This window comes from Ornithodoros turicata, chromosome 3 (genome assembly GCF_037126465.1).
Source record: "Ornithodoros turicata isolate Travis chromosome 3, ASM3712646v1, whole genome shotgun sequence".
Classification (NCBI taxonomy): domain Eukaryota; kingdom Metazoa; phylum Arthropoda; class Arachnida; order Ixodida; family Argasidae; genus Ornithodoros; species Ornithodoros turicata.
The window spans coordinates 61,868,344-61,940,432 of NC_088203.1; the positions used below are offsets into that span (position 1 = coordinate 61,868,344).

Below are 72,089 nucleotides of genomic sequence, written 5' to 3' on the forward strand. Positions count from 1 at the left end.
ACAGGATTTTTGCCACCACAATCTGGTGCTCTACATTTGAGAGGATGCGTCGCGACTATCTTTTTCGAAAACTTCGTGATGGAGGCCTCGGCCTACAGCACCTTTTTGTCAAACAACTGGTCATGAGACTCTGGTTCATTCGTGAGGAGCTGCATCCAGTTCTCGAGGGAGTAAAACGCATCCTTACATATAATTACATCCCGGAGTTACACGTCACGTTCACAGAGGGAACGATGCGGTTAACAGGCTTTTTCAAGGAGGTCGTTGAGTGCATGCTGTTTTTGAAAGCCAGGTTTACCCTTGAATACCTCTTGTCTGTCAACAAGAAAACGCTGGCGGCCCACTTGATCGATACATTGTTCCCTGTGCCTGTCTATCGAGATATTCCACCCACTTGGCCAGGCAGGGATGTTTCGGTTCGAGTCCAAAGGATGCCAATCAAACCAAACATGAAGACATTCTTTTACAAACTTCATACGTCAACACTACCTGTCAAGGCATGGCTCGCGCAGAAGGGCATATACGTGCCCTGGTCGGTAGACTGCAGGTTCTGCAAAGTTCCTGAAACGCATGATCACCTTTTCTTAGACTGCACAGAAGCCCAGTTCTTCTGGGACGATCTCCAGTATAAAGTTTTCAAAACTCGACTTCGGCTTAACCCACACACCATACGGTTTCTCCCATTACACCCGAGGGAAACAGTCAGGTACGATATTGTCATGGTTATAGCCTTGTACTGTCTATGGAAACTTCGTATGGCTGACAGGAACGAAGAACCGTTAATGCCTCCTATGAAATACTTTAAGATAGATATCTCAACTTAAGCTGTGCCTTATGCTATGTTTAGAGCTGCCAGATTGGTTAGAAACATTGTCTGATGCCCTTACGTACTTGTAAAATCGTATGTACAAATTCAAAAGGTCTTCAGTTTCCTCTTTAGACGTTTTGTAATGGCCCACGGTGTTGCGACCGTGTGACGTACCTGTAGTTGTGTGCACTTGTGTGTTTTGTTAATAAAAGGTGGAAAAGAAAAAAAAAGTTAGCTTAGCTCAACTGGTAGAGCCCTGGACCGGCAATCCAGAAGATGTGGGTTCGATCCCTACAGCTGGCTAACCTTTTCAGTAGCTGCGTTTACATGGACTGATAAATCGATTGAAAGCCCCAGTCGACTAAGGCGGCAACCGCATGGAGCAACTTTTGCCAACTGAATCGGGCCAACGGAGCGCCAACTCAGCGTGAACGGAACGGTATGGAAGCTTGCAACCGCATGGAGCAGAATGTCCACGTTGAGGTTGTCATGGTGATGCGTCGGCCTAGCGTTTACCACCGCTTGTTGCACGCGATGTAGCAATGCTTATTGTAGTAAACTGCTGTACGCATTGTTTAGTAACATAAATGATATTTTAGTGGTTCTTGAAAAAGTACGGTGCTAATAACATTTAGAAATCAGGTGTTTACAAGAAATTTTGACTGCATTTTTATTACCGTTATCTCCTCACATATTTCCGATTTGGCATGTGCCACAAATAACATTTTGATGTTTCATTTATAGTCACCTTCGCCTTGCACACACCTTGCCACCTCCTGCCGTTTAACGTTCCAAAGGGGTGGCCTCTTTGAAACCTGCGATATCCACGTCGAAGTCCGCGCGTGTCCTTCTAGGAGGCAGAGCGAAGACGGCAAAGCCCGAAAAAAAAAAACGGTCACAGGCATGATTACAGGTGACTTTGTCACGTGCTTGTGGCATTTCCTGTGAAGCGTGTTTCCATTGGCGCACACGGTTCCGTGGGGTGGTGTCACTTCCTCTCCTCAGACTAATATCTACCCTTGGCAGAAACCGGCTCATCGGTCCGTCGTCTATTGTTCGCTTAGTAGGTCACCGTTCCTTTCAAGTTCTGCTGCCATTCAGTTGGCAAAAGTGCTCCGTGCGGTTGCCGCCTAATCGTCAAGGTCGGATGGCGAGGGTGTACATGACAATCGGCTGGGACTCCCAAGGTCGCACAGAGCTCGACTGAAGCTTAGGGGAACCTGCTGGATAAGTTGCATGACCGGTTTCAGTCGACAGCTGTCGTCTGAACCACCCCATCGTAGCGACTTCCTTCCTCTGTGTCGACTTCCCTTTTAAGTCGATGTACGCCGGTTTATATGCAGAGGGCAATCGACTTGTCTCGTCCAGTCGACTTTTATCGTCTTCATGTGCCTTCATCGTTGATTACTTAGCCAATTCGAGGCTTTGTTTGTATCTGTCCCTTCTCTGTTGTTCCAGCCTCAGAACATCAGTTTCTCTCTTGTACAATGGGGATTATTTCGGTAGTAGGAGGCGAACGGCGTGATAAGGACGGCGAGTGTGGCTCCATCTAGAATCTGGAAAATCGTGAATCGGAGTTGCTCCCCAACTGGTATGGCCTCTTAAAAAAAACGGTTAAAGTATACTTACTATACGTCCTCGTTTGACTTAGGCAAAAATCTGCCAAATCCATGATATGGATGTGTGATGATGGTACCAATGTGTCCTCGTTCGGGGATTGTGAGGATCTCTTATGCTGACTTCTTTTATGTCCGAACCGTTTTGTTGCGAACTTGTTACCGTTATTATTTTTTACGGTTCTGCTCCGGTTCGGGTTCAACAGTGTCATGAAAATTTCGGTTCGGGTTCGGCAACAATAACGGTTCGGGTTCGGTTCGACACCCTGGTTAACACATGCAAAAAAGAAAAGTCAGCATACAGGATTTCAGCCATATCTAACGCAAACGCAACACACCACTTTTCGCGAGAGGCTCTGTGGCATAGCTACTGGCGCTGGCGCTTCTAGCGAAGCGCATGTCGCCTAGATGTGTGCTTCCTGAAATCATTTTGTAAATTTAGGTTAGGTGGCACAAACCACCCGTTTCAAAGCGAAAAGCCACAGTATTCATAGCAGGGATTTTCCCAGCATATACTCAGCCCCCCTAGCTAGCACCACCCCAGAGTTATTCTAACATCCCTCCCCCCACCAAGATACCTTCCAAGGAGGATAGAAAAGCCCGGAAAGTCCAGAGACACGGGTGCCACGCACCCCTACAAAAACTTCCAACACCGCCAGGCCACTGGGATGAAAATCCTGCGCAAATCCTTGATTCCCCCTATTCATCGCGACCCCTTTTGTCTGTAATATAACCAGGGATTTCCCTACACCCCCCTGCATTTTTGCACCCCCCCTGAAATTTCTCAGGTGGCCCCACCCAGCTTGGCCACCAACACGTTCTGATAGAGAGTCCGGCGCAGCGAATTACGAGGGGCGTTCAAGTCAAACCGGGACTTTCTGTCTCCTGAGTGTACAAATGGCTCCCGCGCATCATATGCCATTTTCTTTGTGATGCAACGGCACATCAGAAGGAGCACATTGCTTTTGCTCTGAAATCTGATGTGTCGTACCTCGTTATCTGCTTGGTACATAGCTCCTTTTTAAAAGCAATTATAGCTGATTATAGCAACAATGTCCCAAACGGACATGCACCACTAAGAGAGACAGTGCACAAAGCTCATTTTCCCAATCATCTTCTAAATGCTGGTTTGGCAGCACGCTTCCACTGGAAATTCAACACTCCTGCACATAAATGAAGTCCTCTGTAGCTCGCGTTTAGTATAGGGAGTGTGCGACAAACTGGTGGCGCCGCGATGCGGCCTCCGGGGAAAGTACCTTGCGTGATAGCCGCCGGGTAGCCAGCTTTGTTTACATGTGAATGTGAACTGCGGGTGTCTTTTTTTGCCACACTCGAACTGTTACATCGCTAACTGTGCCAGCACCTAAAAGAAGTCTTCATATTAGGGACCTGATGTTTCATTTCTCATGATTTCTATGCTTCCAATACCACCGAGGGCACTAGACTGGCAGCGAATAGCGTTTGTGACGCGCGTTCGGCCATTGCATGAGGTGTGCACAACATATTCTATTTCTTTTGTTCTAGTTTCAATGAAACTGAATGAGGACCTGCGAAATGATCAGTTATTTACAGTTGCCACTTTCGTGACGGTGAAACGCCACTGGATCGTGATACTGATTGAGGTGTTTCGTCGCCAGTGTCCAGAGCCGATATTGCTCCCGGTAATCTGGTTGACGAGTCTCACAGTGAGAACGGAAGTTCTACGTTGTCCAAAAGGTTTAGTTTTAGTATTTACGCACCAACCATTTCACAGCTGTCGTGCCGCAAGCCTACGGCGGTAGCCGAGGTAAAAACTCATATAATTTATTCTTTGAGGATCTCTTTCGCGTTAGTGTATCTGAAGATACTGGAAAAACTGCAGTACAAGCTTAGACAATAAGTTGTGACCTCACGTGTTTATTTGTATGGATAAAACGGACTCACGATGTAGATTTCAATGACGAAGCTATGTATGTGCAAAGAGGAGGAGAGGAATACAAGACAGATTACAGGTGGCTGGAATCAGAGAAATACACGTATATAGCCTTCACTAGCAAGCCAAGATTTTGTGAGTCGACAAATAACCATCCTCTCGACGTATCACTTACAGGTGTTTTGACCAGACAGACGCGAGTGGCTGTTCTCCTACCGCACTGTTAGATACGTTATGAATACGGTGGTTGCTTCTGTGCAGTGTGTCTCCATTCTCTTCGTTCGCGCCCCAGAAAGGTTCCACATTATTTGCACTTCGAAAATTAGCCCTTCTAATTACGGCGGTCGCCACGCAAGCTACGGTTCCACTTGAGAATGCATAGAACGGGCGGCGTGGTATCACGTCGGATACTTCCAAGACCGCCACTGGCGGCGCTGTCGCGATGGAGCAGCGCGCCCCCTTTAGGTGTCGCACGGTCCCTATAGACCTACTTCTGAAAGAAGCTGCCGTCCCATGACACGCCAAACAACCTCAATCTATGCATGTTCTGACCGTGAACGTGTCACGTGCCTTTTTAATTATTTTAGAGGCAATAATAGCGAACTGAGGATTTACCTTATCGGTATTCGAGCCAATATTGCCCTTTTGGGTGTACAGTGGCACGAGCAGTAATGGGGAGTTGCCGGTCAACCTCCCGGGATGCCGCATTGCTGGCGATAGGCGATGTGGCGAAAACCGAAACCAACGGCAGCTATACTCGAACATGGCACGGGCGGCACAAAAATCGGCGATAGACTACATGTTGGTGAACGATATGTCAGCAGCGGGAAAATGCGAAATTGGACAGCTGCATATCGACGAATCCAAACAATACAGCTGCACTAGTGACCACAACAGACTCAAACTAACAATAAAATACAGTGAAAAAGACATCCCCAGGCCTAGGATCCAAAAAGTAAAGACTTCTACCAAAGAGTGGAATTTCGAGGCAGACGACGATGTGAAAACCTTCACTACAGTATTGGGAAAAATACTGGACAACGAAGATGACATCACGTACGAGCAGCTCACAAGCAACATCAAAGAAACTGCCGAAACAATCATTGGACATGTATGGCGCGACAACCGAGAAACAAGACACCCATGGTTCGACGAGGAGGTGGAGCAAGCAATACGAGAACGCAAAGACCTAAATCGACAACACAGAAAGGCAGTTCAGGGTAATGCTGCGAATGAAACCCTTCAAGAAACATGGAAAAAGTACACTGACCAGAAAGAAGCGGTGAAAACCATTGTGGCAAGGAAGATTAAAGCGCACAACAAGAGCATCGAGGAGAACATAAAAAGGTCAGGTCGACAAGGTGGACGATACTTCTGGCGGTACATCAACTCCTTGCAAAATGGTATTACCGTCGAACCTCCTGAACCCGTAAATTTTGCCGGAGGAATAGCAAATGGCCAAGTGAAAGAATATCTCACTCACCACTTCCAAACGCAACAGCGGGTGCTCAACAGCAGAAAAAAGAAAATGACCACGGATAAGCCTCAAACGGATCAAGCGGCCCGCCCACAGCGCGACAGCGACTGTGCCCTGAAACTAAATGACCCAATCACGAGTGGAGAACTTAAACGGCACCTTGGCAAAGTGAAGACCATGAAGGCGTCCGGACTGGATTCCATCCCAAACGAACTACTAAAGGCACTAGACGAGACAGCTTTAGAAGCCCTAAGAGGCTGCTACAACGACATCATTTCCGTAAACAGAGTCCCGAAAGACTGGACAGTATCAAGAACCAGGTTAATATGCAAGCCTGGCAAATCGAAATCCGATATCGACTCGTACCGTCCTATCACAGTACAAAGCAATCTATACAAACTTTTTGCTTCCATCCTAAACACACGGCTCCAGAGGCACTGTGAACACCACCAGATCCTCAGTGAAAACCAAAACGGCTTCAGAAGAAATAGACGAGGGAGTGACAACGTCTTTATCCTCACGCAACTTATCGAACTCTCAAGGAAAAGAAATGAAGATATGCTTGTCGCTTTCCTCGACCTTGAAAAAGTTTATGACGCTGTGGACCATGAAATTATGTTTGGAAAACTAAGAAAAATTGGGTTACTCGACGACGAAATAACCATGATCCAGAAATTATATGAAGATTGCGCAACTACATATCAGCTGGGAAAACACAAGTCGAGTCCGGTGCAAATCAAGGTCGGTCTAAGACAAGGCTGTCCTCTCTCCCCAACCCTTTTCAACGTATACATCAACGACATGCTGAAACGCTTGCAAGACGAGGCAAAGGGAATCACCCTAAATACCCTGTCGACCACAGGACAACCGGCTGAGACAAAGATCACGGCTATAGCTTTCGACGACGATATTGCTCTTATAGCACCGTCAAAAGAGACCCTACAGCATATGCTGAATATATGCTCAGAAGAATCGGAAAAAGATGGCTTCAAGTTCAGCTCCTCAAAAACATTATGGATGGCTTTCGGGAGCACACAGCCTGACAACACACCTCTCACGCTCCAGGGTCAACAAATAGCCCACACTCAAGAGTACAAATACTTGGGAGTCGCCCTCACTGACAGAGAACAATATCTAGAGCAACATGAAAGAAACATCCTAAAGCAATCAAATAGACTAAAAGGACATGTCTGGAACTTAGCAAGGCATGCATACAACCGATACAGCGTGGGTAGGCAGCTCTGGAAAACGACAGCAGTGCCGGCTCTCACCTATGCGAATGACGCCATCGTACTCTCTCCGGTCACAATCAAGTCTCTAGATCGTCACCAACGAGAGCTGGGAAACTGGGTGCTAGGAGGAAATTTCGCAACCGCAAATGCAGCAATCCAAGGGGAAATGGCGTGGTCTACGTTCGCAGCGCGCGATGCAAGATCCAAAACTCATTACCTAGGGCGCCTTATCCACCTACCAGAATCAGCATTGGTAAAGAAGGTTTTCCAACACATTCGCTATTGCGGTCTAAAGTCTAGATGGATAGCTAAAATCAACCAATACGACAAAAAGTACAGTGGCGGAACGAAACGGCAAACAGCACGCAACGAAAGAGAGTGGACGAAGATTACAACCACAGAAATAAACAAAATCGAAATAGACGACTGGACAAAGAAAGCACGGAAGAAGCAGAGTCTACAACATTACATGAAAAACAAGCTGCAACCTGAGCCCTGTGAAGACTACAAAGGAGATAGGCGAAGTGCCCTCCTCTTTCAGGCCCGCACCGGGTGTTTGCTTACAAATGCCAGAAAAAATGAAATATTTGGGAATATAGACCCCACATGTCAGCTCTGCGGCAAAGCAACAGAGACCCTCCAACATATCCTTCTCGAGTGCCACAGGCTAAAAGAAATCCCACTAGAAATGGAGCCGACAGATACCGAGGACATCGAGGACAAGCTGTACCACCAACAAACCGAAACCAGTGCGCCGCAGCCACACGACCACACGACACGGTCAAGAGGATACAGTGCCGTCTAGTGAAGTGGGAGCGACTTAAACAGGCAGCAGCGAACACAAGTGGAAGTGACGTATCGGCAAATGACGAGTGACTATTTTGTTATTATTTTTCCTTTCCCTTTCTATCTTCTACTTTCCTGTGCACTCCGTTTCTTTCCTTTTCTTTCGGAAGCCTGCCCTGTATCAAAAGGGATTAGGTGCCACTACTACTACTACGTAAACGTAGTCCCCGTCTCCCCACATAGATGGCGCGCACTTATGCATAACGCGTATTGTGATTGTCATGAAGTTTCTCGTGAATGAAGGCGTAAAGTCATCTGAAATTCACAGAAGACTTCAGGCTCAGTATGGCCACGATACACTTAGTCGCAGCAAAGCATTTGAGTGGTGCAAACGGTTCCGAGACGGCCGTACATCAGTGCAGGATGATCCCGGCCGGGGCGGCTCAGAGCCCAGTGTCAGAGTTCCCGAGAACATCCAACTTGTGGAGCGCCTGATCCTCAAGGACCGGCGGATAACATATTTCGAACTGGCTCGAAAGACTGACCTTTCTGTGGGAACGTTGAACACTATCATTCATGAGCACATCCAGTTTTGGAAAGCTGGGCCTCATCACCAAAGGAGTCCTCCTCCTACAGGACAATGCACGCCCGCATACTGCGCATCTCACGACACGCACTTTACAGGAACTTGGCTGGGAGTTGCTGCCACATCCCCCTTACAGTCCAGACCTCGCCCACAGCGATTTTCATCTCTTCGGGCCACTGAAGGCGTTCCTTGGGGGCCGCCACTTCAGCTGCGACGACGAGGTCAAGAATGCGGTCCGATCATGCCTGCTACCAGGGATTTCCCTACACTCCCCCCAGGGGGGGTGTACACCCTCCCTGCATTTTTGCAACACCCCCCTTAAATTTCTCAGGTGACCCCAGCCAGCTGGCCACCAACACGTTCTGGTAGTGAGTCCGGCGCAGCGAATTACATCCTGTACTGTCAAACTAGGGCAGTAAGACCACAGACATGCAGATGATCGTACCATGCATTTGTTCAAAATCATTTGAAAGGGACTGTTCAATGCATATATTGCGCGCATACACGAGCAAAAATGCGTGCGGGCACGCAAACTCAATGTGGATCATCAAGAACCATTTGTGCCCAACTCAATCAAGCGAGGTATTCTGCTTTTCTTGTCTAAGGTTTTCACCGTTGGTTGCTAGGTATTCATGAGACAAGGCGCTAGCCTTTTTCTTTGTCGGTCGTGTGATTATGCATCTTAATGTTGAAATGCCGTTCATAATGAATCTGTATTCTAATGTACTGTGTCCTAACGTAATAACATGTACAAATAAAACGGGAAAGCTGTCCAGATATGTCAGCATTGTGCCACGATTATTTCTGTGTCTAAGAAAAATTCCTTAAGTGGAACATTCACCAAGCATCCCCCGCCCCTTGAAAGCTCGGCACCCCCTCCCAAGCAGTGAATTTCTGGGGAAATCACTGAATATAACCACACTGTAACATGACCAGTTGATCAAGCTACCCATGTCAACACAAAGCAGTCATGTATTTTCCAAGTATACTATGTGTGGAAACCAGGTTGGGCAATGGTTCAAGCAAATGGACGACAGACTCACACGCATACCATTATGCACATGCAGAAGCTAAAACTTCTCTACAAGTCTCCAGCACAAATATTAATTTGTCGGTACGTTTGATGGCTCTAACTTTGGAGCCTTTGCAGCACGTGCATCTGAAGATCCATCAGATCCAGAGTGTTGTGTTTGTGCAGACACTGGTTTCTGAAGTGCAGTTGAAATGCTCCCTGTGCACTTTGTCAGTGTATGGCTGGGTACCTCTTGGACAATTTGACCACTTTTCTTGGCAGTGGACAACACAGAACGTTTCAGCCAGGTGTCCATCATGGTTGGTTTTCTTGCCGTCAGCTTCCTGCTTGTTACAAAGAACAAGGAAATAATATGGAAGGTTGCAATGAAACTGTTTGTATTACCAAATGACCCCCTGCAAACATTTTGAACAGCACACAATGTTATACTGCTAGAAATGAGTGCTGTGCACTGGAACCTCTGAAGGAACTGAGTGATACAACAGCTTCAGGTGCACATGCCCTATCGCTAGATTTCTATGGAAGAAATCTATTACAACAATCATCACGCACCGTACTTGCTGGATCTGGTTCCAGGAGGCATTTTTGCTATTTCAGAAGCTGATAATCGCCCTCAAAAGTCCAGGTTTTGAAAATGTTCCGGCAGCGTGAATGGTTCAACACATAATTGTGAAGGAGACTTTTCCAGTGTTGTGAAAGTTATCGGACGCACAGTGTCCACGCTAACTGTGGCCAGGATTCTTTAAAAATAGGGAAATGCATTTTCCTCTTACAATAATTGGCAAGATATTCTTGGTTAAGTGGGCTACCTTATGGCCGCGAAGGGCCCTCGCACTTAAAGGGGTTGCGGCAGGTTATCCTAAAAAAATGTAAACGACGGTTCTTTGCACAGATGTGAACCTGCACTGAAAGTTTCACAGCGAAGAGGGTAATAGCTACATAGAAGCAGAGAATATGGGCACCGTGAACACCAAAATTCATGTGGCTCTGACATGAATAAGGAGACAGTCACGGACGAGACTGCATTTTTACTGTGCTACAACTGACGGTACATATACATAAGAGGAAGGGTTGAAGGGTTTTATTGGGTATAAGGTCATATCGGTATTATGCTTCGTCTAGCAAGGCCTAGAGTCACTAAATGGGGGCAAGTATCTGGTCACTCTGGAAGGCCGGTTCTGCTGGAAGGGGAGACAGCAAAGAATGGCTTATACATCTTTTTCCCACGAGCCTTCTTTTGTCGGATGAGTGACAGGGTCTTGACGTTATGTAGCTGGACATTGCAACCGCAAGTCTTGGCATGCTGCTTCTGATGTACAGGTTCATTCTCAGAGATAGACCGAGAATGTTCTCTGGGGCGATTGTTAATACAATGACCCACCCATCTAATGTACAAAGACAAGCAGGAGGTTGGGACTTCCTAGATAGTCTATGGTAGACCACTTGCTTTGAGCAGGTGCAGGAGCGGTGTTGATGTTTCTACTCTAATCATTGGCTTTCTGGATGATAACCTAAAGTCTGTTAGGGCTACGGAAAACGATCTGAACTCCCTTCTGTGCCGCTATCTTGCTGTCATCATGTGGAACAGCGTGGACATACGGAATGGTGTTGTGCAGATTCCCTTGGTGGCTTGATCGGTTCACCATGTGCCCCGTTTAGTACCCTGTTAGCTATGCGGTTTACCTAGGACCCTGCGTTTTAGGGTAAAACCCGGAAGAACCCGTTTATACCCCACGATTTGCATCATCATCACTTAGGGTAACAGCCGAAAAAATCCAAAAATGAACTTGTGAAGTGCCAATTCAGCCACCAATATGGGCATTGGAGAATGCTAAGCATTGGGCACTCTGCACAGGTGCTCCGCATCTCATGTTCACCTAAAATGCGAGGAGCACTTTCTTTAAATTTTCCACCTCAAAATCTGCTTTTCCACCCAATATCGCCCAATTTTACCGTTTTACGGCTCCTGAAATAAAACCCGATTTTTACCCCGGATTTGCAAACACATAAAACCCGAAAACATAGGGCCCTCAGTATACCCTGTGGCTGGGGCAGCCTGCCTCATTAAGACGGTCGGTTTCAGAAAGTCTTGCTGTACCTAGTGTTCGCAGGAGCGTTTCAGAGCTAACAGTATAATGATTACCCCCACCCCTTCCTTACAGTCTTGGAATGTGAACTAAGGAAGGGTAGCAGGGTTTGAAAGAACTGATGTTCTGAGGTGGAACAACATAGAAGGGACAAATACATACAAAGCATGCAAAGCATACATGCAAAGCAAACATACAGTGCTTGCTTTGTATGTATTTGTCCCTTCTATGTTGTTCCAGCCTCAGAACGTCAGTTCTTTCATGTTCAACAGTTGCCGCCTGCGTCGATCCAGTCGTATGAATGTGTGTGTGAGTGAGCAAAAATGTAAGAGTGAAAGGAGGATAAGTGAGAGAGAGTGGCTGGTTTGTCCCTTCAGATGATGCACCCTGGAAGTCGCTGAGAAGGCGTGTTAGCTTAGCTCAATTGGTAGAGCCCTGGACCGGCAATCCAGAAGATGTGGGTTCGAGTCGTACAGCTGGCTAACCTTTTCAGTGACTTTCATCTTTCATCGTAACAGGTCTTTTTCCATTCATCATTTCTGTTCCCAACATGGTTTGTGGGGCCCCAAATAGGTACACACTGGTCAACGAATTGTAAACTGGCTTCCTCAGGGAGTTCCAGCATGTCCGAAAGTCCGAAAGGCACTCCTCTGAAGACTGTCATGAGCAATTCCTAGCAGTACTTGTGGGGTCTCTCCTGGCAGTACTCAATACAGAGGGTAATGAAGGGCTGTGGTTGCAGTAAAAGTGCTGTCTCATTTGTGTCTGTCTCTTGTATGCACTCTTCGGTTGTTCAACTTTGAAAAAGCCATCACGTGTAGAATTTAATTCAGGAAAATCTGCTGGGCAGACACCATTCAGAACATTCTTTTTTGCTACTATATGGGTTGTCGTTACTATGCTCAATTTGTTCTAGCTTTCCTCCTTGTGTGCAAAGTACTTAAAAAATCGCAAACATGTAAGAAATTGCCCTGCAAACTGCCCTCTGACAGATGAAAAATAAGAACAGGAGAAAGAAATGACTTTCAAACATCATTTGGACCTCATTCCCACATTGTGTCACAAAAACCGCTGCCCAGCTGGAGATAATCTTTTGTACTCCCTACTTTATAGTACTGTTTCCTTGTTCCTTGTAAACTTTGACCCTGCATAGAACACGAGCAATTCAATATTTTGCAGTAGGACTCGGGCAAATGCCTACCGATAGCACAGGGTACCCATGATAACTTTCGGGAACCAAACTGCTGTAAGCAGAACCCTTCTCAACGCCACCTAGATAGAGACGGCCTGCTTAATGCCTCCTCTCCCTCCTTCATTACGTGGACACATAAAGTCAGAATTCGTCTGCTACCGCGATTCACCATTCTGCGTACTCAAGAACTAGCAGATGACTGCATCTAACTTCGCAAATTTGAACCTGTAGACTAGAAGTGCAACACGCTTTCCAGACAATTAGTATTAAGAACAATAGAGTACCATTTTGTGCTTTAGTTTGTTTTCCCATTTAGTACGCCGGGACGTTCACTACTCGCAGACGACAGTGGCTGTTCATGCGGCTGACGGTGGCTCTTCCCCATAGCTACGACAGCTGCAAGCACGTTTGCTATTTGCTATGACCGTTGAAAACACAATCCTGATTGGCTTACTCTTAGTTGTTACGTCACGTCGACAGGCTTTCTCTACCTAGGTGGTGTTGCCCTTCTGCAATTTGTCAGCATGCTCCTCCTGCCTTTGCCTGTCCAAAATTTCGTTCTTTCTCAAACGTTTATTCCATTCGCTTTCTCTTCAGCATTGCAGGACCGGTTATGGGACACTTTCTCAAATGCTTTGGTGCAGTGCACAGTACTCTAGGCAAACTGAATACAAGTGGTAATGCCTAAACAGGGTAACAACTTATTGACGAGTGTATGCCAACACCTTCCACTTCAAAAATTCTGCACGCTACACTAGGGGGAAAAAAAGGTGAAGCTTATAAAAAGATTGATCTGTCTTGGGACTTTTCAGCACAAAGGAAGGCTCAGATTGAGAAAATCGGGGCCACATTTTTGTTTAACTGAGCGTGGAAAACCCTGCCCTACTTTTAGGAGAGGGTACCCGACAGAGAGTGTTCACTCCCCACGTATTTTCAATAAAAATATTGAAGGTCTGGACATCTAGATCCACACTTGGTAATTCATTTATTTCATGCTGGTGTATCGTTAAGAGCCTATAGAGGGTGATGGCGATGGTTTTTCCTAGTAATATATACTATACAGTCGAGCCCGTTTATTACGATCTTCGATATAACGGTAACTCCAATATTACAATCAAATTGCTGGTTCCCGTCAGCTCACCCACTGAAGTACATGTAAACAAAACACTGATATGACGATCGCCATGAAAGCGCTTGCTCGCATATAGTGATCAGAATCTCCCGGCAGTTGGTAAAACGCATGAAAATCAGAAAGCAAGATCACACCTTTTCACTGAAAACAAATTAGTGGCATTTTCAAGAGCCTTAGCCCCCGTGCGCGCTAAAGTGAGAACACAGCGCATTTATCCACGCATGACTGCCGGGGATTAGATGCGCGCGTTGCAAGGCTCACGACGTGGAAATGGCGGAGGGGGCTCGCGACAAGTAGAAAACGAGGTTGCTCCCATTCCACATCGTTCTCTCGCCCTCAAGCTTTTTCTTGTTTTGCTACGTGCTACGATGGCGTCTGCGGTTCCGAGATGCTTTTTACCGAGGAAAGACGGGTGGCTCGACCCGAAGTTGCACGCGCTCGACAAGTTTTGTACTGGTGCAAAACCTCGTTGCAAAGTAAGGCTTCCAAAACGTGTGTTGGCGGACAGTTGTGTGTCGCCACCCAAACACGTGTTGACGGGTTATCCGTGAGGAAAGCGCATTCTGATGGTGTAAATGGTGATGACTAAGGCACTGGATAAAGAGCAAAGGACGAAGTCGTCGATCTCAACTGGTGCAGCGCCTCACATGATATCGGCGCTTATGTTATCCTTGGGAAAGCTTTCAACACAAAGCTGTGTCAATTTAGAGCCAGATAAAATGCTTTTGTGCTCGCAACAAATGTGCATGTTCAGCGGCATTCTACTTGTGACGATCTACTTCATTGGCGCAATCCCGAGGAACAATATTGTGAAAGCTCATTTTTAACGATACTCTCATATAACGATCGGATTTCACGTTCCTGTCAATATCGTAATAAACGGGTTCGACTGTATTACTTTGCATTTCTTAGCATGCCATGTTGCTGGTGGAAGCACACTTTCCAGGATTCTAATAGATGGTCTTTGCACGGCATACATATGTGACCCGTGCTAGCAAGACAAGAGGGAGAGGTCAAGATGCAGCATAACCCTACTTTGTTGTTGCTATTGTTGCTTTGGTCTTTTCTATTCATTGTTGTTACTCCTCATGCTGGAGGATGAAGAAAATACAGAGAGGTCACACATGTGTCGCTCATTAAAACTGTAACCAAGTGGATAATTCAAGGAGGGTTCGCATACTTGCTGATGAAAATACTAGGGGTGTGCAAATATTCGAATCCAATATAAATCACTCAAGTATTCGATTGGCGAATCCAATATCAAATATTCGGGTTTCTGAATTTTCGACTACTGTATTCCTACTTTGTGGTGTGCTGATCTACTCATCTTATCCTGGCATGCTAGGAAGTGCAAGAGAACATGGCATGCACATTTTTTTCCATCAGGTTAGAATCTGCAATCCTTGATTCAACAGACTCAACTGAAAAAAATAGGCCTGTGCAAGTGTCAACACCAAATCCTGCAAGCATCCCAGATCCATGTCTCCCACAAACCTTGAGATTAAAAGGCTGCAGATGCTCGAATGTTCAATCTTGGTTAAGGTTCCGTTTTCGAAAGGGCCGTACTTACTTCTTAAGTGGAAGAACACAGTCAACTGTGTTGTTCATTACATTCCCCACTTCCTTGGATACAGGATGCCAAAGGATGTTCTCCGGGAAAACCAAAGATGCAGTCACCTTTAACAAAGATTCAAAAGTTAGTCAATTGCAAACTGTTGAACTAAACGGCCTTGAATACATAATCTTGGTCACAGTCCCTGCACTATGGCCTTCGTCGCTAATGCGCCAAAAAAACCTTAATCATCATCATCATCATCATCAACATCTGCAGGTTGAATAGTACTTTGATACTGTGGTGGTAATCATTTGTAAAGACTATTGTCCGCCCCATTATTTTTATGCATCCACCACCCTTTCTTTTGAATCCTTTTAGTCTGTGTTACCAAAGACAAGCAATTGGGTTTGAGTGGTTTGCAGGTGTGGACAGAATAAGAGAGGGAAGCAGCAGTTGAGATGGGCCAAGGGTGCATCCTCTGCTGACTTTAGGGGAACTGTGCAGACACCTGTACAGTTGTCTGGTGAACTGAGAACTTGTAGTCTGGAAAACTTGTAGAAAAAGGAAACTTCACACAGTAGAGCTGGTGGCAAAATTCGTCCCTCTGGTCTTCACCATGGCCCAGGATCACCGAGCAGGTGATGATCCACACGGCCACGCAGCTGGTTCCTTCTCGATGCCCACAGTATTTTTTCAATGGCGCATGATTAAATAAAATACTACATTAAAACAAATAAAAAGAAAATAAGAAAAGAACGAGGAAACAATAGGAAATAGTGTAGCGCAAGAAGCAGTGAACAACATGGAATACATGGAATTAACAGGGACAACCAATATCATCATTTAAAGCTGAAGCTCTACAAAATGCTGAAACTTTTGAATAATACTGAACATGGATATTCAACAGTATCCTAAAACTTCTCATATGTGACATTCACAAAATAACCACAGTGGCACTTCTTCCGCTGGTGTCAAGCTCGTACAGTACTGCTGGGAGTAATGAATGTAAGAGGACTGCACTCCCCTAAATTACCTAGACTCCCTCCCTTATTGCCCAGCCTTCTCAGCAAGCGATCTATCTCCCAGAGGATTCTCCTCTAGAATGGAGTGTTCTCAGCTGGCAATGTCCATATGTGTAGCTATTCATTGTTGTTATTGTTAGCTCCTCATGCTGGAGGATGAAGAAAATACAGAGAGGTCACACATGTGTCGCTCATTAAAACTGTAACCAAGTGAATAATTCAATGAGGGTTCGCATACTTGCTGATGAAAATACTATGGGTGTGCGAATATTCGAATCGAATAAAGCACTCAAAGTATATTCGATTCGCAAATCCAATATCTAATATTCGGGTTTCCGAATATTCGACTATTCCACGAATATGAACGACACCACCCCAAAAGTGGGCTTCACCTGATACTTCATTGCATGAGGTGAAGCCTGCTTTAAGAAATCGCTAGTGTTGCAGGGCCAGGACAACACAGGCAGACCGTTGTCCTTTAGCGTGAGATAACGTTAGCCAAAGTTAATTGTGTATATTTCGCCTGAGGAAGGGGCGGCATCCCTCCTACGTGCATTTTAGCGGTGGTGGCGGGGCAATTTGATTTGATGTCTGGGAGCTTGTTGCAGCTCACGAGCAAAACGGTGCCTTAATAAGACGTCCCTTAGTTTAAAATTTCAGCAATGCAACATCCCCAGGTGAGACATACACACTCAAGCAAAGAAACTAAACGATGTTCATGGAAAAGCTGAGGCAGGATACCAATTTGTTTGTTTCACAAATGACCTGTGGATATTCAAAACCTATTACAGCCTCATCTGTGTAACACACAACAGCACGGCATCAAATTTTGAAATCAAGATAATTGCCTCAGTAAGTGTACACTCAGCAAAAAAGCTGGAAACACAATCATGGAAAATGAAAGAGTAGGGGGCTTCCCACAGAAGCTTTACACATCTAGCTTGTGACACTTAATAGCAGAGAAATTACACTAAAGCCATGGGCTACAAACTGCATACTTTTAGTGCACAAGTGTAGTGTAAAATTTGCACAACTATTCGAGTCGGCATTCAGCATTTTCCCCCCATTTGATTCGACTTGAAACATTCTGAATCACACAGAGATCTAGAAAATACTATTAGACACCATCATCCAGAGATGAGGAAGTTACGTGACAAATAGAACTCCATGACAAAAAAAACGAGACTAAGGGAAAAATAAATAAAATGATGTACATGTGCTCTGACTATTGAAACTTGTGTATGTGTGCATCTTTTTATTCATTTTCCCATAGTCTCGGGTTTTCATCATGAGTATATCTGCCACCAGCTTGCTGGCTTTTTATGTAGTATTTTATCAATGGAACTCATTACAAGTTAAGTTAGTGTAGAAAAAATGTAACTGAATTTCAAAGCTACAAGCTATGAAAATGAACTTCAAATTCCCAAGTTACTGTGTGAAAGTAGCGCATTACTTTCAAGTTACTTCCTAATGCAATACCTACACACAGTACAGTATACTGTAAGGTGTCTTTTTAATAGTTTTGATACATCAAAATTAGATAGTTTTCAATAAATGATTTTGGTGTCATAATAAGCTTTTTCAATAGGAAAACAAAGCCAGCATCAGAATTCTAAGTTGGATGAGATGCCATGCTCTTCACATATTTCGTAGGATCCTAGCTAAGGCATTTATCAGCGGCCTCCGCCGTTAGAAAAATGTACACTATGTGATGAGTGCCACCCTAGTCTCTGAACACACAATCAAAACTGATTTCGTAGCATACACTGCGCAACAACAAGGAAATGGAGTCAGACGAGGAGGCACTGTGTATGTGCAATCAGCGTTCACACAGTTGTTGTCTCATCAGTGAGGGAGGGAGGATGCTCAACTCAGGAGTGTAAAGCTTCTGTATGCATATACAGTATGCCAGTTTCTTTTTTTTTTTTTATCGTCTGTAATGCAAAGTATACTCTCAGTGGCCCCATGCATTGCAAAGGTTGCTCGAAAATGTACTACAACTAATGACACAAAAGTGCAATAACTAAAAAAAAAAAATCAATGGGAACACATTATTTCATACAAGTCCAAGAGAAGTTCCTCCTTGCCTGACTGGTCCACAGGTGTGTTAGAGTGTTCATCACTTACATTCCCTAATGTACAAGACTCCCAAATCTCTCTTTTGCCAAAAACGTGCTAGTGACCTTAGCCTTCATAGTTGCCATGATGCCACCACATTCCTTTGTGTTACGTGTGAAAGAGATAAGTGACATGTGTACAGAGCTAAGAGCATCGCAGTAGTTCCGTTAGCAGCCTGTAGGCGCATTGTTGGTTCTTCTGGGCCTGAAATCAAAGTGTTGGTGGGTGTGAATAAATTTCTTTTCTTGGTTCCTTATCCCTGTGCGTGAATCATCGTGTTTTGGGCGGCTCCTGCCAACGTTTGCATGGATGCTAAGGTTCTGATTAGCTTTTCTCCAAGATGTTGTGCTTGAACAACCTCATGTTCAGGCCCCAGTGTCCTACATAGGAGCATATAATATATGCTCAATGCCACATCATGAACTACACCTGATTCGTAAATTTCCTGATCATCATCTTGGATCTGTTATCTCCCTCAGTAAACTACTGTTTGCCTGCTGTGGAAGTATTGGCATGAATTTATTGGATGGCTAATTTGAAAAAAGCATATTTTCAGGCAGGAACAGGAGACTGGAACAAGCTTGCATTTGCTTTCCTTACATTTTTGAATGAAAGTGATGGATCCAACCACTGTGAGACTGCATCATCGCCGTCGAGAATGACCTAGAATAAACCAAGCAATCACACATCTTTTGAACTGTTGCTGAGTCACGTAGGCCAGGGTAGTAACCCTCTGGAAGGTTACTATCCACTCTACAGAACATATTAATTGTGTACGTGAAAGTTGTAGTGGATAACAAATGACTGAGCCCAAGAGAATTAGCTTTTGATTTTAGACAGCAAGCAGTCTTCCAATTTATCGTCAGCTCTTTGGCAGCTGATCCGGGGGATCATACGGAACTTCAAGTAAATACTGTTTCCTGCATGAACTCTCATGTGTTTCTTTGATGTATGTGTGATGGCATTATTGCTGTTATACAATAATGCCATCAAGGTGCCACCTTGCTTCAAATAACAAGAGCTTTTATCGGAGTATAATGCTTCTGAGAACTACAGGACACAAGAAGCTACACAGACACAAACTAACACAGGAATGTGGACTTGTTGATAAGAATGCATCATACACATACGAGGGGGGAAAAAAAATATGAAGGCAGACAGGAGCTCCACCATCAACAGCTGAACTGTATAGAACAACCTGTATATGTCAACTGAATGATCAATGTCAATTTAACTGCCTTATCCACTACAATGTAATCTGTATATGTACCCATGTCATGACATCATCACGAGACACAATACAAAGTGGAACCCCCCCACACTTGCTTTTTTTTTCTTTTCTAACCTCTCCTATGCATACATGGTATGCAGAGAAGCACTAGTATTCAAGTCTCACTCTGAGATGTAGCTATCTCCTGGGAAGTGAGAGAGTTCCTAAAAACGGGTCCTGCGGCCTATCTGCGGTGCGGCTTATACACGTGAAATTACGGTATATCGTCTAGCAGCTGCTCAAGGAAAGAACCCTAGTCCCGGGGAGCGTTCTCTGAAGTATTTTAAAACAGTCCACCAAAGGGTTTCCTTCATCACCAAGTACTCATCCACCTACACACCAAAAAAACCTCCTCCCCCTCCCCAAGCTTGGTAGTACTAAATTCATTTTCCTGTCAACCTCAGCAAGAACCCAAACCAAAAACCCGTGGCACGTCTGCTGCCTCAGTCATGAACTATTTGCTGGGTAGTCGAGGAGGTCTGTGGCTATAATTGCTAGTGTTTGTATTGAAATGTGCTAATGAATAGATGGTGTTCACAATGTCACACAGTCAGTCCAGAGTGCACTACACAGGTCAAGTGTGTGTGTGTGTGTGTGTAGCGAGACAAAATTTTCAGGCACATTTGGCAATATGTTGGGGCAGGATGGTAGCCAGAAAAATATTTCGGAGGGGGTTTTATGGGGATTTTACATGGGGGAGGAGATTTCTCCCTTGTTTCCCCTCTCCCAAATGCGCTACCAAAGGCACAATTTTGGGAGGGGGAGAGGTTGAACCCCCGAAACCACCTCCTGGCTACGCTCCTGTGTTGGGATAATGAATGCCATACAGTGTTTGAAGTCTGTAAATTAGCAAGGTGAGATGTTGGGCGTGTTGGAGCATACTTGTAGTAGAGTAGCGAAGAATACGTCAAGGACACAGAAGAGAACAAACTAGCGCTTCTTTCAACACTTTGCAAAGAAATACATAAAACACATTAGGACACACTGAACCCACAGAAACCTGGCTGTCACATTTCGTTTCGCTGGTGAAATGCTATCTCCTTTGCGGTGGATCAGCATGTTCACCTCCCAACTTATCAATTCCATTTGCCTCCACTATCTCCCGCGTCAATCAGCACGAAGATCTTGACAAGCAGATGGTGTCCGATAAACAAGGTACACACCCACGTGACTTGCAGTGGAGTGCCAACCATCCTTTCATTTTGTTTTCAACATTATATGAATGCTCTTTTAGTCTTTCATTGAGGCAGCGCCCTGTCTGACCAACATAATACTTCCCGCACAACAGAGTTATCTTATACACTACATTTGATGTACACTGTACTGGATGGTTGGCACTTCACTGCAAGTCATGTGGGTGTGTACCTTATTTTTCAGACACCATCTGCTTTTCTGCATGTATTTCCTTGCAAAGTGTTGAAAGAAGTGTTAGTTTGTCCTCTTCTGTGTCCTTGTCGTATTCTGCGCTACTGTAAATTGTAACAAACTGTAAATTAGCAAATTTTGTTCTTAGGGTGGTCAGAGAACTACATTTTTCTTAAAATAATTTAGGAACTTGAAGTTACATCTGTATTAGAAGCATTGACAGAGTCTTTGCTGGTTGGCATACTGTAAAAGTGTTTTTGTTTTCTTTTTCGCGAGGAACGATTTTTCGCATTTCATACGAGCGCCAAAAATTCGCGAATTTAACTAGCCGCGAAGTAGATGTTCCGTTTACTATAAATAAGCCGACTCTGATTGTGAAACTCGCAGGGTAATGTAAATGGCTAATGTACCAACACCACGATATGAAATTTCCTAATCCAAATGCAACTGACCTTTATGCATAGGGTGTGAGTTCAGATTCTCACCAATTCAAGCTCACTGATTCTGAACTTGCACCCGCATATCTCTCACCTGAAGTATGGCACATTTTGGGGCGAGGCAGTCCAACTGTGAGTGGGGACTCTGCGAATGCATCCTGGGCACGTTTAAAATAATGTGACAGCCAGATATCGTGACGTGGCAGGTTGCGGCTAATGCAGTGGAAGGTTGAAGAGTTCATAGCCTCACACAAAGTCCCTAAAGCTTTAAGCTGTACAAGGCTATGTACGTGAGGTTCTTCTAGTGACCTGGATAGTGTCCTAGAAAACAGTGCCCTCTTTCACTCACCCCGCCGATGACTAAGCGGGACAATTTTTTGGCGAGGGAGGGATTGCATTATTGTTGCAAAGGGGTTGGTCTTTGTTTGAATGTATAGCTTCAATGGGTGACCTCCGAGGTCACCGAGGCTGTGTTTTCCCTGAATTTAAGTTTCCGCAAACTGTTTCTCAACTAAGGCCTCCACCAAAACATTCCACGCAAAATCAACAACTTTTACAGTATTCAAGTATGCCAATGAACAGTGTCCAAATAAAAGCAATACTGCCTCCACTGAAAGCCATCTTAGTTAACTCTAGCCTCTGTGAAGGAAATGTGAATACCATCAAGACCTACGTAGATTTCTGCAGAATGGTAACAGATATATTTTTCTAAAGCATATAGGTATTTCATTTAAGCCATTTTCCTTGTTTTGTCTATGCAATTCACGAACTACTTCTTGTTTCATCAACTGCTCCTAATGAACTAACATAAAACACGTAGCTCAACTCCACAGATTAGAAAAATCATTGTAGCATAGTTTGGTGCTTTCAGTACCATTTTTCTAAAATTTGCTGGTGCTACACAGTTCATGACATAAGGCCTCATCAAAGCACCCAAAGCTGTGCAGTTACAAGAGCTAATGTCGCTTCGTAAAACAAACTCTCACTGCAGTGTGCTTGATAGCATAGCAGAGAGACTAAATAACATGTCACCCTTGCTTTGCAAGTCTACAGCAGATGAGCTAGACCAAATAATGCATTTGGTAGCTAAGTTAAAACAGACAGTACAGATGACATTAATGTGCCGAGAAGTATCACATTAAAGGAGCACTAAAATGCAAAAACAACTTGCTCTCAAATGAAAGTTCGTGTTTCAATCAGTATAATAAAACCAAAATTAGTTCACACAGTGCTACGGTTTATAAGAAAAACGCAGTGACAACAGAGCCACCTTTGTTGGCAATGAATGAGATCCAATGGAGGCGACGATTGGCGGCATCCAATGAGACAGCAGGACAAGCGCACAGTTACCTATCGTGGCCGTGGGGATTTGGAACGGGTCCGATCGTAGTGTTCCGTATATGCGCAGCATGATGCGCACCGCTTCATTTTTCAATACTGACTCACTGAATTGTAGTCTACAACAGTTCTCGCAGATGTTCCACTGACAACATTTATTTTCGCCACCTTCGGACAGCGACGCCAGTCTGCTTCGCAACGTGCACTTTCGCTGGGACTGCTCAATGGCGTGGCACACGCGTGCACGTGCGGTATGGACTAAAAATACCGATGCACGAGCTGAAACGACATTCACTGCTTAGTGCCGAAGCAAGAAAGAGTCCCGTATATTTTTTATTGTAGCTTCGTAACGGAATCAAAGTTTTGAATTATGATAACAAGTACGAAATTAACATAGTGTGGAACGCGATTTGAAGTGAACTTGTTTTTGCATTTTAATGCCACGTTAAGCACATTTACCGTAATTTCACTCGTATAGGCCGCATGGCAGATAAGCCGCAAGACCCGTTTTTAGGAAAGTTTTCAAAATTTTCTGGCAGATAAGCAGCACTCGCAGATAAGCCGCGGGCAATACGACGCGACGCGATTTGTGCAACAAAGGAGTCCATAGAAAGGCAATAAACCCTGTGGTCCATACCTGGGGGTCGGCATGGTGTATAACAAAGGAGTTCAGTTCCAGTGTTCTACCAAGATCGGATTGTGCTCTTGTGTGTTTTTCATGGATCGATGGGTCAGTGGACCTCCAGAAGACGTGAATTACTGTCACCACTTTCATTAAAGCTGCTTGGGGGAAGGTGCCAGGAAGGTCAGTCTACACGAATGTGGATGCGTCCTTGTAACACATTGTTCATGCATTGGCAGGGCCGTGCTATTCCAGAAGCATTGTCGACCCTTTCCTTAAAACCGGTGTATGGAGAAGATACCAGGGAAAAATAGTCATGAGATAAGCCTCACCGGTGGATAAGTCGCAGAGCGCCCGTGAGAAAAAAAAATCGTGCATAAGCTGCGGCTAATACGCATGAAATTACGGTATGTGCCAACAAACCAAATAACTTACTAGAACAGTTCAAATTAAATTTAGCCGCATTTTCCCCCAGAACAAGGCCATGGAACTGACTTGGAAGCTAACAACTTACAGGGACTCTGCTGTGCAACCACTCCATCCGTTTTGGTGCAGCCATTGTCAGCACAGTGTAACTTAAAAAGTCATCCTGCAAAATAAGAAAACATAAAATAAATTACACGCAATAATGTGGTGCTAGTCAAGTGTCATAGATTATTTGAAAAGTTCTGTTAACTAGAAAAGGCTGACTGTTAATTTGATATGTCACACACTTACCCCTGACATAGCCCTTATTTTGTTAATTACCATTTTATGACCAGCTTAAATACAGTTGCAGAGTAAAAGAATTTCGTTCAGTGTTTCTGCATGTGACATACTGGAGAGAACCAAGTTCCACAACACTTCCATGAGGCAAAAATAAGAAATGAGCGCAAGACATTATATATTGCTATGCATTGCATATCTCTGTTTTTCCTAATATTTTGTGCAGCTCCAAGTGTGTGGAAAGAGGTTAGCACAGGCCATCAGAACAAGCAAGTAAAGTTACGGTAAACAGAATAAAAGACAGCCTTTTTTTGATTCCAACAACTTGAGAAGCACAACAGAAATAGTAGCAGAGAAGGAAGCAAGTACATGCACCTGAGGTATTTACACACCTGCAAGGCAGAAATGTCATACAATCCAGCCATCGTTAAGAGCCGTGGACCTAGCCACTTTTCATCTTTCATAAGTTTCTCAGGATCTTCAGGGCTGTCCCAGAAGCGGTCAGACATCGATATCCATTCTGGTTGTTCAAAGTACACAAAATAGGGCTGTCGAGTACCAGTGCTCTCTGTAGCCCATTCAAAAAACCTGGAATGAAACAGAAGTGGACAACAAAACACAACCTTACTCTTTGAATTATGGGACGAATAAAGACTAAGAACCATTTTCATACCGTACACACAAAGAGACGAAACTTGACTAGGAAGTTACTACATTAAATAGGGATATAACTAGGGCCTGACGTTTTAGGGTTAAACCCGTATCCACCCGATATTTACCCCCCGAATGAAATCTGTAAACACCCGAAAACCCGAACTGTACCCGAAAACATTTGGGTCGCGTGGCACACTCATAAGCGTGCATTGAACTAAAGTTTTATAACATTGCTAAACATTAGTTCCATGTTAAGACAAAATTTTTATTAAACAAAAAAAAATCATCCGAATACACCCGAATTCCTGACGACAGAATATGCCGTAACGGGATTTAACCTGAATACACCCGAATTTTCAAATGAAAAGTATCACCCGATATTTACCCCCCGAATTTGGCCAAAAATAAAACCCGAAAAAGTCAGGCCCTAGATATATATAACCTGCTTGTTCTATAAAGAGTGAGCCTTCAAACAAATTGCTAATACAATGCGGAAATAAAACCAGACATCCTACTGGGGCTGAATCTACATTTCCTGAAACAATTCTCTTTGTTGATTTTTACAGCCATAATAATTTAAGTTGGAAGAATTTTTGAGAATCAAGAAAATTATTATACCTTGTCAATCACACATTTTAGTTTTATATCTGCACATGTATCAAATATTCACACAAGAGCTCAAGCCCCATATAGCCAATAGGAGGAGATCCCCCTGAAAAGCAATGTTGCATGATAAATTACTCATCTGCCCTTCATTTGTATCATAATGGTTAGACCACATCCATAAAGTTGGCATAACTTCGTGTAATACTAAAACCCATTATTCATTTAGCCCATGCAGTCAAAACACTGGAACAGCTTTCTCTGATTGTTACCCCAATTAACAGTATTTCAACATCTCAGTCTGCTGTGCATGATACAAGATATACCCTACTTACTTGAGAAGACAATAAGTCCAGCGAATGAAGCACTCTTTGGAATACAACTTTAATATTCATAAGCTTTCGTGCAGAACTGGCACTTCATCAGGTGAAAATACAAACCTACCTGATGAAGTGCAGCTTCTGCATGAAAGCTTGTGAATACTAAAGTTTTATTCCCAAGAGTGCTTCATTCCCTGGGCTCTCACTACCAACAGATTGGACTGCGTATATTTTTTTTTTTCCTTCATCCCCCAAGTGCCTATTTACTTGCGCATAAGATGCACATTTTTTACCCCAAAACATCCCGCAACTGCTAATCCAGCCATAGTAGTATTGCGTATGCTGACCAGTGGTGGGAAATACCAAGTGCTCAAGTACTACTTGAAGTACATTTCAAATTGTATACTTCATGCTGTACTCAAAGCACTTTTGTCTCGTACTTTCACATGAAGTACTGAGAAACTGAAGACTGGAAAACATCGATAAACAATTTTTGCGTCTTTCATGGGTATCTTCATGAAGCAAATCCTTTCTTCACAGGCTGGAAATATTGAAAAGTCTTTCAGGACTATTCTTTCTATGTTATCCACTAAAATGTTGAAAAGACAAAGATATACACACAGCCTATGCATTGCGATACTTGGGTCTGCCCTTCCTGGGCACCCAAGGTATGATTCTACTGCTTTTCTTACACTGTTCCCTCCATTGGCAGGTAATAATCATTCTATATGTTCTAATGTGTGACATGGTTTTAATTATTCTATGCTAAAAAATGAACATACTGAACAGCACAGATTCCTTTGTTTTACGTTTTATCTTTTTGACGTAGTAACACGAATTATTTTTTGGCAAACAACGAACACCACATAAAGAAATGAAGGTTTCCCCCCCTATAGCATGTCATATTCTTTCTCATTTCGATTTAAATCACCCAGGATGCTTCAGATCGCAGTGGAGAGTGCTGAGATATCTCTGTTGGTTTCTGTCTAATCTGTCTGATACATGCCTCTTGCACATTATAACAGTAGCACTGGAACACTATGCAGATGGATAAGTCAGCTGATTGCCTGTGTACATGTAAATGCATATTACGTCATCTGGTGCAGTTCATGTTCAAGAGTAGCCAGTAAACTAGCAGGGCTCCATAACTAACACTCACTGAAATTTGGTTACTAAAATTTTGCAAAAAGATCATAATTGCTTGAAAAAGAACATGATTTCTAAATGAAAAGTAAATCTGCAATGTACTGGCTAGTTCCATCTCAAATCGAACAATCCGGTACACTTGATGTCTCGAATGAACGGGAAAAAAATATATGTTGAAGCCATCGGTGAGTTAGGAGAAATAAACGCTTTCCGAATTCTCTGCGCTGCGCGGGTCGAGAAGTAGGAGATGAGGAAAAAACTGCCTCTCATAAGACGATGTCGTCGCGCGCGGGTTTGAGCGTTCGCTACAATGCTATTTCTTGTCGCATTATAGAAATTTCTTGATCTGGCTTTAGACCACTTAGGGCACAATAGGATCCTGCGTTGGCAGTGCTGTGCCCGTTTTTATTTGTCTACAAAAAAATATCTAAGTTGACTCAAAGTGCCGAAAAGCACCATATTCACTGCAACTTTGCGGATGATGTACAAAACGGATAAGATTGAGCTTTATGCCGTTTAAATTGTCATTCATGTGGCTATCGAATGATGTATAATTTGTTGCTCTACTCTGTTAGGAACGTAAGCGATACCTCTTTCAGTAACACCATACCACCGAAAAACGACGAATTTTGGAAGCCTTTATCTAAAAAACCCCACCAAAAACTTGCCTCGAAAATTTTATATGTTGTAGGTAGTTCCTTAGACTATGCACAGAAGAAAAATCAAAAGTCGGACTTTATCGATAGGCGCACTGTGAATTTTTTCCCAGCCCTATACGCGGAGCGCATTCAAGCCGTGGCACTGTGTCCCGCGTGTTGCAAAATTTCCATTTTCCAAAGGGACTTTCAACTTCTGTCTTCACATAAAAAGTAATTGCTATCATTTGAAACCGTTCTGAGCGCTTGCATTCATAATAGTGTTGTAATCGCTGAATGTAGATTGTGGAGCAACCACATTTGCTCACATTTTTTGCAGGATGACACACATGCATTGCAAGTGCTGGGAGCCCGTGAAGAGCAGAATGCTTTAGAATACTTTCGCGTCTTTATAAGAGGTATATTTGTCCACGGTGATCATATCGAAGCATATTTACAGTACACATAATAACAAGAACTTGACAGCGAAGAAGACAAGGTGACGAAGGTAAGAAGGGGTAACGTAAGTTATGCAGAGCATTCCGGGTGGATGAGAGTGCTCGTGTCATGAACTGCTTTAGGCCGTTGTGGAAGCCACTTTCCTTAATGTTACTTTTGATGGCAGGTTCTTGTCAGATTTTCTTTCAAATGTGGGCAACATTGCTGCGTGTTGTGATTCAGCCACCTTTGCAGTGAAGTACTTGGAGCAGCTTCTGCATAGCTGGCCCATTTCTGTTACGCTTTCGGCTTGATCTGCTGGAACCACAGTCTTTATGACAGCTGCGCCGATCTCCTAAGCAAAGCGAAAATCCTTTGTCTATAGCACTTTTTTCTTGTGTATGGGGCGGTAGTCAGCGAAATCCACACGGTCAACACTGTACAACGAAGAGGCCATTGAGGTAGGTGTGAAAGCAGGACGACACACTACAGTAATGCAGATGTCGTCGCACACTCTGTATAAGGGCACTCCATGCACTTCTATAGTCGAGAAGTGAGTGAAGCGTCTTCTGTGTGTAGGCGAAACTTTGCGCAAGGTGTCTTCAAGGAGTAAATGCGAACAGGACCTTCCCATGGTCGCAGCATGTCGAACCGAATAACAGCGGTGCCAGTCGGGCTGTTTCGGCAAGGTTCACAAAAAGCACCATGAATTAGCCTTGAGTGTGTGCGTATGGCACTACACAACAACATTTTCCTCAGTGCAATTTACCCCGTCCAAGGTCATGGGGCCGTAGGAAAGGAAATGTTTCAAAGAATACTGGAAGTCACTGCGTCCCTGCTGCCATAATGCGTACAGTAAATATGCTTGTTTAGAATAACCCTGAACAGATACGCCTCTTACAAAGATCATTCTGTTCTTCCTGGGCTCACAGCACTTGCAATGCATGTGTGACATGCCGCAAAAAATGCGAGCACATCTGGTTGGTCCGCAATCTAGATTCAGCGATTACACCATTGTTATGAACGCAAACGCTCAGAACCTTGAAAAGGAAACCTTGAAACCTCAGAATGATTTCAAATGACAGCAATTACTTTTTATATGAAGACAGAAGTTGAAAGTCCCTTTGGAAAATTCGATTTCGCAACACGCGGGACACGGTGCCTCCGCTTGAATGCGCTCCGCGTATAGGGCTGGCAAAAAATTCACAGTGCGCCTACCGATCAAGTCCGAATTTTGATTTTGCTTCTGTGCATAGTCTAAGGAACTACCTACAACATATAAAATTTTCGAGGCAAGTTTTTGGTGGGGTTTTTTAGATAATGGCTTCCGAAATTCATCATTTTTCGGTGGTATGGTGCTACTAAAAGAGGTATCGCTTACGTTCCTTACAGAGTAGATCAACAAATTATACATCATTCTATAGCCCTATGAATGACAAATTAAACGGCATAAAGCTCAGTCTTATCCGTTTTGTACATCATCCGCAAAGCTGCAGTGAATTTTGTGTTTTTCGGCACTTTGGGTCAACTTTGATATTTTTTTGCAGACAGACAAAAACCGGTAGCACTGCCAACGAAGGATCCTATTGTGCCCTAAGTTGTCTAAAGCCAGATCAAGAAATTACTATAATGCGAGAAGAAATGGCCTTGTAGCGAACGCTCAAACACGCTCGCGACGACGTCGCCTTATGAGAGGCAGTTTTTTCCTCCTCTCCTATTTCCCGAACCGCGCACCGCAGAGAATTCGGAAAGCGTTTAGTTCTCCTAACTCACCGATGACTTCAACATATATTTTTTTCCCGTTCATTCGAGGCATCAAGTGTACCGGATTGTTCGATTTGAGATGGAACTAGCCTACTATAAATGTCACGCCACACCAAACACAAAGGAATTGGGGAGAGAGATAGAGGAAAGACAGATAAGAGAAATGACACACAGTGACACAGGATGCTATTATCCACGGCAACAGCTAGTGTGACCGTATCGCCCCTGGCATTGAAACTCCCCATTCATCATTTCCTAATAAAGTTGTTGTTGTTGATGTTAGTGTGACAGTGAGAGGGGAGCTAGGTTGGGTATTTCTTACATGGGCCGTCTATTTCTGTCAAAAAACATCGCCTTCGCTTTCACAATTTTGAGTTCGATTTTGAAAATTGAACTTCCCACACACAAAAAAAAAATTTAAAAAGCTGATTAAAACTGATGCAAGTCATGGCAAAAGTTCCCAAGAAGATGGCCGTTGATGGCACCTTTTTCGGAAAAGTATATTTTTTTACAGGAATCAATAACTCGTTACGTGAAACACCCTGTATACTACTGTAAAAGTGTTTTCTTTTTTACACAGAACGTTTTTTCACTTTTTTTGCGAGCACTAAACATTCCTGAATTGAAGTACCCGCAAAGCAGATACACCGACGTCACCGAGAAATATGATAAAAAAGATAGAAAGCAAGCGAGCTGGTGGCAGATATCCATAACGAAACCCGAGACTAGAGGAAAAATAAATAAAAAAGGACGCACCTAAAACACAAATCTCAAAACTTGTGTTTGTGTGCGTCCTTTCTTATTTATTTCCCCCCTGGTCTCAGTTTTCATTATGGATGGAGAAATATGAGCTTGCGTTTTTTGCAAATTGAAGTTCCCATGTTAATAATGGCTTCCACCAAAACGCGAACATATGTTCCACGCGAAATCAACTACTTTTACAGGTTGTCTTGTATTGTAGTTTAGCTTGTAGTTTACGACTAGGGTATATATTATTTATTTTGTTTTATTTGTCTGTATAGTGTGTCATACTATTATTTGGTCTGTTACAATGTTATTTTGTCTATACCCTTCTGGACCAAGTTTTAACTCCCCTTCCCTCTGTAGTGCCATACCTTGATGGTAATTTCCAAGTAAAACAAAATAAAATAAAGCAAGTGGACAGATTGCACAGAAGTCCTATTGCATGTGTTTGCTACACAAGCTCTTAGGTTTACAGCTTAGGATAGTAGCAGCCATGCAGAAACCTGTATTAAAAAAGAGAAGAGACTGCAAGCAGATGAAACAAATTAACGAACCCCTCTGCAAGGACGACACAGCGCTGGTTCTTCTCAATGGCAGTTCGGTAGGTGCACTTCTCCGAGCATTCCTCCAAGCGACAATTAATCGTATTTGCCCGAAATGTCCGTGGATCTCCTTTAAACCAGGAAGGAACCAGTCCCCAGTGGAGAGGGGCAAGCACTCGTCCAGAGCATGCTGAACCCTTCAGGTGACAACCATTCAGCAAGACTGGGCTGCCAAAGCAAAATATGGGGATGTACAACAGTATAGTACCGTATAAATCTTTTAAAAAGATTATGGATCTGTGCGACCACTAAGCTACATGTAAAACCAATCAATGTGCTGTACCGCACTTATCCAAAAACACAAACTCCTTGTCGAATAGTGGTATGGATGGTTGACTTATTTCAAAGGCTTTGTTTAGTTTCCTTGTTAAATGGTTAGGTGACGAACCCTTAATCCGTGTATGACCGAAGGAGGAAGTACACCCGCAACTACAGCAATGGAGGCAAGGTGGCCAGAGGGTGTGCCATTCAAGGATGCTGCATGGTCTCTCAATCTTACATTCACACGATGTCCAAACAGTCCTACATACATATTCCGCAGGAGAGTGGACTGCTATGAACTCCTTACAACCAACTACCCTTTACACCAGCTTAGTTGCCATTTACGCTTTCATTCATCCAGAAACACTGGTATTGTTACCCTATATAATTATTAATATAACAATCTCATTTTAGCAATAAAGTTGTTGTTATTATTATTATTATTGGTATTTCTACCGTATACATTTGCATTGTAATGCCCCACGTGTCTACCATTGTCCAGAACAGTGTCCAGATGAGCCAGTCTGACACTATGCCACTACATGAATGGTGTTTTGATCACGAGCCAATATTTGATACAAATGCATAGCAACGGCATTTGTGTTGTTGTCGCCTGTATGCCCATATTTTCTATGAACGCAGAGATGAGCAGCTTGTTCACTGTTATGAGGTTGTCGTTGCCATTATCTTTTCTCTTTCCTCGCTCTATCCTCAATGACAAATGTCACCACTGATTCCTTTCCAAGCAATACTATTATGTATTACTTACTTGTATGCTTTAGGTGCAATGTTATATGAAGCTCGGTAAGAAGCTGTTTTGTTTACATCTGCCCACTGAGGAGTGATAGTACTTCCAGAGGGTCCTCTGTAGCAACAGGCGCTTTGAAGGGCACCGGGACTCAGGTTGCTATAAACATTCAGGAAGGTGACCATAAATGAAACAACATTCAAAGGCGGACATCAACAGAAACATAGCTCACAAAATCAGGTGAACAGCTTACGTCATTCACAAATGTAAAACAGGTTTTTACACCTGGCACTAACAACACTTGAGCTAATTTAAGCTAACAAAAGTATGGTTGCTCATCAAACGCTCAAGGATAAATACCCAGGCCCAATAAAAATGATTACCACTGCTTAACTGTCAACAACTCATTTTGACCTATATGCTCAAAACCTATTTCATTCATCAAGCAGTCTATTTTCACTGCCTAAAGTCTTATCAATGAAATTTACAAGAGTGCTCGCATGATGTCAGCAGATCTGTATGGCATCAGGCCTGCATGGGAAGCAGCAGGGACTCATCTACTTTGATGGTGTGGATGGTTTCTAGAGGGTGTGCAGTTCACAGACCTCTCGTGCATGCTAGAGGTCTGCTGCACTCATCACTCCTTTGCAAGAGCTCATGTTATTTGTTGTGCAACACACCATGGGCATAAATTAACAAAATGTGCTTTTGGCTTTGCTAGTAACAGTAACTCTAATCAAGGTTTACTTGTGATATGTAAGTGATATGTAACATTTAGTAGAACACCTCCTCCACTGCTACAGACATGATAACGATGGAAGACTGAAAGACTCACTTCCATCTCCTCATTCATTGGACCTGGGTTATACTTAGGGTTCTGGGTATTCACAGTTTATTTTTTGCCATATTTGGAGGGTGTTTTTCAGAGCTAACTATTTTCCAATAATTTGGGGTTTTTGGTAGTTTATTTTTTACAATTCAGTTAATGTGAGAAATTCAAAGAAAAAGTGACGGACGTGAGATAAGATACTCACAAAAAGAATGACAAGATGCCACGCAAAAATGCTTACTGTTAGACAACCACCTAGTGACATGAACGTTTGGAAATCCGCATGTCCTTGACATAGTCGCGAGGCAGCTTTCGCAACAAGTAGCTGCCCTTTCGAGCCAGGAGACAATTTTGTATATCACCAGTGTCCACTCTGAGGGGGAGGGGAAGCATGATTAAATAAGGAAAACCTTAGGCATTCCTGAGTAGTCACTAAATAGGCTACCATATTCAATGACTCCAATGCCAAGGGACCTCTAGGCAATGATGGAGCTCACCTGCATTATGTGCAAGTGCTTCGTGCATTGCAGGGTGAAAGATTGTAGACAAGAGATCCACCATTCCTTACCGCCGGGCTGATAATGCGTGATGTGAGGCAATCTCGACACAAAACGTAACAGACCCAATCAAGTAGTCATCACGGAACGGCTTTTCTTGCGGAGCTCTCAGTTGCTGGAACACCCCCAAACCAAGCTTTTTTTGAGATATCCAAAAGCCCAGAACCTTAGTTATACTCGATGTATCTGAACAGAAACATGCAAAGCACACTTGTATGGTGCACAACCCGTATGAATAGTAAAGGAAACATAGTGAAAGTGAAAGGAAAATGTTCTTAGAGAGGTGTGTGACAGTAGCTCCAGCTCCAAATCTCTTCGTCCAGGTTTTCCTTCATGTAGCTCATGAAGACATATTTCACAATTCTTTTCCCTCTATATCCCTCTCCTATCCCTCTTCCTAGTTTCACACAGTATACAAATGAATGTCTACATCCTGCCAATATGTAGGACAATACATTATCCAGTGTGTAACAACTTGTCCAAAGGGCCTCCAAGCACCCACATAAAGCAGTCGTTACAGTAACTAGAGAAATGTTAATGCCGATTGAGTATTTGGTGTTGCCTGTGTACATGGGGGCAAAAGAAAGTGGGTAGGCCGATTGACGTGCGAGGGTAACAGCGTCTGGGGCAATTTTAACATGATTCCGTCTTACATCAGTGAGCTGAAATACGCAATTCAGTTTGCAAGATCCTAGAAAAAGTGTATTTACTATTGTATGACGGCAACCAGTGGCACGGAAAAGGTTACGGACAGAAGCTCTAGTCGTTCATTCTTTTAGCAATTGTATCAGTGAGTCTTCTGTTATGGTCCACATGGCATTGAAGGGATTATTTTCCACGAATTGAGGTTGTCCCCCTTCCCCTGTTCCTTGCTGTTTTTGGTATGTGTTGTTTAGATCAGTTAAGTAAATTTCATCTGGCTGGTCCAAACTGTTGGTGTCTTGTCATTCTTTCATGTGCCTAAGCACAGGGCCTGCATTTATGCCATTTTGTCTTACTTTATGTTAGTGCTCACAGTGCTGACAAGACAAGCAGCAACTGTCACCAGTGGTTTATCCAAAATCGCAAGCATAGGAGGGGGGGGGGGGTGGAATTGCGTGGGGAGGGAGGGGTCATACAGTTACAGCTTTGTATTATTTGTAACAGCTTTCCCTGTAACAGGCCTTCCTGTAGGGGGTTCACAGGAGGGAAAGGCAAAGGGGTGTCGCCAGTGATTTGGGGTGTTAGGCAGTAATGGGAGCAGGGCCGGTGCTAGGGGTGTGCGGGGCCTGAGGCAAAGGCACATCACGGGGCTTGTTTCACACCAGCAGTAATGAAAAGATAAGAAATAAGATTTTCGCAGTGGGAGATTTTAGCAGTACAGGAAATGGCAGCACAAGAGAAGGGTGCGAAATCCTCGGTATAGCTTGCAGGGTTGGCTAGAGAAATTGTCTTCCACGTCTCCGTAACATGGGGTGGGCAGTTCTTCTGTGGATTTTTCTTAAAAATTTGACTTTTTCTCATCACATGACGGAATGGCACGTAACACATTCTTCTCTCATTTCTGTTGTAGTCGAAGATCACGCATGCTATTAAGTGCATACTTGATATTTTAAAAAAAGTAATCCCTGGTTGAGGGCTTCGTGTGCGGGGCCTATGCAAGCGCGGGACCTAAGGCGATCGCCTTACTCGGCCCCCCCGTATCGCCGGCCCTGAATGGGAGTGATCTACAAAGTACTGCTTTAAGTACATTCCGGAGTACTTGCACTGTACCTTAAGTAGATTAGAAACAGTGTACTTAGTACTGTACTTAAAGTACTCTTTTTGAGTGCTTTCGCTGCAAGTACTGAACTGTTCTCTGTTGACTTGGAACTTTTCCTCTGAAATTATACCTTCTTGCATATTATACCCAGAGATTAGCTCCAGGACACTGCACACTGTACAGACAGATTTGTCAGGATATAACTATGCTTTGCAGAAGTACAGCAAATCAGATCTGGTTCAGTTCCTATTCACAAGTAAGCAGCAGAGCTTCATAACTAACACTTGCAAGAAATGTTTGCCAAAATTTTGATAAGACATGAATGCGTAATATTACTGACTCATGATGGAAATTTATGTTCTGAGGCTGGAACACAGAAGAAAGGACAAACTTTCTTCATTACTGACTCAATTTTTACAACTACCAAAGTGTGAAACGCTTTAGCTATATAAACTACATTTCCAATGCATTTGATGGGTACTTTGTACCTTACTTTAAGTACATTTACAATTTGTACACTTGCACTTTGTAGTATAGCTGCACTTAAAGTATCAAGGTACTTTAAGTACAATTATAATGTACTTTACTTGTGTCAGGAGGTATCTGGATAAAAGGGAGGAAGTGGGGGAGTTGGTGATAGCTCACGTCGCTACACGCTACGGTAAGTGGATAAATCACTGACTATCGCAAATGTTCGTAAAGTTACAATTTATGCGAGTCTTGCGAGCACACAGTGGCAGTGGTGGTGATCGAACTGTATGCGGTAAGCAAACGAAGTGCGGGGCCGGATACAAGTTCATAACAAATGATCACACGCGCGCCATGCAGCAACAATGCCCGGTTTCGATACAATTCGTGCAACAGCAGAGCAGCGTGTTGTCTGGTGGTACCAACCATGCTGTCCTTCCACACATTACTGATATTGCATTAGTACAGCAAAGGCTTTGGTCACTTGGTCGAAATGAAAGGGCACTTTTGAAGACGCGCCACAGGCACACACGACTGCGCATGTGAGTCTGCGTCGGTTTGCTTTGGATGGAGCCGTAGCTAGCCGTCGTCTGCGTCAAAGCTCCGGCGCTCCGCTACAAAAGGCCAAAAGGCTGTGCTGTGACGCTGTGACTGTGCTGTGCCCACGACCTACTAAATTATAACGACCATGTCACAATAAAAAAAAACCTAATGAGGAGCCTGTCCGCACGATCCGCCAGGGGCGCTACTAATCGGCACAACACGATTGGACGATGGAAATTTGAATTCTGAACGCGCGTGTGTACGACTACCGTAGCAGACGACAGCGATAGCCCCTATAAAAACGCGTAGAATGATGATGATAATCAACCTCAGAATGAAACATCTGTAGAACGTCCACCGCTTGTACAGAAATACTAAGGTAAGCTGAAGTACAAAGTATTGTAGAAGTTGAGGAAGCAATAACTGGGACGATCAGAAGCGCCACCGCTACCTTCCAAAAATGCGGCGCATAGAAGGGGTGCGCCTGACATGGTCGTTATAATCTAGTAGGTCGTGGCTGTGCCGCGCTTAGTTTACCAACTTACCACATTGCCGCTGCTTACATGACTCAATGACTCAATCCGTAGTCTGAGCCAGTCTGAGCAGGCAGGAGCCAATCGGAGTCAGTACCGCCGCCCTTATTCCTGTTACCATTTGGGGGTTGACGTTTTCTGTCCACTTGAGACGTCTTTTTAATTAAACAGTTAGTTTGTACCGACTGATTTGGCATTAAAATGACAGACTCTGGAGACGGTGGAGTCACTAAAAAAAAATTGCTTCATGCGGGCATTCCAAAGGCTGAACACCTGGTAAGCAGCAGTTTTTTACACGTGATATTGACACCTGAATATGCGGTACATCATTGTCGCTGGCACCGTCAAAGACCGGAACAATGCGTCAAAGAAAATTAATCAGCACTGCATTACCTTCTTATAGGACAATATGGAAGAGTTCATGGCACGCGAGAACAACCAAAATATCGAAGTTGCTCTCAGGAACTTGGACGAACAGCATAGCAAGTACAAATTCATGGAACTAAACCTTCTTCAAAAGAAACAACGGTATGTCGTCGTTCCATATCAGTAAGCGTCACATTTGTTACCAGTTGTTGAAGGCTGACCCCACAATGAAAATCCACATTCACAAAGTAAAGTTTAGCGTGTTACACAAGAGTAATACCAAGGGAAACACTGTATACACACAGACAGGGTATGGAAACTTGAGTTGGTAGCGGCATTATGATCATTGTAGTTGTAATTTTCCACGAGCAAGACTTTTTAGTGATAACACGCGAAGTAACGAAAAGTCTGGGGCCAGTTGCCTGGATAGGTCATGTATCACCTGAATCATAAGTGCAGTTGTTGGCAGAGAGGCTATAGCAAGCAGTTAATGATCGCATAATCCAAAGAAATGCGAGCAAAGAAAGAATACTTACAGAATGAAGAAAGAAAGAATGTACTTACAGTAATTACAGTGTGATAATGCAGTAATAGTACTAACAGTAATAATACTGCAGACCTCTGGTGGGACCGTAACAGAAGTATTTACACAATGCGTATTTGGCTCTTGGCAGAAGATTGTAGCTAAGTTTTTGCAGTGTGGGTTGTGTAATGTGAAGCTTTCTGGGTTGTCATCCCTCCACAATTCTGAAGAACTTGTTGAAATCTTGGATTCCCTACATGTTCTCGCTAGATATCAAGGACTTACATTATTCACTAAACATCCCCCTCCTGCTGAAAAGTGTTGCTAATCGTATTGATGAGTCCTCGATATCCTTTTGAATGCAGGTTAGTTTGACCAGCGCTGACTTTATTTGTGTTCTTGTACTGTATTTGGAGTCAACCGTAATCAATGTGAATAACCAGTCACTTGTACATGAGCAAGGTGTTTGTATTGGATCTACTGTCCCTCCGAGTCTTTTGGAAATTTACCTCAATTTTCTCAATAACAAGCTGCACACTTTTTTGTGCACTACTTGGCCAGGGAAAGTATTATTCGGCGTTTGTTGACAACGTTATCGTAATTTCTGAATCTTCCACCTGTACCGTATATCTTGTACTTGAGTGTATTTCTGATGTTGCCCCTGGACTCACCTTCTCGTCTGAACAACTGGAAGGTGGAGAAATGAAATTTTTTGATTTAATGCTTTTTTCGAACCAAGGGTTATGTTGTTTGTATGGCAAAGATAACTCTAAGCCTCTGTTGCAAGCATCCAGCTCTCATTCTAAACTTGTAAAATTTGGCATGGTTTCACCCCTTCTGAAATGTGCCATGAAAAAAAGTTGCCTTCAGCTTGTTTCAAGTAGCGTTCGCACCAGTGCCTGAGGCAGCGTTGTGCGGGTTGTGATAATGGTCTTATTTCTTCACGTGCTTGAAATCTACTATTGTGTGACTCAAATCACCGGTTACAACAACACATTGAAGACCCACAGAGTGTTTCTGTTATTCAGTACTTTCACGCTGTTGCCAAAGACTGTGATATAAAAGTTGTCTTTTCGAATGCTTTTTTGTCTGAGCAGATTAACACAGTTTTCTTCCCAGTTTGTTGATTGTTGCGTTGAACACAGAATGCGTTTTGTATCCTGTAAAGCAAAAATGGTGTATACCATTCTTCTTTAGTGTGGCCTTTCATACGTCGGTCAATTGACCGTTGTTTGAATGACTGGCTTTGGGAGCATTCTTCAAATGTTCAGAAGAAGAACATTTCCTCGGAGTTGGCTATTCATCTCAATGAGTGCCGTGGTTGTGCGCCTCTATTCCATGAAACCCGTGTCATTGCCTGTGGACGTGATAACCATAGGAGACTACTTACAGAGTCAATCGAGATAGTATCTAGGGGCAATGTGATCAGTAACGCTCTACTCCTCTTTGTCGGTTTTTGAGTATATTATTGAGTCCCTGTATAATAAATGTTGCTGAGTTTAAGAATTTGTTGTTCATGCTTGTTTGACCATGTTTGACCGTGTCTCTCGGTGCCCTTCACCATATCATTATGTGCAAACATATGCATACAGGGTGGTCCGCAAACCATGATAGAAATTCATAGTAAGTAACGTAGGCAACAGAGAGACATGCTGTCAAGGGTTTTTTTCTGCCTGGAACATTTGCCACATATTGGTACCATTTTTATTTCATTTCAATTGATGGAAACTTAAATCTTGAATTGAAGTCTAAAATTTCCCAAGTCAACCTAACGTTTTTTTCACCACTGTTGCGCACGGTCGCTTTTTGCAGCGTATTTTAAATTCAATTTCTGCGATAATTATGACTCTGTGGTGTAAATTACTTCGCATGGTGCATCTTACTGGCCTGCTTAACAGTTTTATAGGAAGAAAACTGGGTGTTAAAAATGACTTCTGTCTACTTTAATGCCTTGATACTCAGGGGGGGAAGGGGGATCTATTTATTTTGGCAGGATCTTCAGTTAGTGTGCACAAGTCTAGTTATCTGCACTTTGGTTGTTTTCCAGCTGCAATACTGTGCCTATGTTTTGGTGTACGAATCTTCAACAGTTTTGATAAAATATGAAATTGTTTAATTTATGAGGCTCGATGTTCCTTCATTTTTTCAGATTAAGGAGTCAGATTCCAGAAATAACTACTTCGCTGGAAATAGTGAAGATGCTAAAATCAAAACGCGTGAGTTGATTTTGAATTTAACGCCGTAGTTTTGCGTCCAGTCCACACGTGGACGGTCTCGTTCTCCCTGCCCCTCTCATAAAGTGTACCATTCGGCTGCACTTTGTTGAAAATAGAATACTGCGAATTTACCTGACAAAGGTGAAGGTCACGGTTATTAAATTTCCAAATTAAATTGATAAAGACTGCGCAGCATACCGCAATCTGTGTTGGCAACAGTAAGAATGGCTGCACTTGGATGCAGAAATCTTCTGCTTTTGCGCGCGCTATAGTGCACTGGCTGGTGACAACTTTCCGAAGTGACTGGGGACTGTGGGAACTCAAGTACATTTTCTTTCAGCTCTCAAGCGAAAGACGCATATTCTAAGAACTGGCCTACTTGCTGGTTTAGAACAACTGTGTCACTGTCAATTCCTCACAGACAAGTTAAAAGCTGCCCCATCCACAAATCTGAAATCGTTCGTCATTGGTGTGCGTAGTTGCATTACAGCCCCGACCAAAAATGTATTATAATACATTATATGGTTTATTATATTTTGCGTGTGTCCATTACACTCCCCGTTGCACACCGATCATGTTGTGTCTCTGACGATGTACATGAAGAAGGAGTGAGTGTTTATTAAAAAGCACCTTAAATGCTCGCGGAAAGAAGACACGTGACTTAGCTTCCACATATCCGATTATTTGCCACATTGGCGGAAGCCCCACAGTCAATGCGCGGACTACATCCTCGGCTCGCGGAGATATACGTCTGTGGTTGCAGTTCTTATGTTGTCTCTGAGCATCCTCATTTTGAAAGCAAAGAGCACCTTATGGGGACGATTCAACCCATGATCCTTCTGCAAGTTGCAACTACCATGGCAACGACGGCAACTGCAAACAACTGCTTTGCCCTTTGCTCAGCCAATGGGCGACTTGCCCTCAGGCTGATGACACGCGTGACGTTGCATGAGAGGGAAGTGCAGGTTTCGTCGTCTGCTATTAAGGCATGTTTCGACACATTCCTCACAAATGACCTCGTTATTCTGAATGAAACGGTTGTATGTCTACAGTACTCATGAATGTAGTTTTGGCTAAGTTTAGGAATCTCTTCGGCTGTACCAGACCGTCCCTTTAAAGAAATTTATTTCCTCTTCTTGCGGTGTAGAGTTCTTTTCTGTTTCATGTCCCCAGAGTTGTGTCAGTTCATTGATTTTATGTATGGTAGTAATTCCCTGTTGAATTATTGATCAAGAGGCTTCATACCTTGAGTCAAAGAAACGAAAGCAGACTTGCACACACACATGCATGACTCAAAACCAGCAAAGATTTATTTACGAGAAACCAAGCACTTATAAATTGAGGATATGGGCAAGGGGAAAATTAATAGACAGCTTACTAATATATCCAGGAATGCTTGCAATCATTGCTGCCTCAAGAATCACACAAGTCCCATTATCTTTTATATGATACATATAATGAGGGCCTTGTGTTTTCGAACGTTCGTTCTACTTCAGGACTCATAGAACAGTGTAAAAATGGGTGATATCTGGTGGAAAATAAAAAAAAGCACATTCTGCATTTTATATGAAAAGAAGAGGTGGAACTGAATGTGCAGTGCCCATATTAGTGGCTGAATTGGCACTTTGCCAAGCTAGTTTTCAGGGATTTTACCCCAAATGGCGATGTTGGAAATTGGAGGGCAAAAACGAGTTTCTTTAATTCGAACCATACATTTACACTCTGTCAAAAAAGGACTGCCAGGCATAGTCTGAGGCAGGGTCCTCTGAAGACTGTCTTTTTTCAGTTTGGAGCTTGTTTCGTTTTTGGAATGCCAAAGACATGTCACCACAGACAAGAAAGAACACTACATGGCCCTTCCTTTTTTTTTTTTTTTCATTTTTTATTATGGGCTTTCCCATGTTGTAGGGATGCTTGGGATTAAAATGGGAGTGAAAGTTAGTTGTCAGGTAAACAACAAGACAACTGACTCCCTTTGTCATGAATCACAATAACTCAGTGTGCGATATCAAGCACATAAAACTCAAGTTGTTCCTTGAAAGAAAAATGTAGTTTATAGGATACCTTTATCTTGTGGCTCTAGATATCTACCGCTCTAGATATCTACCACTTTAGATATCTGGCTCACTTAGCATTAAACTATGCTTCACAGCTCATTCACATTTGTACAGACCAAAGGACACTGAATTTGAAAGTTTGTGCAGTGCACTGCAACATCAGGTGCAAGTGCTGCACCAGTTACACTATACTATGCTGTGTTGTTTTTCCTGCACTGACTTGCACCTGGGTGAAACAAGCTGAACAAAAATGTGTAGCTGACAACCCCACACAACATGTTTGAAACTACAGCCACACATCCAGCCCATGTTAGTCAAGTCAAGGAAGTTTAGCTGCGTCTCTGACGTTCCCTATGCCCTCATGGCAGTTTGCCGGCTTTATTTGGTTGTCCCCTCAACACATGTACAGTGATGACCAAAAGGCAGTAAAGAGTAATTCTGCAAGGCATTTATAGACTACAAGTCTGGGCTATTAGAGACTGTCACGTTGTAGCCTGTTGTTATGCACAGTGTAGTTCTGAAAGAGACACGGAGAACAGAACGACTAAAATGGGTAGCCTTCATTATAAGCTTAAGTGTATTCACAGAGTGTGAAATAAACAGAAGCGTACTGCACATTACGTCGCATAACGATACGTTGCATACAACATGATACCTCAGCTGCGATGCATCATGCTAGAATAAACAGCATGTTGAAAACAAAAAGAAGCGTAAAAGCAATAGTGGCACCATTCAACTTGTGAAGCAAGATATTCAGAATATGATGGCCTTAGAACTCACACGCAATGAAGCACATCAAGAATGAAACTATCATTTCACTTTCGATTCTTTCAAATTCCGTTCCCTGCGGGGAAGGTGATGATGATAAGCGGCGTCATCTGGCTATTGTCCGGATTAAATATTAGCCAAGAACTTGCGGAAGGAGAAAGCCTTCATATGTTGCTAGCACTACAAGATGTCTCATAGAACACCTTGAATGTAGAGTTTCAAATATGAAACCACTGATGTATGTGGCAAAGAAGCACCCAACAAACTAGCAAAAGGTCCCGAGCAAGTCCGTTGTGCTCCCGTAGTGATGGACCGCACATAATAACATCGAAAGGTAAGATGAAAGAAATAATTGTGTCAGGATGTGCTTGACATTATCTGCGTGTAGCTTGCACAAGATGCATTACACATTTGATGCTGATCTCCTTGATAGAATTGTGTCTTTGTACGTGGTAGTATGTGTTACGAATCTCCTGCAGTTACGCTGAAATCACACAAAAGATGCAAGGTACCGGCCCTGAAATGGCGCAGTGGCTGCTACAAGTCACTTCAGATGTGCTTGGAAACACCATATTTACTGCTCTAAAATGAGATTTTTCTTGCTCCAATTGCAGCTCCAAAACTCCCCCCCCCCCCCCCCACACACACACAAACGTTGATAAATGGCGGTGACTGTCTTTATCTGTCTTCTTAGACTGCTGCTAATTAATTTGGTTTATGTGTGTATTCATTGCTTTAACAATCCTTAGGATTCCTCAGAAGACATGGAAACACGTTTTCTTCTTTCTGACCAAGTGTACTCTAAAGCAGTGATTCCTCCGACTGAAAGAGTCTGTCTCTGGCTTGGGGTAAGTAAATCACATATCTCTCATATGGCCATTGTTTCATAAAGAAACACAATTAAAATGTCCTACATGAATGACAATAGAGCGTACAGACGCCAAGTAACATTTTCGCCTTCGTCGCAAGTAGTGTGTCGTGTTGTGTTGTGAAGCTTGTTGTCAACTCTTGTGCAACATTTGAACTCTAGCATGTTTCTCTCAAGAATAGTATGCTTGCTTTATACCATTTTTAAGTGTGAATATTTTGTGGTTGTTTATTGCTGCTTATTACTGTTCATTTTGGTTAGTGTTTTGATTAGTGTGTTAGTTAGTATTAGTGTAGTATGTGAGTTCATTGCTGTATACAATCAGTTTTTAGATTTTTTGGAACTTTCTAAAGATAGAAACCATATGCAAGACAGATTCTGTATGAGTCACATACAAAACAAGGCAGTGTAGATTTTTTACAGTGTTTCTATGTTGCTGTGACATTATTATAAGAAAAATGCTCTATTCATTGACATTTACATATATACTGGTACACGTGGTATTCAAACTCATCTTTTATTCCTATGAATATTATTAATCAGTGCCTTACATAACGACACAACACTTCTATCTTGCAGCTCATGTTGCATGCTTATAACTATTCCAAGTAAAGTGCATTCACAGAAAAGGTCAGAGATTAGTCTAAGGAATAGTTATTGCTTAAAGTGGGTACTGCTGTTAGTAATTGAAGTTGGCACAGCTTTGCAATGTGTGGTACACTGTGATATTTTAAAAGTTTTCAAAGTGCATATTTTTCTTTTAAATGTGCCATTAACTTTAACATAATACATACACTATCTGAAGGAGATTTATTCCGAACATTTCTGAACAGCACACAGTGACATTTGCAAGTAATATGTTCATTTTTGACTTACAGAGATGTCTGTCTTACAGGTTAAACAGAGCAAAGGTTGTGTCTGTGCCATCAATATGTGTGTGTTTTAGATAGGCATGCTATAGTGCTTGCAAAATATTGAAGTGTATAAAACTTGATTTCAGGCAAATGTAATGCTCGAGTATACATTAGATGGGGCTGAAACATTGCTCAGCAAAAATCTTCAGACTGCAACACGGAACCTGGCAGAGCTGAATAGTGACTTGGACTTTCTACGTGACCAAATTACAACAACTGAAGTCAGTATCCTTTTTGTAGTTATGACTCAGGTAGGGGTGTGCTGTATTGTTCCACATCAGACAGGCACTATGACGGATAGGATGGCAACATTTCCACCATATTCCTTTGTCTGAGTGAACCTGCTGTGGGCCCGCTCGTGAAGTACCCTGTTATTTCTATATTGTATGTAGATGAGGAGGACGAGTGCACGAGAGGAAGGAGAGGAAAATAAAGCAGTTCTGAAGGTGGCCCGTGAGTAGAACGGCTGCTCCCGGGATAATTTGCTGTCAGGAACCTTACATTGTACATGTAGATGGGTAGAAATCCAGCGAACCGGTAGAGATGTAGGAAGGGAGTTGCCTCAGGACAGAAGCCGCCGATATTTCGAACAGAGACTGTTCTTCTTCTGGGCCCAGAAGAACAGTCTCTGTTCGAAATATCGGCGGCTTCTGTCCTGAGGCAACTCCCTTCTTACATTGTACATGAAATTTCTTGGAAGGACCACGAAGTTAGGATAAGGTTTCATTTCAAAGGACATTCTCAAAGCCGATAGGGTGGTCGTAAACGTCACAGTCTTGAGTAAATGGGCTTTGTTCAAGGTCAGAGTTCCGTACATTGTCCTTGTGTTGTTGTAGCCTTTCAGTGAAGTTCTTTGTCTCGCTGCTGTAAGGTGCATTGCATGTGGCACATAAATTTTTGTAGAGTACACTTTGAGCTTTTTCCTTTGGTGGGCAGCTTCAGTATGGAATGACCAGGTATTGCGGCGGGTTGGTGATCCAGATAAATTCCTTCTTTGCTAGTGCATGTGCCAGGGTTTCGCTGATTCCCTTTACGTATGGCACGGTGATATGTTTCATCTGGTGGTTGGTCGTGGGTTCAATTCGTACCACTGACTGCACTGTCTGAGGTTTTCCCTGGGTTTTCCAGCAGACTTTCTAGACTGATGTCAGCACAGTCTGCCCTGAAGTCTGCCCAGGACGCATACCAACCCCCTCCTTTCCCCCCACTCCTTCCTTCTCTCCTCTCTCCATCTGTCCACGTCTGAACGCCACTCTTAGTCACAGTTGCTTCGTGGTGCAAATACAGAAATGAAAAAAAAAAATACAGTGGAATCTCGTTAAATGGAAGTCACTTTAACGGAATTACCGCTTAAACGGAACAATTGAACGGAGGTTGTTTGGTTTCATATTCATAGAATGTATAAAAACTCTCGTTAATCATAAACAAAATTTTGACCACACCGTGTAAACGAAACTGGCTGAGCACGCCAGCGGCATCAGTATGCTCATCGCGACCTAACCTTTTCCGCTTCCGATGCGGCCATGATTAGGGTTAACACGACACGCCATTCATGATGGTATCGCCGAAGCGTGCACACCATGCTCTTCCTCTTGAAAGGAAACTTCAAGTTATCGAAGATTTTGAGGGTGGGAGCTTCACCAAAACTGAGCTTGCAACAAAGTATGGAATGCCGAAGAGTACGCTAACAAGAACTCTTCGTGAAAAGGACAAGCTATGTGACGCATTTAGTGCTACGGCGTTTGGACCAGAAAGAAAAAGACTGTGACTCGGTGCACACGAAGAGCTTGACAAGTGCTTGGTACTGTGGATAAAGTGTGGAAAAAACTTTTTTGCACAGCAGCATGGCTCTGAACCATTCCTGCGTAACCTTTTGGATATGGAGAGCATTATTCAAAAGCAAAGGTTTAATCAGTTGTTCCAAACAACGATTGAGCGATTCTTTACACCTCAACAAGGGTTAGAATAAACTTCTTAATTGTGTGCCTATTTCTGGTCTTTATGAGAAGAATTAGACACAGTAATGTGCACAAGACTAGTTACAGCTTCCACACCCCTGAAATTGACACAATTTATCGTTTTGCATCACAACTCAGTAAACGGAACTCCTGATAAACTGAACAGATTTCCTCGGTCCCTTCGAGTTCCGTTTAAAGAGATTCCACTGTAATCTTTTACCCCACGGATGTGGTCTCTTGCTTGTTTTATTCCTCTCGAGATTATCTCCTCTCTTGTTGTGCTTATCTTAACTTTTGCATTCTTTCAACATTTGAACTTTGTGGCATTTTGAAAGTTTGTAAATTTTCACAACCACCTTTTGGAAATGGGGGTCTCGTTTACCCCCTGTCACTTTTCTTTCGCATTTATTTAGCCTGTCACACCAATCAACACCTCAAAGTTCTGTATTGGTTGAAATCTCATGAGTTATGTGCATAAAATGGTTGCCGGAACACAGTTTTTGAGGCATGTTTTACCCCACCTGTCCTGTTGGCCTTTATCATCTGACTCGTTTTGGTTACGGTTTATGTTTACGAAATGTTTACGGTTAAGAGACTCCTTAATCTACACGATGGTGTACTTTTTGTTTCACTTTGTTTACCCGTTCAAAAGTTATACACAATTTCAAAGTAGTGCTTTTCTTTCTACACCTTTACTGAGTGGGTAGTGACATAGCATGGATACGAAGATGGAGTTCTGCTTCAAAGCGAAGACATTGTGAACAAATCCTGTCCGTGAACAATTCCTGTTGCGGTTTTCCTTTCTGGTGTCTGGTATACTTTGTTGCTTAAACGCACAGAAGATTAACAGAGTTTTGACAACGAGGATATAGAGAAAGTAAATGTCAGTAGGTAATTACATGGGACCCAGTGTTGGTCAAAGAAAACATGCCATTTACATTGTTCAGCATTCTCCAGCTATATATACCATTTACAACGTTACAAGAAGGTTTTGATCCTGCTAGCAACATGCGCACAATTCTTTTTTTGCACTAATCGACTTTTTTGTTTGAGACAGACAAAAACTCAGCACCACCTAAACACAAAGCCTGATCGCTTGAGCGACGTGATGTAACAATTAAGAGTCCGCCAATCGCGACCGTGCTTTCAGGGGCCGTAGCTATTGAGACGAGTTGCCATCAGCCACATAGGCGACCACTGGTAGCCACAGAAAGCCGTCTTCGGCGATTGGTTAGCTGACTGCTGACTGGCTGGCAGACGAAAGGATAAAGACTAAAACAAGATGAGACACACGAAGTGCAGACACTCTAGTGCTTTGTGCGTGTCATCTTGTTTTAGTCTTAGTCTTTCCGTCCAGCGCACACAAGACTGGTGATCATTACCAACGTGCCCAAAGCAGAGTGTTGACTGACTTTTGTAGTTGTATATCTCATTTCACTAAACACACATTTTGAGGGTATTCCAGTATGATTATGCTTATGCAGAACTTATTTGGCCTTATGTTTGTTGCACTTTTCATAATCATTGTCCTTAACAAGTATTTCAGACATGGCAAGAGTGCACAACTGGAACGTAAAACGAGTGCAAACAATGGCGGGTCAAGCATCTGCATAAGCGTGCATTAACACAGTTTCCGTCGTCTCTGAAGACTTTTGAAGCCAGATCTGTTATACATATGGCTGTCGCTTGCAGTTAAAAGGTTTCACAAATTCAATCCTCGTTTCTTCGATGACAGTCGCCTACTGACTTTTCGGACTTTGCTTCATTTTTCTAACACTGCCACGGGGAAGTCACTCGTCCCATAGAGCCAATGTGTAACAGACCCGCAATTTTGGACGATCCTAGTGCTCGGGACTTGATTGGTAATTTGCGTAGCAGAGGCTTGGAACTTCCCGCTCCAGTGATGTTTGGGAAGCTTGGAAACGTGGACAGGATCCAGTCGTGCTCAACTGTCCATTGAAGAGATCGCTTGCTTGGATGATGCGCTGGATGTGACGCGGCCACCCAACTCGGAACTGATGAGGTCACCGTACAAGGCAAAAGTGGACATGAGCGAATGAAAACAGAAGGGTGTTTTTCAACACAGCATTGACCAGTTTATCTTGCCACTGAACTGAATAAAGTATCTTTTAGCCTAGTCTGTTTTTCAGACTGCATGATTAATCGGACGTTTTCGTCGTGCCCCGCAGGGTCCGAAAAATTGGTTGGTGACTGTACATATTTGTGAGTGAGATGTATTTGCTGGAAGCATTGGACAAGGTGTGGAGCCAAAGAAGCAGTAGTCCATTAACAAGGGTGGAAGCGAACAAAATTGCAAAATGGATTGTGTTTCCGGTTGTTGAGGTTGTAATTGTGCATACAGGGACAACCTGCGAAGAACCCTACTTGAGGTATGTCTGGGGTGGGCATTGTATTTCTAAGGAAAGACTTGTGACACAGATATCACCACCACCTGCAAGCGGGTGTGCAATCCGTACCTTGCACTCTTCATTCCCAGATTGCGTGTAATGCCACAACTGAATCGAAGAGGCTCCCAATGGGCAGTCATAGGGGGAGTGAGGCAAGCTCCAGGACAAAATGCATAGTGATGAGGGAAATCTGATTATTTCAGTGAGCCTGTTCATTCCGTTAGTTTACTTTAGGGATTTGTTCACGAGCTGTGATGTCTACTGGTTTTCTGCCTTGCATTCGGAACCCCTGCAGTGATGGGTGCCACTGAGGCGCCAGATTTGAAGCAGACTAGCACCATGGGTTGGGGGATCAGGTGAAATATTTTCTCAGCATTCATCTATATTGATGAACTGATGTGCCCGTGTGTTACCTTGGATCCTTACCATTTTACACATGTTGTGGGAATATTTTCTCACTCTGGGGTTGCCAATTAATAAGCCAAAAAGGGAGACCTAACTAGCACAAGCATTGTCCAAAGTGAGGTTTACTAAAGGTCCCAAATAGCCAAACTACACACTTTAAAGGAGTACAGAGGGCCATCCTAAGAAATTTCAGATTAAGACGCCTGACGAAAGTGTGTATTTCAATTACCGAATAGCACGAAAGGTTTTGATGTGTGCAATTTATTTCCTCGGGAAAAAAGCTCACATACACATAACTCCGCGCGTTCACCCTTAACTCTCCATTCCGGGTATAACGAGGAGAAGCATGATGCCAGGTCACCGATGACATTACAGGGTTCACGCGTTCTGGTTCGCAGGTCAGTGGGGGTCAGCGCCTTGTCCCTTTGCCGCCGTAAACGAGTTTTACCAGTTCCCCATGACCGAGCCAAGAGCTGAGCCCCGAGCAGCAGATGACAGCTAAGTAGCGGACATTTTTCTGAACCAATCAGCGAGCGCGGACCCTGTAGCGTCAGCGTGAGGCCGCAGGTAGATCACAGGCTGGTACTACTCTCCACCACAGTTGCACACGGACGCTTTTTGCGGCGTACTTTAAATTCAATTTCTGCGATAATTATGACTGTGGTATGAATTACTTCTCATGGTGCATCTTATACTGGCCTACCTAACAGTTTTATAGGGAGAAAACAGGGTGTTAAAAATGACTTTGGTGCTACTTTAAGGCTCCAATGCGTCACACCCTAAGTGTTTCGGCTTATGCCGCTCTTATGAAGCTCTTGTCAGTCCCACCAGCTCCGGTGGCGCAGCGGTAACGCGTGCGCTTGGAGACTGGGAGGTCCGCGGTTCGAATCCGCGGGCCGGCTGTGCCGTCTGGGGTTTTACCTGGGTTTCCCTCAGATATGTAATAGGCGTATGCCTGCACAGTTCCCCTGAAGTCGGCCCATGGACGCAGCTATCCTCCCCACGAGCTGCTTCCGCTTGATCTTCCACTTCACCCTTTCCTCTCCTCCTCTCCACCACCTTTCCCTTCCCGAGAAACATGCCGCCTAATCAGGCAGGCAGACCTCTCGGGTTCCTCCCAACTCTCCCAACACTCCTCCTCCTCCTCCTTGTCAGTCCCGAGTCCGAGCCACCTCTGCTCCGCAGCCACACAGTCCTGTGCGCTTGTTCGCGCGCCCGCCTGTTCCTCCAAGTCTGACGTGGTTGTCGCAATATTCATGAAAAGTGGAAACAGAGAAGAATGTAAAATGAAGCAATTTTCAGAGGATTAGGACAGTTGCTGTTTTGAATTTTGAAATTAGAGCTTCGAAAACACGGCCCCTCGATCGCTCCTCTCTGCTCCAAGCGGAGCGGAGAGAGCGATCGAGGGGCCGTAACGGTAGCATCCGTTTCAGTTGATTCCGAAACTGTGATGCTGTTTTATTGCTCGTTGGTCACTGACCGCGGTATCGAAAATCGCACGTAGAGCAGTGGCGTCATAGTATGACGTATGACTGCTATGGAATACGGGACAAGAGCAGACACCGAGGTATGCGAGAAATCTCTCTCTGGGAAAGGGCGAAGGAGTCATTCTACAAGGCCTCCAGAACTTCTCAAGCAACGCGCGCTTTGAACACACCCTGTATTGTGGTGCTGAATAGGGGGGAGCACCCACAGGTCCTGCAGTGAAGGGCCAGGTGTCCTAATGGAGTGGTGCTCCGGACCAACGCCCTAGTTCATTTAGTCTGGTGTTGATACAGCGCCCAGTCTGGCCTATTCGCATGTTAACGGAATGCGGTACACCACATTGTGCCGGCATTCAACAGAGGCATTCTTGTGCGAAACCTGGCAGCCTCTTTTTGCAGGAGATCCATTTACTTTAGGACGAAGAGTTATTAACTTAATGGGCGCTGCGAGGACCACAGGAATGCTATGTCTCTCTCCCACTTTTTTCACGTTGTGTGACATAGTGTGTACATACGGTATGGACTCTGGTCGACCTGGTAATCTATCGTGCTTCTTCTTAGCCACACCTTTTAACTTAGCAAAGAGCGTTTCAGATACAACATTCCTACCGGGTAGCCCCCTTCGCATAACTTCTTCACTTGTATAGCAAAACTGCCCTCTACATCATTGGAACTTGATTACCAACAAAAAAAGTTCTTTATTGTGGAATAGCAAGCCGTCTTTTCTGGCTGACTCTTCCAGCGAAAATAAATAAATCCCCATCACATCACAACCCATTCTTCAACATCACAGACCATCACATCATAACCCATCATTCACGTTCAACATCACAGCCCATCACGTCACAACCCATCATTCAACATCACAGACCATCACATTGTAACCCATCATTCACCATCACAGCCGATCACATTATTGGAACTTGATTACCCTCTAAGGAATTCTTCACTAAGGGATAGCAACCCGTCCTTACTGGTTGACTTTTCCTGGCAAAATAAGTAGATCCCCCATCACATCACAACCCATTATTCAACATCACATCCCATCCCATCACGTGGTTGCTAGCCAATAGACCTTTCCCTGTTTGTAAAGAAATGACGTCGTAGTGTTCGACAGCGCCACCAATTTGGTAGAGTTGAACTACGCTCAAAGCTAGGGGCGAACAAGGTCGCGCCCGAAACCACGGTCTTGTGGGGATTACTATGGTCTCTGAAAGGGACGCGACCTTCGGTCCTACTTTTCTTTCAATAGGAGGCTGGGAACAAGTGCCCATTCGAGGAACCCAGCCCTCCCCTTCCGATTTGTTTCGGTTTCAGTCTGTCTACATACAGTAGGTGTCGTCATGATGACGTTTCTCGGGTAGAGATCTATAAAGAGGGATTTTTGCGTGTGGTTGTTAACCGGGCTGGTCGCTTGTCTTGTTTGCTCCTGCTAGGTCTAAAACATGGTGTCAGAAAGTTCCAGAACGTAGCCACGCTTCTACAACGATGTCTCTTCCCGACGGCGGCGACACACAAGAGCGTTCGACGTTTACGGCATCTTTGGCTAAATTCAATATAACGCCACCGCGACCTTTCACGTTCAAGACGCCGAATGACTGGCCCACTTGGAGGAAACACTTTCTACGTTTCCGTGCTGCCTCTAGCCTCAACGACAAGGCTGAGTTAAACCAAGTAGACGCACTGATCTACATTATGGGTGAGCAAGCGGAGGACATATACGCCACGCTGAAGCTTACGTGGCGGCCCGTGGACGACGACGACGCGAATCTGCTGCTGCGCGCTACTGAGCCTGGCAGCCAGTTCTACCGGCACCGTCCTAGCGTGAGGTCACGCACATCTGCCCGCTGGGACATTCCATCATCGCCGGTCAGGACTCATCTAGAGGGACACCTCCTCTACATTAGGTGACCCGGTCACCCGGGACTTCTCTGGCGACAAACAGCATCCGCGGTTACGTACCGGTCGCGGTACTGTCGCCCACTCAGCAACGCACTCACCCAGCAACAATAAGCTCTCAACAACGATCACTCGACGCACTTACTCAGCAACGATCACTCAACGCAACACAACGCACTCAGCGCAGCTCAACACAGTCGGCAACCACTCAAGCATCCAAGCAGTCAAGGACTCAGCATTCACATCTCCTCACTGGAACCCGCCCGGATCGCAGCGCTCTTGTTCCCCTCTTCTTGTTCTCTGCTGCTGCGCGCTACTATGCCTGGCAGCCAGTTCTACCGGCACCGTCCTAGCGTGGGACCACGCACATCTGGCCGCTGGGACATTCCATCATCGCCGGTCAGGACTCATGTAGAGGGACACCATCTCCTCTACACTTAGTCCCGAAGACGCACGCAAGTTCGACAAGGTCCTAGAAGCATTCGATGCCTACTTCGTTCCGCGCTGCAACATCATCTTTGAGCGTGCAAAGTTCAACACGAGGGTACAACAGGATGGCGAATCTGTGGAGGAATTAGTGACTGTCCTCCATTCAGTTGCAGACTTATGCAACTATGAGGCGTTGCGCGAAGAACTGATCCGCGACGGACTGGTTGCGGGCCTTCCGAGACAAGAAAGTTTCGGAACAACAACAGCTCGACGCCGAACTCACTCTACAAAAGCTATCACAGCGGCTCACCAGCGAGAAACTGTCCGGCTGCAGCAAGATTAACTTCACAAGGCAACGACGCTACAGTACATCGACTAACGACGCACAAAGTGTCACCGGGGTCCGATTCAAAGAAGCCGGCAAACGGGAAGAGTCACGCAGGCACAACCCGTCCTCCTTCAAATACAGCTTCCCAAAAGGTCCGCCGGTGGTGCGGCCGTGACAGGCACGCAAGACAGGACTGCCCAGCAAAAGACAATATGTTCCAGTGCAAGAAGGGGCACTTCTCATCAGTTTGCCTTTCGTCTAAGCAGACTCTATCTGCCTCAGAGGGAACTACTGCATTTCTAGGGGTTGCAGCTCATGGAGAAACATCGAAATTGGAAGTCAGTCCTCTATACAAGGAATACCGTTAACGCTTAAAGTCACAGGAGCTGACGAAACAGTTATACCAGAGAGCGTTTTCCTTGAGCACTTCACGCGAATCCGTCTCGAACCTCCCAAACATCGCCTGCGAGGTCTAGACGGCAGAATGCTGAAGGTCACAGGTATAACCTCTCTTCAGACAGTTTTTCAAGGACTCGAAAGCCAACAAGACATTTACGTCTTGAAGGAACTTCCTACATGTTTGCTTGGTCAGCCAGCAGTAGAGAACTTCAAAGTCCTTCCGACAATACAAATGCTCTCAAATGCATCCCCACTGGAAGAATATGCTATAGTCTTTCAGGGACTGGGAGTTCTACAAGGAGATTACGACATAAAGCTAGCTCCTGATGCTAGGCCCTTTGCCTTTTCATCTCCACGGAGAGTACGGCGGCCTCTATACCAAAAAAAAAAAAAACAAAAAAAAAAGCAGGAAGTTCAACGTATGGAGAAGCTAGGAGTCATAACGTCATGCAGTCATGGAACTGACAGCCTGGTGTGCGCCAATGGTAACCGTGCCAAAGAAGTCGGGAGGAATTTACGATGATATCACTCAGCTCAACCGCTACATACCACGTGAGTTTCATCCTATCCCTTCTGTCGAACACTTATTCGCAATGCTCAAAAATGTAAAGGTCTTCAGTAAACTCGACGCAAACTCGGGTTTTTGGTAGATATCGCTGATAGAAGAAAGCACTTGTCGACGTTCATAACTCCGTTTGGGCGATATTCCTTCAACAGACTTCCGTTTCGGATATCGTCCGCGCCAGAACACTTCCAACAACGAGTGGCAACGCTGCTGAAAGACCTCCACGGAGTTCACATGGATGACATATACTCATTTGGAGAGCAAATCAAATCGAACATGATCATCACTTGGAAGCTGTAATGACACGCGTCCAAGAAGCAGGGATGTCGCTCAACAAAGACAAACGCATCTTCAGTGTTCCACAAGTGACTTTTCTAGGTCACGTCGTCGACGGCTCAGGTATTCGGCGTGACGAGGAGAAGGTGAACGCCATTCTTAAAATGCCTCCCCCTACGGACAAGAGGGGCCTCAGACGGGTACTTGGGATGACAACGTACCTTACATGCTTTGTACCCAAGGTGGCAGAACTTCTAATGCCACTATTGTGTATGTTAAGCTCCAAGCAGGAATTTATGTGGGGCACACCACAACAAGAGGCGCTTCAAAAATGGAAACAAATCCTCTCTACAAGCCCTATCCTTGGCATCTACGACCCGCCAAAGAGACGGTCGTCACCGCGGACGCATCCTCCTTCGGCCTCGTAGCTGTTCTGCGACAAAAACAAGACGATGGGAAGTACCAAGTCATCGCGTACACCTCCAGAATACCAGCTCCCGTGGCATAGTGGTTAGAGTGATCGCTTTCCACGCCGAGACTGGGAGGTGACACGGGTTCGAATCCTGTCACCGGCTGTGCTGTCTGAGGTTTTCCCTGGGTTTTCCGAAGGCTTTCCAGACGAATGTTGGCACAGTTCCCCTTGAAGTCGGCCCAGGACGCATACTAACCCCCCTGTCCCCCACTCCTTCCTGCTGTCCTCTCTTCATCTATCCACGTCTATGCGCCGCTCATAGCCACAGTTGCTTCGCGGTGCTAACACGGAATTAAAAAAAAAAAACTCCTGAATTCTCACTGACGTCGAGCGTCGCTATGCTCAAACAGAAATGGAGGGTTTGCACTGCTTTGGGCGAGTGAGAAATTCCGAGACTAGCTCATCGGGAAAAAGTTTCTTCTCGAGACCGACCACAAGCCCCTAGTGAACCTGTTCTCGACATAACAGCGCGATGACTTGATGCCAAGGTTACAGGGCATGCGGATGCATCTCATACGATATACTTACGAGATAACATACGTGCCAGGAAAATACCCTCTAGCGGCAGACGCCCTGTCCCGTACACCACTCCGAGAAACTGACAGCACAGACCTTGCAGAGGAGATCGAGTGTTTCGTCCACTATGTTGAGACTCACCTGCCAGCGACAGCGAGAAGTCTACTTGACATACAGCACGAACAGGAGAAGGACGAGACATGTCAGTATATTATCCAGTTCACCAAAGAAGGGTGGCCTACTCGACGGGATCTCGGGCAAGACCTCAAACCGTTTTGGCTCACCAACTGGAAGTGCCCGATAGTCTGCATGGAACGCAGATTGTCATTCCCATGACCCGTCAACAACAGATTCTCCAGTTTTTACACGAGGGCCACTTCGGTTTGAAAAAATGCACCACACGAGCTAAACATGCTGTTTGGTGGCCAAGTATCAACGACGACATCGCACGAACGGTGAATAACTGTCACGAATGCCAGCAACTAAAGACAAATATGAAGTTACTCCTCATTACAACGGACTTCCCAGACAGGCACTGGCAGAAGATAGCTATGGACTTGTTCCATTGCCAGGGATCATGGTGGCTCATTGTAGTTGACTATTACTCGCGGTACCCTGAGCTAGTCCGGCTGCATTCCTTGTCCAGCGAAGCCACCGTGAATCACTGCAAATCCATATTTGCACGACATGGAATCCACGAAGTTGTGATAAGAGACAACGGTCCGCAGTTTTCGCAGAGCAGCAGCTCCCCTTTCGCACGGTTTTCAACGGAATATGGCTTCCGACATGTAACATCCAGCCCAGGGGCCCTATTCCGATCTATGTCGGTAGCGCGAACGTGTCGTTCGGGAGCGAGAACACGTGGTATGTGACGCAACGTAACGCTAGCGATGAGAATTTGGTATTCCCTGCGCTCCAAACGCGTCGCCCGTAAGCGACGGTGTCGCTCACGGGAAGGACAGCCTCCACCCTGTCGTTATGGTGGGTCATACTGTCGTTAAGCAGAGCGAGAGCTATCACGATGGCTGCAATGTTACTTCGCGTGGCTCCTATCAACACCACCACGGTTGGCGCCGGTGTTTAGATCGGGCGACAACGAGTTTGTATAAAATGAAACTTCTTTATTGAAACTGTTTCACCGCGGAGGCAATTCCTCACTATCATCCATGTCCAGATTACCAGCAAAATACACAAAGGTCTGCCTAACGCTTACATATCTCCACTTGTCAACTGTCCTGACAGCTCCTTCGCTGGGAATTTAATATTGCGTCTAATTCTGCCCACGGATTCTAACTGCGTGTAGGGTCAGCAAAATGTCCGCGAATAAATTGGGTGCTCTATCACGAACTGCAACACAATTTCATATTATTCGTGCGTTGAGCGAGAAGCGCGAGACTTCTTCTCCGTCGTCAACGTCGTCGTCTGCTTCCAAAACAAGGCATTCCACGTGATTCTCCTGCTACACTATTGGCTGAGAGCGCGGAGTCTCGTTCCCAGACGTGGTGCTGGTGCCAGACGTCTTAACCAGCTCTCACCAACTCCCCATAGAGCCCATAGTATAGCTAAATTCACACAACACTGGGCACACGACCAATGAGAGTGCAGTGATTGCTTCCTCAATCCTCCAATCAGAAGTCTTTCCGTCCGGCAGCCCGACCGGTTCTGGCTGTTGCTGACTTCTGCTTTCCATACTGGCATGTACCGGCTACCCCTCACCTCTAAGTCTACTAGCTTTCATGCACGTCCTAAAGTTATTCCGTGATTCCCCAACAAGTGTGAAAAGTGTCGTAATGAACAAATTTATTTATACTGACACAATCGGGAGGTTGACACATATACATGCACTGAGCGTACTGAGTCCATTGCGTAGCGCTTCCTAGCACACCGGAACAAAGTTCAAACTTGCAAAACACGCATATCGACACAGCTTATTCCCAGCAACGAACAACTGTCACATACTTGCGCACAATCGCTCGATCATCATGTCCTTGCCTGCTACACGTCAAACATAAAATGCTGCTTCATGAATCGTATTTTCTTGTCACCGCTATGCAGATCTGACGGCGCTCGAACATGTTCATCGAGCCAGAATTCACGACAACACTTCAGTTTGAAATCCGATTGGCTCTTCGTAGACCGATGCTTGTGGCGAGAAACAGTACAACACGATCAAAGGCACCATAATACACGGATAAAACGGCCATCGGCGAACGCACTTGCCTCCCAACGAAAGACACCGCCAACGCGGCGCCCACCGTTCCGATTTCAAATGAAACCGCCGAAGGAGAACGCAGCACGCAGGCGAGGAAGCGCGAAGTGCCGTTTTCAAATTCTGGCAACCAATCCGGACACGCTTGTTGCGTCCGACCAATAGAGCGGCACGGATTGCTCCGTGCGCAGTAACACGCATTTTGATACAGATTTTGCGAGAGCTGTGGGGGGCTGAAGACACCGCCAACGCGGCGCCCACCGTTCAGATTTCAAATGAAACCGCCGAAGGAGCACGCAGGACGCAGGCGAGGAAGCGCGAAGTGCCGTTTTCAAATTCTGGCAACCAATCCGGACACGCTTGTGGCGTCCGACCAATAGAGAGGCACGGATTGCTCCGTGCGCAGTAACACGCATTTTGATACAGATTTTGCGAGAGCTGTGGGTGGCTGTCATAACCTCTAACGACAGTCAACAAACCAATCGCACTGTCGTTAAAAGCGACATGGGAATGCCAAACGTGACAGGTGTCGTTCCCGGTGCTCGTTATCGCCTTCTACCGATACTTCGGTAGAAGGCGATCTCAGAGGCGGGTGTCCGCCTCTGAGCTTGGACTAAGCTGTGGCTGATCTGAAGTGGCGCCTGCACGGGGATCTTCTGGACCACGTGGCGATATCGGTGTGGATGCAGGAGACAGTATATGACTGTGTGAACCTCTCATGTGGCCCAAGTGACGATGCCAGGTAGTGCCATCAGCCAGTCGGAGGTCCGCAGACGATGCGCTCTTCTTTCCCGTTACTTCCGCAGGAACCCAGGCAGGACCCTGTCTGAAATTGCGGGCGAAAACCCTGTCGCCTGGAACAGGTTCCGGCGAGTTTCGAGCGTGTTGATCATGCCACAATTTTTGTTTCAGTTGATGGTACACCACATTCTCTCGTAGGTTAGGCTGCAGGCAGTCCAGTGCAGTTTTCAGTTTCCTGCCGACCAAGAGTTCGGCTGGTGATAACCCAGTAACAGCATGCGGTTGGGAACGATAATGCAGCAGGAACCTCGCTATCTGCGTTTTGAAATCTCCCGCTACGCTCTTCTTCAGCTTCGCCTTGACAGTCTGCACCACCCTTTCTGCGGCACCATTTGATGCTGGGTGGTACGGCGGAATGAGGAGCTGTTTGATGCGGTTCCGCTTTAGGAACGCCTTGTATTCGCTGCTCACGAACGCTGGCCCATTGTCCTAGACGATTAGGTCTGGAGTGCCATGAGACGCAAAAATGTCCCGAAGGCAGGCGACAGGTCGGGACGTAGGGAAACTGACACCTCAACCGACGTACTGTGCACGGACACGACCCACTGGCACACAAAAAGAGTGCGGTACGTCATCCCTCTAAAAAAGTATCAAGCTTGATCAATCTTACTAAATTAACTTCTGATGAACTTTACCTGCAAAAAGAGGGGGATCTGTTATAGCCATCGTAGATGACGAAGTGCGCATCGAGCGCGTGAGGGTTTGGCGCGTGGTTGCGAGCCAATAAAGAAGGATTTTTTGCGTGTGGTTGTTAACCGGGCTGGTCGCTTGTCTCGTTCGCTCCTGTTAGGACTAAACCATTAGAGGCCATTACATCGTAACCCATCATTCAACATCACAGCTAGTCACATCATTGGAACTTGGTTACCCACTAAGGAATTCTTACTAAGGAATAGCAAGCCGTCCTTTCTGGCTGCCTCTTCCTGACACAATTAATACATCCCCCATCACATCACAACCCATTATTTAACATAACAGCCCATCACATCATAGGCCATAATTCAGCTACAACATCACAGCCCATCACATCGTAACCCATCATTCAACATCGCAGCCCATCACGTCATTGGAACTTAACTACCCACTAAGGAATTCTTTACTGTGGAATAGCAAGCCGTCCCTTCTGGCTGGCTTTTCCTTCCAAACTAAATAGATTCCCCATCACATCATAACCCATTATTCAACATCACAGCCCATCACGTCATAACCCATGATTCAAAATCACAGCCCATCACATCATTGGAACTTGAGTTACCTACTAAGAAATTCTTTACTAAGGAATAGAAGACGTCCTTTCTGGCTGACATTTCCTGCCAAAATAAACAGATCTTTCATCACATCACAACCCAGTGAACATCCCATCTCATGACAGTATACAGGGTGTTTCAGTTAAATCCCCGGGCTAAAATAATTCGCGAACGAATGCACCAATCGAATAACTTTCTTTTTTACAAGTAGCTGTCCGATACCACCTACAAGCTGCGCACCGTGTGAATTAGTGGGAGGCGCTCATTCTTTAAATAAAAGTTCAAATGGGTTTCTTGAAAAACGTAACTTCTAAAGCCGGGCTACCCCTTTTGGAACCTTCAGTGGGCACCTTTTAGCGAAAAATCTGCCACCGAAGCGGGTCATTTGTTTCAGTAATTAATTGGTTTCGGTTTACATATTTTTGTCGCGGCGAGGTGCAAAAGCACGCTCTTCCACTCCCTTATCCACCAATCAATTACCGTAATTTCACGCGTATAAGCGGCACCGCAGATAAGCCGCAGGACCCGTTTTTAGGAACGTTTTGAAAATTTTCATGCAGATAAGCCACGCTTGCAGATAAGCCACGGGCAGTACGACGCGACTGATTTGTGCGACAAAGGAGACCATAGAGAATGCCATAAACCCTGTGGTCCATACTCCGGCATAAGTCGGCATGGTGTACAACAAATGAGGTCAGTTGTAGTGTTCTACCAAGATCGGATTGTGCCCTTGTTACGTGTTTTTCATGGATCGATGGGTCAGTGACATAAAAGACATGAATCACTGTCACCACTTTCTTTAAAGGGACAGTCGCATCGACCACAGATCGATTCCGAAACGACAGTGAAATGCGATTCCCCGTCCTTCACTGACCATGACTCCGAAAGTCCCATCCCGATCGACGGAATACTTCTTGCGTAATTCGTGTGTAAGCTGCGCTAAAGCAGACGGCGGATGTGGGCGTCAAGCGGAACTCCCTGCTGAGAATCTTTAACAACGTCATAATGAATCTGACCAATAAGGACGCGGCGAGCCAGAGTCGTCCGCGCGGCTTGCATGAGCAAGGTCAGGGAGGCGAAGGCACAAACAAAGATGTCGGACTCGGAACGCGAAAGTGGCGAATCGTGCTGTTCAAATGCCTTTAGTAATAGCTCCGGTGACGAATACATGTTTGATGACGACCTGTAGTGCGACGACAACGACACTACAATCCGCCCACGCCACGCGCTCTTGCCTCACGCAGGAATTAAACATTCTTCTTTCGCCCACCGACAACGGCTGTTGTAGTCTGTCCTCATTCTTCTGCGAGAACCCCACACTGGTGACCCGAACGTGATTTCAGCAGCCGCGACGATGGATCCGACTGCCGGTCCTAGCAACGAGCCTGCAACCCAGCCCCACATCGGCCATGTCGCCGTGAAGATTCCGCCGTTCTGGCACGCGAATCCCGCCGTGTGGTTTTCGCAGGTAGAATGTCAGTTTCGTCTTGCTAATATTACGTCTCAAGCCACCCGCTATTTCCACGTCGCTTCGGCTTTACCTTCGGACGTGGCCGGCGACGTGGCTGACATTCTCTGCGCCCCTTTATCAACAACGCCGTACGAAGACCTCAAGGCCGCGATCAGCGCGAGGACAACACTTTCCGAGCGAAAGCGACTCCAGCAGCTGTTGTCCGCCGAGGACCTTGGCGATCGGACTCCGTCTCAACTTTTGCGACACATGCGGACCCTTCTCGGATCCCGCGCTACCACGATGGGCGAGCCTTTGCTGAAGGAGCTTTTTCTTCAGCGTCTCCCTCCTACCGTGCAAATGCTCCTGGCAACATCAACAACCCTAGCGATCGCAGACTTGGCCGACCATGCTGACAGAATACTTGAGGTCGCGCCAGCGACGATTGCCACCGTTCAGACTCCAGAATCACCTATCCCTGGCACTCCGTCCCGTTCTCTCCAGGACGGTCTGGCAGAACTTACAGACAATGTACGCCACATGTCTTCGCTTCTCGCAGCTGTGCTGCCGCGACGGCAGAATTCAAGAGATGATGATCCCGGGAGAGCACGTTCTCGCGAACCACGCTCAACCTCTTCCCGCCCCGCTCGACGACCCCGTTCCCCTTCCCCGGAGAACCCAACTGACTTTTGTTGGTATCACTGGGCTTTCGGCGCAGGAGCCAGAAAGTGCAGACCTCCTTGCGCGTGGCCGGGAAACCGCCCAGGGGGCCGCTAACGGCGGCGTGCGGCACCCCTTCTCCTGTCAACGGCAGCCGCCTCCTGTATATCACGGACCCCGTTTTGGCGTTCCGGAGGAAGTCGTAACGGATCGGGGCCCGCAGTTTGAGAGCGCCCTGTTCCACGCTTTTACCCGCGCCCTCGGAACTGAAAGGCTTCGAACTTCCGCGTATCACCCCGCCTGCAATGGACTAGTCGAGCGTTTTCACCGCCACATGAAACAAGCGCAAAACTGCCGAGATCACTGGACCGAAACCCTTCCGTTGGTCCTTTTGGGTATCCGATCTGCCCTCAAGTCCGACTTGGGTTGCTCTTCCGCGGAACTCGTCTACGGAGCCCCGCTGCGGTTGCCTGCGGACGTTTTCAACCCGCCTCCCCAGCCTGTTCACCCTTCAACTTTCGTCGCGCAACTCCGGAACGCCTTCGCAACCCTCCAGTTTACTCCAACTCGTGCCTCATCCGTGGCGCCACCTTTCATTCCCACCGAACTGCAGTCCACGACCCACGTATTTTTGCGCACCGACCGCCTTCGTCGCGCCCTCGAACCTCCTTACTCCGGCCCTTACAAGGTACTGCAACGCGCTTCTAAGACCTTCCTCCTCGACGTCCGCGGCCGGCCCGAAAGTGTGTCGATTGATCGGCTGAAGCCCGCATTCCTCGACAACATTGCCCGGGCCCACAATCCTGACTCATCTCTACCACCGGACATAGTCACGCCACCCACGCCTCCAAGACGTGTCACTTGGGCTCCGACTACTCTCGCTCCAACTTTCCTCCGGAACTCTGGAAGGGGGGCATATGTAGTGCGACGACAACGACACTACAATCCGCCCACGCCACGCGCTCTTGCCTCACGCAGGAATTAAACATTCTTCTTTCGCCCACCGACAACGGCTGTTGTAGTCTGTCCTCATTCTTCTGCGAGAACCCCACAGACCCATATTCGACTGATCCGCTTCCTCTGCAAGTCGCTGGTGGTGTACGTGCCGCAGCTGCGTTATCGCAACAGAATGAGCCTCAGGACCACGGGTTTAGCTAAGTTCATGATGGGAGTGTTCAACACTTGATCCCGTGACATTCACTACAACGCCGGAAACAATTCAAGTGTTTGTGCGGCGTCTGTGCTCCCCAGGAACCTGATGAGTACCTATGCTGCAGTGCTGTTGGTAAAGTGGCAGAGTTGTGCAATGACGGCGTAGTACAGTGTGGCCCGCAGCACACTCTGTTCCCAGATGGCCAGAACTTCTGGTGGTATATCCACCGCAGTATTGCAGCGACGATCACAGTCTTCGCCTACTGCATCCACAAGAGAATAGGTACGTTATAGGTACATTGAGCAATCCTTATTTTCGTCCGCGTCTGTTTGGCAATCCCCAGGACAACGGAGACGTATTCTGTCTTGGCAGAGGCGCCTGTTCACATACTGCGGGATGGTGATACGACGACGCCTGTCCTTCCGCTTATACACGCTACATTACACGGCACCCGCTCCACTATCTTTGTCACATTGATGAGGACTGCAGGGCGTCTGCTTTTGCCAGTGCCATTGCCCGCCTGAAAGGGAGCATTCCATCTCCCGCGTCTACACCATCCTATGTACCGGCAACGTGGACTCTCGAAAGACCCTGCATTTACTCTACCATCCCTGGTCTCCAACGTAAGAAAGACGTCCCTACAGTCGTGGCCCACCAGCTCACACTGGAGCACCTCGCCTCAACACACCGACTAAGTCGCCATATACAGGGTGTTCAAAATTAAGCTTTCACTAGCACTTTATAAATAGGCGAAAAAACGAAAACTGGTGCTATTTTTCTGTTCCTTGAGTAACAGGTGCTACATAGCAGCACCTGTTTCTTACACAAGTAGCGTAAAGTTATCATCCGGTTTCCTGTCATCGCTGTATTTGCGTAGCGCTCGTGAAAGCTTAATTTTGAACACGCTGTATACATTGATGGCTCAGTAACACAAGATAGTTCGAGCGCGGCTTTCTACATTCCGGAAGAAGACCTGGGGTATGGTTTCAAACTCCCCTATGCAGTGTCCCCGACAGAAGCCGAACTGTTCGGTATCCTGGCAGCACTGGAGCATATTATCGAATCCGGGCACGGAACGTGTTACCGACAGGAAGGCATAATTAGATATGTTGTCGTCATCTCGCCTTAGCATAATAAGCGATTTGCACACCATGACACTTCAAAAATTCCATCTACTCTTAGCCACTGGTTACAACATCGCGTTTCAACGGGTCCCTGGCCACGTAGACGTGTATGGAAATACCCGAGCAGACGCGGTAGCGAGACGCGCTGGGTCTGTTGACACTTCGGCACTGGCACCTCGCCGCTTACAGCCTCCACATGCCGTCTACACATTCGCCGTCGGTGTGCCACATGTGCTCAGCAGTTCCATGCCGAAACTACGACTTACAACTCATTCCTACGGTCTATCGACCCATTGATGGAGTTCGTCATCACTTGCCACCGCAGTCGTAAAGAAGAATCCCTTCTCCACCGCCTACGACTCAATGTTGCCCGTACACCCTCACTTCTCTTCAAAATGGGTCGGCTAAATTCACCAAACTGCAATGTCTGTGGAGTGGAAGCTGACATCTCACACCAGCTCCTGCATTGTCAGCAGCAGCACCATCAACATAGGGACACCCTCCGTTGCCGTCTGCTCCAAATTGGTTGTAACGACTTTTCGTTGCCCGTTCTCCTTGGCCCCGTCTTGCACCCCAACCAGTGGGCTGTCGCTGCCGCTCTCCTCGGTTTTCTCCGAGTCTCAGGACTCGTGAACTGCATGTAACGTTGTGCTAGTGTTTACTTTCTTTCTTTCCTTCTCCTTTTTTTCCTTTCCCCGTTTTTTCTTTTTCTTTCTTTCCTTTTTTTCGATTCCCCCTTCCTTCTTTTTCTTTCATTTTCTTTTTCGATTCCCCTTTTTCTTTTTCCTTCCTTTTCTTTTTCGATTCCCCTTTTCTTCCTTCCTTTTTTTTTCGTTTCCCCCTTTTTTTCGGAATAGCAAGCCGGCTCTTTGCCTGGCTAACCTTTCCTTTCTTTTGTTTTTCTTAATAAACATATACCCCCCCCCCTTATTTTCATCGTCGTCGTCGTTGTTTGCGCACACGATGAATGCCCCATGAAAGTTACGAAGACTCTAACCGACTGTGCAACTCAAGGGCCTGGTTAGGGGGCTTTGAGTCAGAATGATTGTCAGGAAATTACTGTACTACGTGTTTAGGAACGTGTCCTTTCTTTTTACAGCTACCCCAGGTTCACTGCTTATTGTGTGTTTACAAGCTGGGTTTGGGCATTCCTTGGACCCAGGAACAGACGACAGATACCTGGGTGTGTCGTCCGCATGATTCGCCAATGTTTTCCATCCCCGTCTTATCAGGGCTATCATCGTTAGTGTGCCTCTTTTCCTGTACACACCACGACATAATAAATTTGTGCAGTTTTTAATTCAGAAGTGAGAAACAGAATCTGTGTTACCACAGTAATCCCCAGAAGTGCAAAGAAATATGCAGGAGCAATAAAATACCTGTTCATAAGTGACGGTTATGCTTTTAATGGTATTGTCATGCTTCTTATCGTTGGCAGTATTATAGCATGCAAGGGACATAGCATGTAAAATAATTTCAGGTAACGTTTCATAGCTTCACTAATGGTTCAGTTACACCTCGTTATCATAGTAAGTGATACATCTGTCTGGGAATGTCCACAATTTGTCATTCCCATCCCAGGTGGAAAATATCTGCAAGTGGAACCACTTGCAAGTTGTTTATGAAACAAATACCCCTTTGAGAAACCACTTGGAAATTGTCCACTTTAAAATCCACTTCGAAGCCGTTCCACTTTGGAAACCACTTGGTAGTGGTTCCACTTCGGAAACCACTTACATATGCTTTTCCACCTTGGGACCTATTTGCAAATGGTTCCACTTGCAGAACCACCTGCTAGTGAGTCCACTTCAGTTTCCAGCTTACACTCTACGCCCAGTAACGGTTACGTACCACACGAATATCAGGTACATCTTAAAAAATCACGATTCAAGAGGTACGGCGAACATGATAAAATATGAAGTACCGCGCAAGTACCGTTTCGTGCATGAGGTACATATGCAATACGATGCGCATTCGCCACGTACGAACGAGATCAGACAAACGTTAAACATTGTCAGTTCTCATTTCAAGCTTCCAACCTGACATGGACAAGGGAATCGTGCCGCCAGCGAAGTCCAAACTGAAACAGTCTCACACTGTCACACATTCGCGACGTGCATAAAACACACACACACACAATGAGGTATTGAGCAACACACTATTTTATTACGAAAATACATACCTTGAAAGTGGCATCCAGGTTGACACAATAATGGAAAACATCTCGCGCGTACTTGAGTTTGAGTTGAGTTTGATTATAGAAAAAATGTCGTACTGTCGGGAAGTGTTTCACACATATACACATGTTTCAATGTCTCAACGTATCGCAGAATGGACAGACAATATGACTAGCTGCAGACCGCGAGCTCTGGCCAAACCCACTTTGACTTCAGAGTGAACACAATTTAGCCAGAAAATGGTTCTATTTCGAACCACTTTGCCGACCAAGTGGTTCCAGTTTAGCCCACAACGGCTCCGACTAACCCACTCTGACTTCCACTTTGGCAAGATAATGGTTCCATTTCAAACCACTTTGCTGACTAAGTGGTTTCACCTTAAACCACTTTGCTGACAAAGTGGTTCCACTTTGACCCACTTTGTTGTTCAAGTGGTTCCACTATATCCCACTTGGGATTCCACTTTATTTTTTCACCTGGGATGGAAGATTGTTCTACCTTGATACAGCAAAAAAAAAAAAAAAAAATTGATACCTGCCATTGATCCAATTTTTTTAGCACCACTGTTTTGAAAACAGTTTGCAAGGCTGTAACTTCAGAGATCCTTGGCAGAGCATTAATTCTTGTCTGTGTATTATAATAATTATAATGGCAGCCAATAAGTTACGCAAATGTGAATAAATCTTTGTCTGTGTTGACTGAGTGTTGTCCATTCAAGAGCCATTGCATAGGTCCACATCCAACTCTCCATGCACACAGATGTTTATTATTTGCTATACAAATTTTTTCTATCGGTGTGATTTCCTCAATTGTCCTGCCCCACACTGGCAACGTCCCTTGGCATCTAAAGCGGGGACTCACAAAAAACAGCTTCGTAAGGGCTTCAACTGCAATGGAACTTGTACGGCAATGAAAATCTAGAATTGTGTGTTCCTTACATTTCTGGACGGTTGCATGAACCTCGGGTAATTAACATGGGGTAGATAAGTTCCACCTTCACTTACCTTTCCCAAACGCACAATCAGTACTTTATCGAGAGCTGCAAGCTTCGGGGGTGTTGCAAAGAAATTGGGGATGCAGGTACATTATAACGGTTTGCACACAGGGAAAAAAAATGGGGGTGTTGGGGGGATCTGGATAGATCTCTGGGCACAACCATGTGTAAAATTTTGGAAGGGTTAGTACATCCTGAAACAACCCCCATGCTTCAGTCCCCACTGCTCGAACAATGCACCTCCCTCTTACAGTAAGATGCCTCTATGCTATCTACGGCATATCCTATCAAAGCTCACAGAAGAGCAAATTTGGCCAATGCCTATGTGACAGTGCCTCGTAGAACATCCAACTTTTCTGGTGAATTGACACTACATCTCTGGTAGCCCCCTTAAAGGTCAGATATGCCGATTTTGAAGTGCCGCAGAACTGAGCGATACTCGCGGTGTGTGTTCATTAGCGAACACTGAATATGTGTGCGAAATATCTTGGTCCAACTGTTTGTAGTTTTCTAGAAAACATTTTTTTTAGTTCCCCCGCCCGCCCGTCAGACCGTCGGCAAACCCTGGGCACGGGCGCCCCGACGACACTTCTCTCGGTTTATCTGTGGGTGCGTTCCACAACTAACCCTCGAGTAGGAGTTGGTCACGTGACAGAGTTGTACCACGTGACCATGGGAGTAGGGTAACCCTCGGGTAGGTTGTGGAACGGGCGCGAGTACGATTCTCAACATGGCGACAGCAGACGACATTGACATTTGGGCCCAGCGACATAAGAACCGCTGTCCGCTGCTTCGCTTTAGTGTGATGCTGTTGACTTCGGTATGGGGACATCTGCGTGGGTTCGTAAAGCATTCACGCCACGAATTAGGGGTATTTACCGCACATTCCGAGAAAGGGTAGCGCTGTTCTCGTCCGCAGCTAGCTCTAAAACGCATAGAAACAGGTTTCGACCCTCACATGCAACGATCTGATGTGTGTTGTATGTATAATTCAGTGCATGTTGCACTGAAGAAAACACCAGGTCGCAAAATCGGCACTGGAACTTTCCTGCATCCTTTCTGATGCTGCAGCAGCAAAAGCAGACGACCGTAGATTTCAATGCAGACGACAGCTCTGACGTGACTACCCTTACCTACTCCCGTCTGATAGGGGGTAGAGCGGGTAGAGCGAGTCGACCTCGGGTAGCTACTGTCGAGTAGGCAACCCGCTTTTGGAACGGGGGTCGCGACGTCATCGAGTAGGTTTTGGAACGCGGAGAGTAGCTACTCCCTACTCTCGGGTCGATCCGGGCACGACCTACTCTATACTAGAGACCTGGACAGCTGGCGATCCCCTATGGGAGAGACGGGTCACGGGTTAGTTACGTTAGTGACCGCTGCAAGCGCCACATAGCATTATTGGGGAGAGGGAATCACCCTTGCCACCGCCTTTATTCTGCTACGCAGGGATACACAGGCTGTTGCTAAGCACGCGCTATTATCTCTCTTATACTGCTTCGTCGTTGTCAACACAGCCTACCATACATCGCCGCGGTTTCGACAAGTCACGTGGTAACGAATAGTGCGAGCTAGCGCCAAATCCCATAGCCAAGCGGCGATTGCCAGAACTACTACCCCGGTGCTGGGAGCATTGCGGCTGTCCAGGTCTCTAGTACACTGTAAACTTTTTCACACCTTTAAAGGTGTGCGCTATGCACATTCAATCTGGTTGCGTAACATTGCATCTCCAGGATGATATTTTACAAAATTCGGAAAGCATTACTAAAGATCAAGTGTCAGTGCAAATCTCGCTTTCATTATGTCTTGGATATCGTAGGTACGAGCTAATGCATATATGCATCGCTATCGATAATCGAGCACGCGCAAGTGTCTACAATACTGTTGAACAATGTTGAGATGTTGCAAGACTGAATTTTTGGAGGACAGACAACACTCGAGTAAACAAAATTTTTGCGAAACCGTGCTCCATTATGATGTTACCGAAATTACACCTAAAAAGGCGTGCGCCATGCACGCTACTACACCTTTAAAGGTGTGAAAAGATTTAGAGTGTATAGTAGTAGGTCATGGATCCGGGTGAGTCCTGGAACGCAGCCTTTGGCTTGGCATGGACTCTTGGCTTGGCCGCTTGGCTTCTTTCGTTTCGTCGTCTGTGCGTCGTACATCGTGTCGTACATAAGCGAACAGCTGTTATGTTATTGCTAAGCTGCAAACAAAGCATGTGAATATTTTTTGGCGCGGTGTCGTTTGGAAAGTGCACTTCCTTGTGCTGACCTTGCCTTTTATGGGCTGGAGCGATATGATACGTGATATGCCACGACGAAGTTGTCAAGAATGCGACGGTGCTACGCTTTTAGAACAATTCATCGGAGCATTCAAGTGTTACCTACTATAAGTTGCCAAAAGACCAAACAATGCGAAGCTCTTGGCTGACAGCGACAGCGGTGCTTGCTAAGTTCCACTCCAAGGATTTCGTCCACGAATGTTATCATAGGTTACGCGTGACTCCAGAGGCAATTTGGAATCTCGACACGAAATCGTCTGATGAAAATCTGAGGGTGCATGTCTAGTTTAGCGGCGCCACTCGATTTCAAACTTCTAATCTACATACCTGGATGGGATTTTGCATGGTGCATCGTAATCCAGAATAATCAAGCGGCGGTCGGTTCCACAAATTCCTCCAGAGATCAGTTTCCCCTGGAAAGTTTCGGCAGCGGCGACCATGTCATCTCCATGCGCCCATTGTTTACCTATGACAGCTTACGCACACCTTGCACTCTTCCCAGCATGCCTTTCGCCTGTTCGTTGCTAAGACGCACAGCAACTCCGCTATCGGACGACAGTCGGCCTCCTCCTCACGCAATTGCTCCGCGCCAAAATTGGCACTGTCTTCTGTCAGCACAGTCTCGAACAACTGCGGGGGGGGGGGGGGGGGGCTACCGCCCCCCCGGACCCCCCCCCCGCGTTTAATATGTACTGACCTGGCCTAACCCAACCTCACTATACTTCGTTTAGTGAGGGAAGCCAAGCTCTATGGCTGATGCGTAGGAGTACCACAAATGATACCCGTCGAGATCTAGTGCTTTCATTGTGCATTCTTGGCAACGAGCGAGAGGGAACAGGCGAAATGCATGCTGGGAAGAGTGCGAGGTGTGCGTAAGCTGTCATACGTAAACAATGGGCGCATGGAGATGACATGGTCGCCGCTGCCGAAACTTTCCCGGGGAAACTGATCTCTGGAGGAATTCGTGGAACCGACCGCCGCTTGATTGTTTTGGATTACGATGCACCATGCAAAATTCTATGCAGGTATGTAGATTAGAAGTTTGAAATCGAGTGGCGCCGCTAAACTAGACATGCACCGAATTTTCACTGTCATCAACGCCCATTGAGGAAGGTGCCTTTACTATCTGTGAATGTTTGATTTAAGAATAGCCCAGAATTCATGTTAACATTGTCTACTCTTATTAATTCACTGTCTGTGTTCTGAGAGCTAAGAAAAATGGGAACTCTTTATTTGTCACAACTTCACACTGGATAGTGGTACTGGATTGGCATGTAAGCTAAAATTCCTGGATTCTACAATGTGTTGAACTTGGTGCATTACTGTGGGCAATGCCACATTCATTACATTTTTAGTGGGTCCACTGCACAAATACTGTATGCATACTGCATACATGTTGTTCACTAGGCAAAAATACCTGAGCAGTGCTGTGTAGTCTTTTTATCCAAAGTCTGTAATCTTACTGCAAAGTCACAGTACGTAGAACAGCAATGTGCAGGTATCCTGCTATAGAGATTCACAACACAAAGAAGACTGTTGAGAGCATCTAAATTTTCATGAGACGAGACTTTCATGCACAAGGCTGCTCTTGTTAATGTCTAACGTGAAGCTGCAAAATCCCAGAATACATAAAACATATTGTAAGGCTGAGAGCGAGGGTTGGTAAAGACATAAAAATAAATATACAAACATATATAAGAAAATAAAAAGGGGTACAACTACATCAATTTTAAGCCGGCAAGGGATGAGTTGACAAGGCACTGTAGCACTGTTTCCCTGAATGTGTCGCCCGTGAATGCCTTTTGTGCCAAGTACTTATATGGCCGCCGCAGTCATTCATGTATTATGCTACACAACTCATCCCTCGTCTGTTTTAAACTGATGGTGTCGTACCCTCTTTTATTTTATTATACTATGTTTGTATTTTTATTTGTACATTTGTACCAACCCTCGCTCTACTTGTTCTCTACCTTACAACATGTCTTATATATTCTGGAATTTTGTAACTTGATGTTAGACCTCAAGAAGTACAGCATTCTGTGCGAAAGTCTTCTTTCTGTTGTGCACAATCATTATAAAGTAAACATGACTATCCATTTCTTGTCATTAAATCCTTTTTTTTTTCTTCTGCAGTGGTGAGCAACCGTAAGGACACATGCAAGAATGGGAATCTCTTTGGGATGACAAACCCTCATCACCTCATGAGTATACAGTGGTTGAGGAATGGTTCATGTTCGCAAGCACATCGGAACTTCAACAA

General features: G+C 45.2%; 3 protein-coding genes across 5 annotated transcripts; 1 reads left to right on the top strand and 2 right to left on the bottom strand.

The window, feature by feature from the left end:
- Positions 1–9,371: 9,371 nt before the first annotated feature.
- Positions 9,372–36,498, bottom strand: LOC135388524 (abasic site processing protein HMCES-like). 3 transcript variants are annotated; one of them, XM_064618121.1, is made up of 8 exons: positions 36,230–36,498; positions 32,230–32,367; positions 31,152–31,367; positions 24,686–24,881; positions 24,103–24,177; positions 19,157–19,219; positions 15,432–15,538; positions 9,372–9,773 (listed from the first exon to the last, which is right to left on the bottom strand). In XM_064618121.1, exons 1-8 carry the CDS (start codon positions 36,343–36,345, stop codon positions 9,521–9,523), a joined length of 1,164 nt encoding a protein of 387 aa, XP_064474191.1. In that variant the 5' UTR covers positions 36,346–36,498; the 3' UTR covers positions 9,372–9,520. The 3 variants fall into 3 exon arrangements, with proteins under 3 accessions (XP_064474191.1, XP_064474189.1, XP_064474192.1); XM_064618119.1 differs by having other exon boundaries at positions 9,372–9,776; XM_064618122.1 differs by lacking the exon at positions 19,157–19,219 and having other exon boundaries at positions 9,372–9,776.
- Positions 36,499–36,942: 444 nt separating this feature from the next.
- Positions 36,943–48,686, top strand: LOC135388525 (prefoldin subunit 3-like). The gene is made up of 6 exons (XM_064618123.1): positions 36,943–37,155; positions 37,283–37,407; positions 39,918–39,984; positions 43,559–43,657; positions 44,678–44,816; positions 48,096–48,686. The coding sequence occupies exons 1-6, from the start codon at positions 37,081–37,083 to the stop codon at positions 48,161–48,163; spliced, it is 573 nt and encodes a 190-aa protein (XP_064474193.1). The 5' UTR covers positions 36,943–37,080; the 3' UTR covers positions 48,164–48,686.
- A 9,835-nt stretch (positions 48,687–58,521) lies between these two features.
- LOC135389555 (uncharacterized protein K02A2.6-like) lies at positions 58,522–60,663 on the bottom strand. Its single transcript, XM_064619591.1, has 2 exons — positions 60,646–60,663; positions 58,522–59,169 (listed from the first exon to the last, which is right to left on the bottom strand). Exons 1-2 carry the CDS (start codon positions 60,661–60,663, stop codon positions 58,522–58,524), a joined length of 666 nt encoding a protein of 221 aa, XP_064475661.1.
- Positions 60,664–72,089: the final 11,426 nt, after the last annotated feature.

What these genes read in the sequence shown, in the direction of transcription:
- LOC135388525 (XM_064618123.1), top strand. Translation starts at nt 37,081, where the DNA reads ATGACAGACTCTGGAGACGGTGGAGTCACTAAAAAAAAATTGCTTCAT. An exon ending in TTCCAAAGGCTGAACACCTG is followed by an intron (nt 37,156 to 37,282) that starts GTAAGCAGCAGT and finishes ACCTTCTTATAG; the next exon opens with GACAATATGGAAGAGTTCAT. An exon ending in AATTACAACAACTGAAGTCA is followed by an intron (nt 44,817 to 48,095) that starts GTATCCTTTTTG and finishes CAAGTATTTCAG; the next exon opens with ACATGGCAAGAGTGCACAAC.
- LOC135388524 (XM_064618119.1), bottom strand. Translation starts at nt 36,345, where the DNA reads ATGCGCAGTCGTGTGTGCCTGTGGCGCGTCTTCAAAAGTGCCCTTTCA. An exon ending in GGTTGCACAGCAGAGTCCCT is followed by an intron (nt 19,220 to 24,102) that starts GTAAGTTGTTAG and finishes GGTTTATTCTAG; the next exon opens with GTCATTCTCGACGGCGATGA. An exon ending in CATCACTTTCATTCAAAAAT is followed by an intron (nt 15,539 to 19,156) that starts GTAAGGAAAGCA and finishes TCTTTGTTAAAG; the next exon opens with GTGACTGCATCTTTGGTTTT.